This window comes from Trachemys scripta, chromosome 2, assembly GCF_013100865.1.
Source record: "Trachemys scripta elegans isolate TJP31775 chromosome 2, CAS_Tse_1.0, whole genome shotgun sequence".
Classification (NCBI taxonomy): Eukaryota; Metazoa; Chordata; order Testudines; family Emydidae; genus Trachemys; species Trachemys scripta.
Window position 1 is genome coordinate 38,381,915 of NC_048299.1, and position 61,638 is coordinate 38,443,552.

At 40.5% G+C, this 61,638-nt stretch overlaps 1 protein-coding gene across 1 annotated transcript; it reads right to left on the bottom strand.

The window, feature by feature from the left end:
• Positions 1 to 6,600: 6,600 nt before the first annotated feature.
• LOC117872153 (macrophage mannose receptor 1-like) lies at positions 6,601 to 59,433 on the bottom strand. The gene is made up of 30 exons (XM_034760333.1): positions 59,233 to 59,433; positions 52,822 to 53,223; positions 51,777 to 51,950; positions 49,726 to 49,890; positions 49,089 to 49,202; positions 47,376 to 47,522; positions 46,068 to 46,250; positions 45,437 to 45,594; positions 44,903 to 45,016; positions 38,989 to 39,104; positions 37,851 to 37,999; positions 32,633 to 32,835; positions 32,167 to 32,294; positions 29,677 to 29,764; positions 28,980 to 29,124; positions 27,228 to 27,266; positions 26,953 to 27,116; positions 25,943 to 26,010; positions 24,851 to 24,951; positions 23,895 to 24,040; positions 23,626 to 23,740; positions 20,621 to 20,817; positions 18,761 to 18,863; positions 17,438 to 17,667; positions 16,341 to 16,506; positions 12,082 to 12,234; positions 11,039 to 11,155; positions 9,434 to 9,601; positions 7,979 to 8,020; positions 6,601 to 6,979 (listed from the first exon to the last, which is right to left on the bottom strand). The coding sequence occupies exons 1-30, from the start codon at positions 59,291 to 59,293 to the stop codon at positions 6,765 to 6,767; spliced, it is 4,371 nt and encodes a 1,456-aa protein (XP_034616224.1). The 5' UTR covers positions 59,294 to 59,433; the 3' UTR covers positions 6,601 to 6,764.
• Positions 59,434 to 61,638: the final 2,205 nt, after the last annotated feature.

Sequence of the window (61,638 nt, forward strand, 5' to 3'; positions counted from 1 at the left end):
TATGACAGGCAGGGAGGGACTTGTTATCCTTTCCAGTCTGTAGAACCTTTACCTTGTCACAGACGTATTCAGATTTTATCAAGAGCAGAAGGAACTCACCCCACACTGTTACTCCAAAAAGAAATCCCTTCAGTTACAATGTAAATGAAATACAAGTGTAACCCTTCTGCCAGGTGAAGTCAGCAGCAGCAAGGGCCAGGTTCACTATCTAGGGGTTCCTCTTAGCAATAACAAACAGAACTGGCTTGAGCCCCTACCCAGTAATCTGGGAAAACTTAACACCACCCCTGGATGTCTCTAAGAGGCAATACTTCCCCTCTCACACGCATTGAGTCTGTGTATAACAAATGAAAACTTTTATTAAAAGGGAAAGGGAACCAAACCATTAGTTTGGGGAAACACCACAACCATATTCAAAAGCATGAGATCGTTAGCAAAGCACCCACCCCAGCATATATTGGGCAGTGTCCTTTTTCTCAGTTCCTCACTGAGGCGGTGTGAAAGTCTGACAAATGTGCCTTTAATATGCCATTCCCTTCTCCCTCCACTTCACCCCACTCCCAGTTGCTGTCCATGGTTGGCGAAGACCCAGAGTTCAGATGTGCGTTTATGTGAGTTCACTTCCCACTCCAGGGGGAGGCATCGAATGATGCCGCAGCTGCAACTGGTTCTCAGTAGCTGTCATACACCCTGCATCGCTGCCCGCGGCTGTCACTGCACTGTCGTTCACTCCACTGCACCTTCTCTGCTGCCTCGGCCTCTCTATTGCAACCTCTGTGATCCACGTCTTGAGGTTCCACCGCCTAAACCCAGCTGTCAGTGATTTCAGCAGTTAGTTCAACATGAATACTCACATGAATAAGGCAAGCAGGATGTGATCCTGTGTATTATCTTTATGGGGTTGAGACCCACCTCCGATAGCTCACTCTCCTGGGTCTAAAGAACATTGCATCTCTCTAAATAGCGTTCTTACTTTACTTTTAGCTGTCCAATATTCGTACTTCTTATTACTTGGATGAAGTGCTTAGGGGCAGGGGGAGGATTGGTTCAAATGTATTAAATGGAAATTTAGCATCATAAAAGCTGGTGGTGTTTTCAAATCAGGTATCAAATCCAGTGTCCCAAGTGGGAATGGAAGAGTCATGTAACTGAGTCACTCAGCCCTACTTCCTAGTCCTCCTCCTATCTGCTTCACAAAGGTCAAAATCCTGGTGCTGCACTATGGCAACTATATTTTAAACCTGAGAATTAATCCAGCTCAGAGCAGGATTAGCTGCCATTGAAGCATCAGAATGCCAACCAGATGTTGCTACCCAGCTGGCAAAATGCCATCGACATCTTTTAAATTCCTTTTTCTCATTGAAGTTGGGTTCCTATTTTGCTTCAGTCCAAAGCAATATATGCCGAGGATCCCTTATCCCTACCCTTGCCACATCCTTGCTGGCTCCTATTCACATCCCTCACAGCACAGGCTGCCCGGGCACCCCTGCACACACAGGCCCAGGGTGGGAGGGGAGGCCCAAGAGCAAGGGACGGAGGGTGGAGCACAGCTCAAGAACCACCCTGCAGGACACCATTCCGGGGGGGCAACTTTAACCCTGAGTCTAGGGGCTACTTAGGCACCTGAAAAACGCTAGCTTTTTTGCAGATAACAACTTAGACTTTAGCTGACAGGAGCACTGTATCTAATTCCTATATAAAGAAAGAAAATTAAATATATATAAGACCCACACAGCGCTAATACTAACATGTTCTGACCTCTTGTGGCAAGTCACTTAAGGAACATTAGTTAGGTTTAAAATTTTTATGTATGGTCTTACTTGGTTACTAACTCTTTAATACAACAATTCAAACAATTGTAGAAATATCTAGATTACGTTCTATCATTTAGGCTACTTACTTTTTGCAGTTCACTAAGCTTGGAACAGATCATTTAACTTTTGGAAACATCCTACTAGGGCAAGGCCATATGAGTTTATACTGCACCTGCCTCGGACTCTAGGGGTGTTTTACCCTATTATAAATAATAATAGACTAGAAACTGACTTTGAACAGGAGTGAAACTGACATTTTCAAGTCACTTTCACTTCTGTTTAAACATAACACTACAGTGAGTGAATTGTAGTTCTCACAGGAGAATATTTAAAACCAAACACCAAGAAAATTACACATTTTAAAGTTCAGAAAAAAATTGTATATACATTAGAACCTCAGAGTTTCGAACACCTCGGGAATAGAGGTTGTTCATAACTCTGAAGAAAATGTTATGGTTGTTCTTTCAAAAGTTTACAACTGATCATTGACTTAATACAGCTTTAAAACTTTACTATACTGAAGAAAAATGCTGCTTTTAACCATCTTAATTTAAATGAAACAAGCACATAAACAGTTTCCTTACCTTGTCAAATCTTTTTTTTTTTTAAACTTTCCCTTTATTTTTTAGTAATTTACATTTAACACGGTACGGTGCTGTGTTTGATATTTTTAGGTCTCTGCTGCTGCCTGATTGCATATTTCTGATTCCAAATGAGGTGTGTGGTTGACTGGTCAGTTTGTAACGCTGGCGTTCATAACCCTGAGCTTCTACTATATGTTTTTTTAAAGTACCATTCTGTGTTTGTATGCTGTGTCTCAGTTCCTATTGCTGTAAGTGGGAATAATAATACTTGCCTGCCTGCAGTTTGGAATTATAAGGGATAGATTGACATCTGTGAGGCAGGAACTGGGGTTTCTTAATGGTTTGTATGATGCCTAGCACAATGAGGAACTACTACTAATTAATGTTTTTGAGTGTTACTGTAACATTAGTCAGCTGTTGAGGGGCCAATTTGTGGCAGCTGAAGGGGACTTACCTGGTGGGTGGGATGTTGGTGGTGTACAGCAGAGTGAAAGTTTGCTAGCCCTGAGAGACCTGGGTTCATTTCCCTACTTCCCCCGGAGACTTCCTGTATGACCTCAGGCCAGTGTCTTAGGGACAGTTTCAATGGTTTTTGGGAACCCAGAGATGCAGCTAGGTATCTAGTGGGGTTTACAAAGTACCTAACTTTCTAGGCACTTTTGATGCATCCGAAGAAGTGAGGTTTTTACTCACGAAAGCTTATGCCCAAATAAATCTGTTAGTCTTTAAGGTGCCACCAGACTCGTTGTTTTTGTAGGCACTTTTGAAAATCCCGCAAGGTGCATACCTTTGAAAACCTGGCCCTTACTCTATCCGTGCCTCAGTGCGCCATCTGTACAATGGGGATAACAGCACTGCTTGACCTCAGAGGGTGGTAACAAGAAATAGGTTAGACATTGTGAGGTGCTTAGATACTACGGTAATGGGGCCTCATAAGTACCACAGGTAGAGTAGGAACTTCTTTATGCCACTGCTATCCCTTCCCTTTGTTTTGGCCCTTCTTTCCACCTATCCTTCTCATATCTCCCTCTTTTCTGAATGTAACCTTGGCTATATTTCTTCCATGCTGATAATACTACTTATCCCATGGGATCTCGCTTCAACACCCCCTATGCAGAGGGATACCTGTTTGACAGATCTAGGAACTGGAGTGCCTGGCTCATCTAATGACTTCCAGATCCTTAATTTAATTTAATTTAATTTAATGACCAGCCTTTTCTTGTCTTAATCACCCTGGCTCTGTTTATAACCAGAATACTGACTCCCTGCTCCAGGGGTGCAAGCTGGGAGCAGCACCTCTCCTCTGCAGAATTCATTACATTCCACACTCGGGCTGCTCGTTGCCTTTGCCATATGTGTGCACCCAAAGCCACACAAGCTGGGAGCCAGCCCCCTCCTCCCTAGTGAAAGAAACTAATTGCAGGTGGGAGAGTCCTGGCTCCTGGAGCAGGGGACCTGCCTGTGAAGCACTGCAGTTAAGAGCTCCGTCTGCGTCTGGGACGTAGACTGCGAGCAGACCTTTGGTACTAAAACTCAGGGGCAAATGCCTCCCCCGCAACCCTCCCTAAATGGTACCCCTGCTCCCCTGGCTGGGCTGATCTGGGAGCTCTACTGTTTCCCCCACTCTCTGCAGGGCAGCCGCTTGGTCCCTGCTCTGTTCTCTGACCCTTGCTTCCAGTCTTTTCCCTCTCCCCCAGGGCTGTGTATGCAGGGGTGCCCTGGCTGCGTGCACTGTGAGGGTGGTGAGTGGGAGCCAGCCCCCAAACTTACCCGCAGTGAGGAGGAGCTGGAGCCGGTCTGACATCAACAAGATGAAATTCACTAAAGACAAGTGCAAAGTGCTACACTTAAGGAAAATGTACAACTATGGGGGAATACCAGCTAAGTGGTAGCACAACTGAAAAGGACCTAGGGGCTATAGTGGAGCACAAATTGAATATGAGCCAACAATGTGATGCAGTTGTGAAAAAGGCTAATATAATTCTGGGGTGTATTAACAGGAATATCATATGTAAGACACGGGAGGTAATTGTCCTGATCTAATCAGCACTGGTGAGGCCTCAGCTGGAGAACTGTGTCCCAGTTTTGGGTGCCACACTTTAGGAAAGATGAGGATGCATTCAAGACAGTCCAGAGGACAGTAACAAAAATGAAAAAAGATTTAGAAAACCTGATCTGTGAGGAAAGGTTAAAAAAACTGGGCATGTTTAGTCTAAGGCTTGGTCTACACTAAACCCCCAAATCGAACTAAGGTACGCAACTTCAGCTACATGAATAACGTAGCTGAAGTTCGAAGTACCTTAGTTCGATCTTACCTCGGTCCACACGCGGCAGGCAGGCTCCCCCGTCGACTCCGCGGTACTCCTCTCGTCTAGCTGGAGTATCGCAGTCGACGGCGAGCACTTCCTGGTTCGACTTATCGCGTCCAGACAAGATGCGATAAGTCGAACCCAGAACTTCGATTGCCAGCCGCCGAATTAGCGGCTGGGTGTAGACATACCCTAAGAAAAGAAGGCTGAGGCAGGACCTGATAACTGCCTTAAAATATGTTAAGGACTATTATAAAGAGGCCAGAAATTAATTGTTCTCCATGTCCACTGAAAGTAGGACAAGAAGTAATATGCTTAATGTGCAGCAAGGGAGATTAGGTTAGATATTAGGAAAACCTTTCTAACTATAAGGCTAGTTAAGCTTTGGAATAGGTTGTGGCATTCCAACCACCGGAGCTTTTTAAGAACAGGTAAGACAAACACCTGTCAAGGATGGTGTAGGTTTACTTGGTCCTGCCTCTTGAGGTCCCTTCCAGTCCTACATTTCTATGACAACTACAAAAGGGACAGGCCAGAGCCACAAACCTGAAGAAGTAAAGGGTCCTTTATAGCTCAAGTCTTGGGCACATGTCTGATTGAATGAATTTCATTATCTTCTCTTATTTTTCTTTCCATGTTTCCTAAGAAACAGTGATATCAGCATTTGTTTATAAGGGGAAGAGATGGTGTTTTTCTGGTTCTGGTTTCCACTCTCTTTGTTTGGAGTTCTCCTTTTTTATTCACTTATGTAAGGATTTAAAAGACCTGTTTTCTCTATTGGTAATGGAAGTTACTGTTTCTTCATTTTGGGATATTAAAGTAACTGAAGTGTCTGTAGGCCCTTTTGTCTTTCTTTCAGACGTGCATCTGGTTCAAAATCGGCAGCTAGGTAAATCTCTTAAACAAGGAGTTCAGATTCAAATTCTTGAGGCATGAAGGATTGTGTCTTTGGGTATGTCTACACTTAAAATGCTACAGTTCTACAGCTGTGCCACTCTAGAGCTTCCGTGCAGACACTCACTAGAGCAATGGGAGGGGGATTCTCCTTTTAATCCATCTCTCCAAGAGGTGGTGACTAGGTTGATGAAAGACTACATCTGTCAACCTAGCCCTGTCTACACGGGGAGGAGGAGGTCAGCATACCCTTGTCTACCAGAGTTGTGGATTTTTCACCCCCCTGAGATATGGAGCTAAGCCAATGTAAGTTTTCAGTGTCAACCAGCCCTCAGACATACCCTGTTGCAGAAAACCCAAACTAAAAATCATGGCTTTGTTCCCCTCAAATACACACAACTACCCAGTTTTGAAATGTAAACCCCTGTCTTTACCTGTTTAATATGAGGGTTTCTTATGTACCTGTGATAGAGGGGCTGGATTCTAGCACTAATTTATATTTTATGGCAATTACAGTCTCATTTCAAAGAACACGAGTTGAAGGCATGAATGAAGGAACATTTACATTTGGCTTCCACCCATTTATTTATATATTGATGGGGGGAAATATTTTAATTCACATGGCTGAAGTTTGATATGATTTGATTTCTGTAAATCTTAAATTGTAAATCAGATTTCTGAAATATTTCAGTCTTTGCACATTACAGATAATGCTGAACTAAAAGAGTGGGGGGAAATTAACATAAAGGCAGAGCTACTGTATTCCTTCTCTCTAGAGATATAGATATGGATATCCCAACGTTATCCTAACTGAAACAACTGCACAGGGCAAAATCCTGACCTCAATTAAATCAATGGGAGTTTTATCATTGACTTCAATGGGGTCATGATTTCATTCATTTTTATGCATTTATCCACTTGATAAATAGCTCATACTGTGTTTTATTGGACACTGAAATTTGTAGATCTAGAAAATTTACAAGACTATAAAAGGAATAATCATGTCTACCAGTATATTTTATTTATGTTATGTATACATATATGCAGAGATTGTGAAATAGACTACTATTTGGTAAGAGAAGGCAATGTTGGCCTAAGATTTCACTTATTCCAATTGCATAATTTTATTAATATTAGATATATTATTCAATCATTTTATCTCACTAGGCAACAGCATGTTCATCTTGCTCCTGGTTATCGACAGATTCTTTTGTATCACTCATTCGAGTTACAATAGGTAAGAAGTTGTCTTGGTTTTTTCTCTTGACATAGAAATAGGCTGCACATCCAGATCCTGATAGAATCAGAATGACCAGAATAATTACAAGCCAAGTGATGTTGGTGGGTGATCCAGAAACCTCTTCATCCTTTTTCTCTCCTGTAAATAAACACAAGGCAATTGTTAGACACCAGAATGATATGAGAGATTCCAGGAATATGGGAGTGAAAGGGGATATTGCTAATCACAATTTTAAAAAGCAAGATATGCACATATGTTCCTGGAGATATTTTGCTAACAGAAGTGAAGGAGGAAATATAATAAGTTATACAATATAATATTGTGACAGACCCAGACCAGTGGGGTACAGGAGTCTGGTAGAGGGCAAATATGCTGGTCACTGGATGAGTAGTTTTCTGTTCCCTGAGTGACCAGAGAAGGGGCTGCATTAGAGTAATCAGGAACCTGCTAGAACCAGTTAAGGTAGGCAGGCTAATCAGGGCACCTGGGTTTTAAAAGGAGCTCACTTCAGTTTGTGGTGCGAGTGTGAGGAGCTGGGAGCAAGAGGCTCAAGGAGCTGAGAGGCAGAGGGAGAGGGTGTGCTGCTGGAGGACTGAGGAGCACAAGCGTTATCAGAGACCAGGAGGAAGGTCCTGTGGTGAGAATAAGGAAGGTGTTTGGAGGAGGCCATAGGGAAGCAGCTCAGGGAATTGTAGCGGTCATGCAGCTGTTACAGGAGGCACTATAGACAGCTGCAGTCCACAGGGCCCTGGGCTGGAACCTGGAGTAGAGGGCGGGCCTGGGTTCCCCCCAAACCTCCCAATTGACCTGGACTGTGGGTTCTTCCAGAAAGGAAGGTCTCTGGGCTGTTCCCCAACCCACATGGTGAATCTCTGAGGCAAGAAAATCCGCCAATAAGCGCAGGACCCACCAAGATAGAGGAGGAGCTTTGTCCCAATATATATAAAGTTATATAATATAATAATTAAAAATGAAAGCCAATTTTCTGTATTTAGATACAAATAATGCACATGGTTTTATTATTTTGAAATGCTATTAGTAATAATTATATGATCCAGCAACTTACTCTAAATAATTATTATGCTTTTACTCTATTTAGCTTTCTCCTTACTTTAATTAAAAAGAAAATAATCATACCTTTCCTCTCTGGTGGCTTCTCAGTCAATCCTGTTTTAATACCTTTCAAAAAGAAATAAAGCAAAACATTTATTCCAGATGCACTCACATGGATGGTCTTGATGGTGCCATCCCATAAGCATGAAAATCTGTGGCTTCCATGTACTCTGCTTTTGGTGCTGTTGAACTCCCGTAAGAGATGGAGCTAAGAATGTGTGAAGCTCAGAACGCTTGGCTGTCTAATTCTGGTAAGTATCAGACTCTCTTCAGCTGAGATATGGGCAGGAAATAGGATCTTGCATGATTTCCAATACTTCCTACATCAGACTCTAGCACAGGAAAGCACCTTAGCATGTTCTTATCTTTAAGTATCTCTCTATGGGACTTGAGCACATGCTTAAGTGCTTTCTAAAATAGGAGGCTTGCGGAATGGATGCCTCAATTGGCTTAGAAATATCACAGGAGTATCTTTGCTCACAATACTAGGGTATTTCTGTTTCCTAACAGCACCAGGTAGTGCAAAGATGCACAGAAATATAAAAATGTGAAGTTAACCACACTTTTCTAATTTCATGTTCTGAAGGAAGGTTCTAGTTGGTCTTCTCTTATATAATTTGAACTGGTTTAATCATCCCTAGTATTTCCCCCAAAACTATTTTAATACCAAAGAAGTGCAAATGTTTTAATAAATGTTATTTATCAATGACCTTACAGTACAGGAGTTGTGGAATGCTACAAGATTGGCATGGGCATGAATCACAATTCTAACAGAGGGTCCTGTGGCACCTTTAAGACTAACAGAAGTATTGGGAGCATAAGCTTTCGTGGGTAAGAACCTCACTTATTGGGAGCATAAGCTTTCGTGGGTAAGAACCTCACTTCTTCAAGTGAGGTTCTTACCCACAAAAGCTTATGCTCCCAATACTTCTGTTAGTCTTAAAGGTGCCACAGGACCCTCTGTTGCTTTTTACAGATTCAGACTAACACGACTACCCCTCTGATACTAATCACAGTTCTGTACTCCATCAGCATGGTAGGATGATGGTGAATAAGGGAAATCCAATTCTAGCATAAATTACAGGGATACTTTTCATTAAAGGGAGACTGTCCATCACAACAATCATTTTTATATATATTTAAGATGAGTGAAACCAAACTTGTTACTTCTAAACCCAGGTGTGTATGGTATTTTTGGTGAAATCCTGACCTCATTGAAGTCGATGGGAGTTTTGTGTTTAACATGGATAAAATTTGGCCTTTAATGAAGTATAAGTGATCTTTGACTTCACCTTCAATGTGTATGGTTTTATATATTTTTATATAAATAAATACACACACAATATCTGTAATACGTATATATCTTGACTATAGCAGAGCTTGTGCTCTGCTGTAATACTATGCAGCATGCCTTTTAATGTATACACCCATTATACACATTATTAACCATAACCCCAATATATTGCAAATATCACTTACTTTCTGATTTTTTACAAATATATCCTCTTTTGTAAGAACATTGAGCATCATTCCAGTACCCAGATGATGCGTACATTTCGACACACTTCTCATTACCATAACTTGAAGGCTCTTCCTCATTCCAGTTGACAAAATCCACTGCAGTGTTGTCCCTCCATAACCATTGACCTAATGTTAAAAGGAAATACATGGTCAACTGTTTAGACTGAAAGAACATGTTGAAAGGCTTAGAAGTATTTAAAATACCAGAACAGAAGTATCAACAGATCGAGCCCCAGAGTTTGTAAAGGACTCCTCCATTTGTCAGCCACCAGATGATATTTTAAGCTTTCATTTGATCACCAAGACTATCACTACTGATCAAATGTACTAGTAAGTAGCCTTTCTCCTTCTCTGGTCTGCATCAAAATTGAGTAATTTTACTTATAGTTTTTGGTTTCAGGGAAATGTGTCTTACAGGACAGATCAGATCATAGTTGAATGTTGTACTGGATAATATCTTAACTACCGACTTATGTCTAAGAAAGCTACAGTGATTAGGAATTGCCAAACAGAGCACATAATTAACATAATTATTTTTGATTTTAAGTATGAAGAAAAACTGATATGTGTATACAATAATTGTTGGCAAAATTTGTCTTTGTTTCTTACATACTCAGATAGCATTTATCTTGTCTATCTCCCTTCCATATTTTCAGTGTGCTATTTATCTTTCTGACTTCACCCCCCACCCAAATCTTGTTTTCCTCACAAGCAGATCTAAATTCCTATTGGTTATTACAGATTAATGAGTCATTCAAAAAATGCCCATCTTCTAAATAGGGCTGGCACTTTAATCTAGACCTGGATTGTTCCCAATAGGAAAATCTTCAAATGAGCAGAAATTTTATTTACAAAAAGCACAGTACAGGGTTAAAACTTTAATTCCGAACTCAAATATAACAGGAGTACTTGTGGCATCTTATGCTCAAATAAATTTGTTAGTCTCTAAGCTTTCGTGGGCTACAGCCCACTTCATCGGATGCATAGAATGGAACATATAGTAAGGAGATATATAAACACATACAGAGAACATGAAAAGATGGGAGTTGCCCTACTAACTCTAAGAGGCTAATTAATTAAGAGAAAAAACTTTTGTAGTGATAATCAAGATAGCCCATTACAGACAGTTTGACAAGAAGGTGTGAGGATACTTAACATGGGGAAATAGATTCAATGTGTGTAATGGCTCAGCCATTCCCAGTCTCTATTTAAACCTAAATTGATGGTATCTAGCTTGCATATTAATTCAAGTTCAGCAGTTTCTCGTTGGAATCTGTTTTTGAAGCTTTTCTGTTGCAAAATTGCCACCTTTAAGTCTGTTACTGAGTGACCAGAGAGATTGAAGTGTTCCCTACTGGTTTTTAAATGTTATGATGTCATCTAATAAACATCTAATAAACACTTTAGTTACAGTGCTGTATACACATAAATAATTAAAACACATACTACAAAATGTGTAATATTGCCTCTTAATATCTGTTTTATGTTATAACTTCCTAAGATATGAAATATGACACCATAATCGTCTATTTATATTATTGACTACTGAAAGTAAGAAATTACCATTCACATTTTTGCTCATTCCTATCCAAAAGCTGGTTGTTTTACTTTCAAGTGGCTTTATCCTATGTGACAGAAAGCTGGATTCAGCATGGTCTTCTATAGAAGCCAAAGTAGCGTCTGAAAAAAAGCATTAACAAGACATAACTGAAAAAAAAAATCTGCCTTTTGGGAGAAAAGCTTATTTTCTAAGTTTTATGAACAATTGAAAGCAATTAATTCTTGAGGCTGTGTCATATCACTGATTTTTGCACAAAACATCCACTGCAGCGAATGGAAGTTCTGCATGTGGTACAATGGCACAATATAGCTCTTCTTGAATTTTGCTTGTTAGTATAAAATTACCCTTTTCCTTGTGACAAAATCACATATTTGTGTAAATCATTCTAGTGGTTTATTTTTAACACACTTGCACAGTAAAATGCCTATGTATATTGCATTTTTGCTATTTGCTGAACACTGTTATTGCTTCCCAGTGACTATATGCAGTGCTACTGAAAATCTTTGTACCCACTCTTCAGATTAAATTGTTATTAAATATTCAGAAATATAGTGTCTGATATTTTATCTGTTATAAAATCTGGCTAGAAGTCAGAAATATATTGGAACAATTAAGGAAACATGGGTGGGTTAGGGATTACCATCTAGGCAGAGTCTCTACGAGTTATTATCCTTGAGCAGTTCTCCCAGACTTACCCATAGAGATGAGGGTTAGAGTGCTTTTCTTCCTTCCTCCCTCCCCCAGCTTCCCTTCTCTGCCACTAGCAGATGCTCACCAGCTTGGGAGGAGGTGCCCAAAACTGAGAGTCTTCCACCTGATCTGGGTGACTTAACAACTCTGAAATTTCTAATGCGTGAAATCTAGACAGTGAAACTAATCAATCTAGTTTTGTTGTCCAAATTATGTGACATCTATATAATAAATAAAAAGCATTAACACTGAAAAAGTCAATTTGTTTTTTTAATGATCTAAAGTTTGATTACTATTTTTTGAATATTATTTTACATGTGTCTTAAGTCTTCACTCTTAAAAAAATGACACTCACCTAATCGAGTGCATTCTCGGGAAGCCTGGGCCCAGTTTTTTGTATACGAGGACTCAATGTAGTAGCAATGACTGTGGAAATGAACCCAAGATCTGTGTTCCTCTGATTCAGGGCATCTTCCAAAGAGTTGTGGAGGATCAGTAGGGGCCATAACTGTTAAGAATAGAAAATTTCTTACCAATTATTTCCTTTCTTCTGGCAGTATCTCCCACAATTCTGGACATCTGGGCTGCTCTCTTCTCTGCAGCTCACAGAGACGGATCAGTGTTTTGGTGCCTCTATTGTCTGACTATACCCGCTTTGTTGCTGCTTGCTGCCCAATGAATTATTCCCGAGCTGTAAAACTTGCACAACAGCAATATTAACAAATATTCTAGAAGTAACAAAATAACTACATTAGACCAAGGAAGATGGTCTAACCACTTTATATGACCCTGACTCATGAGCTACCCAGAGTGGGTAGAATCGGGGGAAACACTGCTAGCAGAAAGGAAGTTATCAGTAAGCGCCATTATGCAGCCTAGTGTCTCCCACAATTCTGGATATCTGGAAAGTAGTGAGCAGTGAAATTTTGGTAGCAAAGAAATACCCCCTTTTTATAAGCTTGCTCAAAGTTCTGTATTACTTTAGGGCTACCACCTGCAGAACCTTCCTGACGAAGGAGGCCTTTGCAGAAGTTGGAGGGTCCACCACACAGTACATAATAAAGGTATTCACAGTAGACCAAATGGCCGCTTTTCAAATTTCCGAAGTGGACGCACTTCCTTGTTCCATCCATGCTATGGATCTTCTGGAGTGCGGCTTGATCCCTTCTGGGACAGGGACCTCCAGTGATTTGTAGGCTTCCACAATACATAGGTCAAGATACCTAATTATGGAGGACTTGGAAGCTCTGAGTCTCTGGCATATTGGGTGGAAAGACATAAATAGGGACCCAAATCTTCTCATGGATTCTGTATGCTTGAGATTTTCAACACTCTTCGGACATCTATGGTGTGACACATTTTCCATTGGATGTTGTCATTTTGGACAGAAGAAAGGAAGCACAACCTCTTGGGAAGTATGGAAGGAGGAATTTACCTTGGGAAGAAAGGATTCTGATGTCCTGAGCATCAGCTTTTCCCTGTGGAACATGCAGTACGGCTCTGGTATAGATAAGGCTGTCAGCCCCAAACCTTGTCTGGCACATACGACAGATACTAAAAAACAAGTTTTAATGGATAAATAAAAGGCTGACATTGAAGTAAGAGGCTCAGAGAGATGGCTTGTCAGAGCCCTCAACACTAGTAGAAGGTTTCATTTTGGGAAGAGTGGATTGACTGTCAGTCTGGCTAATTAGACTGGAGGAATCCGGCTACCTCTGGATTGTCTGACAAGGAGCCAAAGAATCCTGTGAATAGCATGCTACTAAGAGCAGACAATAGTGCTGGGATGAATGTACAATGGTGCAAAGAGCTGATGTACAATGGTGCTGGGCTGAAGGTCTCTGTCTATGCATTCTTAGAAAGTCAAGAATGGTTGGAATTCCTGGATTTCTGGGATACCTTGTGCTCTTGGAACCAATTGTTGAATCTGGCTCAGACAGAGTGTTTTTGTGTTGATGCTCTCCTAGATGAAAGCAATGTCTTAAAACTGGAGGACAGAATGGGACCTTCTAGTACTTCCCTCTCAATAGCCAGGCTGTTAGCTGAAGCCGTTTCAGGTCCAGATGAAGAAGAGGACCTTGCAAGAGGATGTTTGGTCTCCATTGAAGCTGGAATGGGGGTCTAGTGTCAGCTCTATCAGGTTTGAGAACCAAGGTTTCCTTGGTCAGTGAGGAGTTATCAGTATTACCATCGCCTGTTCTCATTGTATTTTCTGGACCATGGTCCCCAATAGTGGCACGGGTGAAAATGCGCTAAGTAGGCCCTGCAGCCAACTGTGCAATAAAGTATCTGTCTCCATGGATCTGGGATCTGCCTCTCTTGTGAAGTATTTTGGCCTCTTTTTGTTAATACTATTTGAGAACAGATTGTTTGAAGGGAAGCCGAACATCTGAACAATGAGATTGAAAACCTGATTCAGGCAACACTTGGAGGTGTTGACCCTGCACCTTTTAACGTGAATCACTGAGGGAAAGGAGGAACTGTTCTGCCCACATTATTATTTCCATTGCTTTCATTTGTAGTGCCAGACTCCTTGTTTCCCCCTTGGTTGTTTAAATATGTGACTGTGGTCACGACATGGTTCCTCCTTAGGGTGGGCTGGAATCTTTGAAGAGCTAGCTTCACCACTCTTAGCTCTAGGATGTTCATTCTCTGAGCCTTTTCTTCCTGGTTCCATATGCCCTAGGCTGTTTGGATTTCCAAGGGAGCTTGCCAGTCCTTGAGGCTGGCATTGGTTGTGAAAACTAAGAGATCTGGAAGGCAGATGGGCATGCCTTTGTGGACAATGTAACGGGCTGACCACCACTGTAAAGTGTTGAACACCTGTGCTGGAACCCGTACTTGATCTCTTGTGTTTCAGGGAGTGATCCCACACCTTTAGTATGAAGGCTTAAAGATTTATGATGTGTGATCCATGTACATGACATAGCAGTTGGAGGTATAGTGCTATAGCAGGTCTCCTGGGGCTCTGGAGCAAGAAAATAAATTCCTGATGATGAAGCCTTGTGCCTGGAGGAAGTTCAATATCCTAGACGTGATCCTGTGTGCTGCTGATTGCAATGGAGCTCTGATCAGGATGTTGTCCAGGAAGGGGTATAGGTGAGTTCCCTATGACCTGACTCTGGTTGTTATCATCACCACCATTTTCATCCACTTCTTCAGCCTTTTGAGGTTGAGAATGGCTCTGATACCCCCCCCCCCCCAATAAGTTTCTGTATAATGAAGAAGATGATGGAGTAGAACCCAGAGAAAATACTTTTTATCACTCCCATATCCAGAAGATGAGATTTTTATTCTGGATCAGATTGTGTTTTAAAGGATCTCTGGAGATGATGGCATGTGGGAGTATTGGCTTGTGGGAGTATCCCTGGCTCACTATTTACCTGGCTGTGGTCAATGAAAATCATTCCTCTCTGAAGTAGGAAATCCTGTCCCCTAGCTTCAGCTCTGGGTGGAGGCCTACGCAATCTGTCATTCAGTGGATTGGAGGATGGGGGGGGGGGCTGAGATGAAGTTTAAAACCCTGAAATCACAATAAAACTTACTTATCTAAATGAATGGGTTTTCCTATGGCAAGGGGTAATTGGGCCCATATTTATTTTATTATATTATTTTATTTTGCAGAGTGATTAAATGGGCCACGTAGATTAAGGAGTGAATGTTAAGATAGATGATAAAAATAACTAGAAAAGGTATACATTGTGTTTTGTTCTTCAAGGGTTTTTGATTTGGGGTATTTTTATTTATTTATTTTTTGGTGGGGGGACAGGGTATGGGGATTTAAAAAAAAAAAAAAAAAACTACGTGGGGAAAACTCATTTTATAATTTTTTTCCACTGGAAAAAAAATGATCTTCTCTCACTTAAAATGAAAATTAAAAAGTGCAAAGAAAGTGTTACTGTTAAAAATGAAAACTTTTCATAACAAGACTTTAAAGTAAAAGCGTTACTTTCTCTCTCACCTTTTTAACTTTTCCTCTGACCTATTCAGTGGGGGGAAACAGTAAAAAGTTGAGAGAAGGTGGGAATTTCCACACAATTTTACAGTGAAAACTTTCAAATATGCCAAAAAATTCCTTTCCACCCAAAAAATTTTACTTTAATTTTTTTTTTTTGAAAAACCAAACATTTAGTTATGTAAAAAAACAAAAACAACAAAAAAACAAAAACAAAAACTAAACATAACTATTAATATTGTCCCTCGCTGCAAAGCACTATGGTTTTATTTATGTCCAGGAACTCATACAATAAAACATTTAATCAATGAAAAAAACTTTGTTTATTTTGAAGAAACGTTTGCATTCGCTTGCAGTTCGAGGTCATGCAGAGTATTCTTCTCCATCACCCTTGTCAGATGCTTAAATAGCCTATGTGTAGAGTATGATGATTGCTCAGGTCCAAAGGAACTGAAAAGTGATCTTAAGAGTAAACTTCTGGGAAGAATTTTGAGTTTTTAGAACTTGATAGCCTCTAAATCTTGTATTATGGTTTAGGATTGGGTTCTTTCAAGAAAGGAAGACAAGTATCTTTTCCGAATGCTTATAATACAACTTGTCAGTGAACTTAAATGAATTTCCAAGCTCCCCAATGTAAACTGTTAAATTTTATTGCTTACCATCAGACTGTTTACAGACAGAGAAGTATTTTTGATCACAAGATGCTGTCTTCCAGGTTCCATCAAGGTCTAGATAGATGCAAGCTACTGTCTGCTTTGGTTCCTCACTGGCCCACTTAGAATACCTCATTCTCCATTTATCGATCCATTTGTAATTGCCATTGGTCTGGAAGCAAAATCAATTCAAGGGTGGCTTTTAGCATAATTATAGCATTCCATAGTATTGAAGTAGTTTAGTATCTATATATAATTTAAAATTTGAAGTGTACTAGTGAGCACCTCTTGTCAGCAGCACAGGAATAATAAGATTAATAATGTCATATTGTAAATTTATTATTCATATAGGACCTACATGACTATGGCACTGTACGAGGGGGGAAAGTATGCTGAACAGATATGTTAAAATAATAAAGTAGGTTATAAAAGAATAAAAACGGTAGGTTTCAGCCCTTATAGCTGAAATTCTTTAGGAAGCTGATAAGTTGTAAATTGTATATTTCAGAAACAATCCAAAAGATTCTACATTGGGAATTTTTTTTAAGTAGCCATTAGGGAACCTTAGATGTGGTGTCATTGCAGAGCTACCCACTGGGATAAACAAATACACAACAGAGAAGGAAGGGTTTAAACTACTGTTTGCTAAGTTTAAGAACTGGTATAAAGAAAAAGGATCTCTTCTACCTGCTGCTGGTCTTCAGCCCCTACCTCCACTTCTGTGGGTCTTCTTTTTCCACACTCTGCTTCTTTACCTACCAAGTCTTTCAAGGGCTGCCCTCACTCACTGCTTCGCTGCTCAGCTCTCCTCTATGTTTCCCCCTTTTCCCATTACTATGGCTTTGTCTTTCCACCACACCTTGTACCCATAGCTGCCTGTTGCTTGTCTCCTCCACGTTTCCTGTAGCCTCCTTCATCTTCATGTCTTGCTGGTCTCACCCTTGCATTCTGACAGGATTTCATAGAGGTTTCAGATGCTCAGTGTGAGACCATATTGGGTGCAGCTAAAACAGTCTTGTGATAATAGATGCTCCTACCATTTAAAAAGGGAATACAAGTTCTAATATTACCTGGAGAAGCAGCAACATATTTGTTGTTCTTACCACATTGCTGTTAAGACCAATCCATACAGGCTCCCCATACTCTAACACCTGGAGCCACAGAAATGCTTGGCTATAGGGATCTAAAATACTGGCAAGTTCTGAGGATTTCTCCTGGCAGTTTTTTTGTGCCTCTTCCCACTTCATTTTGGAACGGATGACTAAATAGCTACTATCACCACAACGGGTAAAGTCAGAGGCTGGAATTGTTGGGGAATGAGACAGTTTAGGGTCTGTAGCACAAAAACAAAACAAAACATGCAAAGATAAACTTTGGGTGCATAGATTTATCTTATACCAGTGAACAACAAGCATCTGCAGTCTTCAGAACGTAAGTAGTGTAGCATTAATTATTAATGAAAAATCTTCCTCACTGAACATTCATGAGAAATTGATATTTTCCAAACAGCAGTGAACACTTCTGACTGAAAACTGCATTTTCAGGCTGGGGAGGGTGGCATGGTGAGCAAAGTGGAGTAATGCAGTAGTGGTTTACATCTACAATTTTGAATTCAGACCTGGGTAGGCCAAAAGCGAGAGTGAGTTTGGTACCCTAATCCAATACAGATCCACAACTAAATTAGATATAATTAGATTTTGCTGCTCAAGAGAAGATCAGACTAGTAGGACTGTTATAGACCCACCATGAGGTATACTCCAGTTGCTATGGAACTTTACATAACATTGGCACAGACCATGCCTAGATCAAACAAGTGCCACTGCATTACACCCTTAGCATTAGCAATAACATCCCCACGTGGTAAAACAAAAAAAGAAAAGTAGTATTCCAATTCTTAGTTGCTTTCACTATCATTTAGATTTTTTTTTTTTTTTTGCAAAAACTTACGCAGATCCACTCTCTTAAGGATGCAAACACAAAACACTCTAAATGTTAAAGTCAAAAACCTTCAAAAAGCTGAGACTATTGAAGCCACATTCATGTGCCCTCATGGTTCCAAATGTTTGGAGAAAGGATGAATAATTAGGGACTGCAATACTCCTGCCCCTTGGTTCCATTCCAGTGATACAATGTCTGCTTCAGGGACCATGCCATGTACTCATGGCTTACGCACAAAGAGACATCTGGACAGATTTTGCAAAATGTTACTCTGAATGCTCCCTTCTGTGGCACGGGAAAGAGGAGAACATGTGACCCTATATGTTTATTTTTATGGAGTGCACTAGTATCATTGAGGCAGAGAAATTCATATAATTTAAGAACGGGATTGATCTACAGTGCATACAAACCACATTTAATCCACAAACAATTGCAAAATGAGTTTTTAATGTGTTTTTAGTTTGCAAAACTAGTGAAACAGAGCTCACCACTGTCCATCTGGCATATAAATCCTCTGTCTTCAAAACACGGTTCATCCTTCCATTGCCCTATCTTATCAAAAGGACCTGTTTTCACAACAACACAATCCAGCTATGGGAAAAAAGCATATATGAATTACTAAAAAAATGTCAGCAACAACGAAGAAAGCCTTTTCCTCCTTCTGGAGCTATAGCTCTGGGCAGTTTCAGTCCCTGTATTCTTGCACATTTGAATTCTGCTGGTATTTGGTGTGTAATTTATATCCAGCGACACCTTCTCCCAGGTGGCATTCCTTTACAAGCAGTTGCTATTCCTAGGGGCTGTTTCAGTGCAGCTACTTCCCCAGGTCTAGCCTCTGCCTGCTTATCAGTTTCACATTTTTTTTATTATTATTATTATGGAGATACTGGAGAGATACTACTATTCTTGAGAAGAGAATTAAATACAAAAAGCAAATGTACTAAAATAGGACTATAAACATTCTGTCACGCCATCAGCTTTACTTGTTACCAATTACATTTCAGAGCACCAATTACATTTCACAGCACAATCAGGACCATTCTATCTCCTATTTAGTTAGGTCTTTGGGTAATGTTCACAAAGAGGGAAGGACAAATCAAATGACCAGACTGGTAAAAACTGAGATATTTTAAATAAAAACCCCACAGGTTAAAGATAGCATAATAGATAATTTACACTCAATTTCAAAAATGTGTAAAGTGTGTGTATGTGGAGAGGGGATGTGGGTGAGAGGGAGGATCAGAAAGTGAATAAACTGGTAGCAAACAAAAATAATAAGAACGACATATTCCTTCATTTTACACTCTCCTTTTATTTTTGATCATTTGTACTGTTTTACTGAGGAAGGGAAAGATTCCATAGTAGCTAACAATCGGGGCAGGTACCGGATGTGTGTGCATGTGAAGAATAAATGGATGGGTAAATGCAGAAGAAATTGGGAGAGGCGTGGAGTAAGTTGGGTATGGAGAATGTGTCTGTGGGTAGGCGGAAAGGCTGGGAATAGAGTGGTGTGAAAATGTAAGTTTTGAATGCAGGGAATGGATATAAGAGGGGTAAATAGGCAATATGTCAATGCAAATAATGTGTATTTGTGCAAGTGTATGCAAAATTGTGTTAATTAAAATATACTAATTTTTTATTTCAAATGTTGGCAGGGATGCATGAGGATTTTCCAAGTGTTAACTCACCATTAAACAATGAGCCTGATTGTCAGTTTCTAATTTCTACCAGTGCTACTTCAGAAATGTCTATTGACACTGAAATATCTTCAAACTAACTATTCTTTAAAAAGATTGGAAGTAAAATAAAAGTCGAATACATGTGGTCTCTTCCCATCTCCATAGATACATTTCTCTTTTTGTTACCCAGAAGCTCTTTCAAAACAGATGGTATCTCTTTTTATGTCAGTAATACATTCAAAAATGTTCTCCAAAACAAATAGCTAATAGTTTCCTCTTGTATCCTTGTGACTGAAGTCAGCCCATCTCTCCTACAACGTTTTAGAACATCCTTGCAAAATTGACTTTGTTCTTATATGAGAAATAGGGGAGTGATGAAAGCCACCATTTAAACTTTCCTATTACATCAACTGACCCTTGCAGTATTGCCATTCTATTCCCAAATGCAACAGCCATGAACACTGGCAAAACAAAGACGCCTACATAAGAAGTAAATTGAGCAGGTTATTTAAAATTGGATTGCCTTCTCCAATGAGTTTATTAAAACAATGAGGAGTCCGGTGGCACCTTAAAGACTAATAGATTTATTTGGGCATAAGCTTTCGTGGGTAAAAAACAACTTCTTCAGATGCATGGAATGTTTATTGGAAATCTCTAATTAATGTTTACCTGAAGCAGATTGTTGCCCGTCTCTGGCCGCAGAGAATCATATAGGATGATTTCTCCAACTACAGGTGAACCTGCAATCCAGTTGGTGTAGTAGACACCACTTCCATCTGCCCAAACAAAGTTGAGCTCAGAATTTATATCATTCAATCCAATCCAGGTATCAGTTTTGGCATCTTTTAAGTGGTAAGTGAGGAAAGCTGGAATAAAGCCAAATAAATGTTTATAGGAAAGGAAGATGCATGAGGAAGGAAGGGAAGGAAACCTGGCACATGCCTTCCTCTAATCAAGGAAGATGCCAGCATGTCCAGAATTAGGGCACAATTACAACAAACAAACAAAATCTGCTTAATTATTTAATTTTAAATAATCTTGTAAATGCAACATTTTACATCTTTACATTAGTATCTGGCAGAGCAGAATTGGGCCAGAACCATGGGTCCAGGCTCTTGGCTGGGAAAAGGCTCAGAGGGCAAAAGGCCTGGATCTGTGGAGAAACACGGGTAAGGGCAAAGCAGGGCACCATATCTAAGGGCACTGAAAATCTACCAAGTCCTGCCTGCTCATATTGTTGTTCACTCATGCGCTTGAATTTAACATCCATGCATCCGAATTCAGTGACTACATGGTGAGTTAGTGCACAACAAACCAGAATGTGTTTCTTCAGTGTGGCAGCTTGCTGCGCACTACCTCACTCTATGTACACTGCTATGGTGCACTAAAAGTTCCCTAGCATGGCAAGGCACCCTGAGACGCCCCATAGTGGATAGCACCGTAACACACTACATTTAAGGATGAACATGAATGGCAGTAGGGGCAGGTGAATGGTGCATGAAGTTGGTCTTGTATTCAAACAGCTGCGATTAATACACCTCTACCCCGATATAACGCTGTCCTCGGGAGCCAAAAAAATCTTACCGCGTTATAGGTGAAACCGTGTTATATCGAACTTGCTTTGATCCACTGGAGTGTGCAGCCCTGCTCCCCTGGAGCACTGCTTTACCGCATTATATCAGAATTCGTGTTATATCGGGTTGCGTTGTATCAGGGTACAGGTGTATGGTTGCCCCTTGGCCCGAGCAGTTAGCCAAAATTCAGGATTTTTTTCCATTAGGAGGAGAAATTGAGGACACAAGTCAGAAGTTTCTTTGGTGTAATCCTGTCTATTTATGAAGAAGGTACACAAAGTCCTGTTTCCCTGAGCACAGTAGAAACCAACAGCAACAGGTAGTTTCCATGCACAGTACTTCCAAGCGTATCTTGCCAGTGAGTCCCGTGTCCAAGGATCTCTGGCTCTCTTCTCCTTCCCAGGGTTGCACTCATGACACTTCTCTCACTGTTTGCTAGCTTTCTACATTCCCCTTCCCCCTCTACACACACAGACACACGTACATAGGTGCCAGGTTTGTGAAATTTTTGGTGGGATCCTGGGGTCTGATGGTGAAGTCCTCAGTGGAGGTATAAGGGGCAAAGTCCTCTATACTTTGGAGCCTGGGGGTGGAGCCCCCCACGTAGGAGAAATATTTGAAAATATTCTCGGGACCCAGCTCCTTACTCCGGAAAGAGAAATGGCAGCTTATTAACCTGGGTTGGCCCCAGGGGGATCCCCCAGACCTGGCTCCGGAATGTGACATGGCAGGTTGGTAACCTGGGTGGACCCTGGGGGAACCCCCGGACCTGGCTCCTCACTCTGGAAAGAAAGATGGTGGCTCAGTAATCTGGATGAACCCAAGGGGAGCCCCCAGACCTGGCTCCTTGCTCCAGAAGGAAAGATGGTGGCTAGGCAACCTGATTACTGAGCCATCTTCTCCCCTTCTGGAGCAGGCCCAGAAGTGGAAGATGTGGAGGAAACAGCATGAGGAGATGGCATCCTCGCCTCCTCCACCTCTTCTGCTTCTCCAGCTCCAGAAGGAAAGATGGTGTTTCAGTAACCTGGACTGTCCAGGTTATCAAGCTGCCATCTTTCTTTCTCACTGACCCATATAACCAGGTGCCCATTCACACAGCTCAGTCAATCCTCTAGCCACTGTGTTTGCAACCACTCCCAGGATTTGCCATGTTGCCCAGTGCCTTGGCCAGCAGACTCTTATTGTTTCCAGCTATCACTATATGAAGGGGGCTTATTTGTTCCTTTCATTGAGCCTGAAAGAAGGATGCTTAGCACACCCATCCACTTTAAACAGGTCTGTATTTGTCTATAGATCAGACATCCACTTGATGGCACCCATTAACACCTTCCAGAATAACAATATGTAGAGTTAGGTTTCAGAGTAACAGCCGTGTTAGTCTGTATCCGCAAAAAGAAGAACAGGAGTACTTGTGGCACCTTAGAGACTAACAAATTTCTTTTACTGGATCACAAGAAGAGCTCTGTGAAGCTCAAAAGCTCATCTCTTTCAGCAAGAAAAGTTGGAGGAATAAAAGATATGACCTCACCCACCTTGTCTCTCTCAGGCTATGGCTACACTAGAGGCTACACCAATGCAGCTGAGCTGCTATAAGCTCTCTGGTGTAGCTCTCCCACCGACATAGTGCTGTTCATACCGGTGCTTAGGTTGGTGGCTCGGGGAGGGTGGCTTATTCACACCTCTGAGTGACATAAGATATACCAACGTAAGTGGTAGTGTAGACATAGCGTAAGTTTAGTGTCAGTTAGTTTACCCGCCTTTTTTTTTTTTTAACCAGTACACCACTAGACTAAACACATCCCATTTGGTGTGGCATGGGAATATGGGGTAAGCACAGAGGACCAACTTTTAGCACCACAACTACCACCACCACCCAATATACCTGGTGTTTGCCACTTCCATCTGCCTGGCTGGTATAATAAAGGACTTTTATGTGTTATCAAAATATATATATTTCTTAGAAGGAAGGTTCATTAATTCTTTCACCTGAACAATAACAGGAAGAGATAGTATAATACACACTCCCCTATTTTGGCACGCTTTTCTTTGCAGGAATTGATTGTTGTCTCATCTAATCCCTAAAGGGTCTATGTACTGTACCTTGCACTTGCTCATTAGGTATGCTAGCCAGGTTTCCTCCAAACTTTACACAAGTTCTACGTGCAGGAATCCACATAACTCTATCTTCATATCTGGAGCCAAAAATTTTGTAACACTGGGGGGGAAAAGTCAGATATTTACTTTATAAGCAAAAGAAAATAGAAGCTAATTGAGTTGTATTAACTATAATATATAGTGTTCAAATTCAGATCTGAATTTCCCTTATTCTTATGATAAATGCAATGTATTGTAGATGTTTGCTACCATACCTTATTTCTAAACAAAAGCCAACTTTCAGGACACCCTCCTGGAGGAGAAGGTGCTGTCACAGCAAATGTTGCATTTACAGTACCACTACCATGCCTTTCACAGATAAAGGCATTTGGATTACCACAGTTGATATCATTCCACAAACCTAAAAGCAATTTAAATATAGAAAATAAGCCATTGGACGAGTTCGACATTTCTGGTGAAAATCTATCACCTCTCCATGTTTTTATTCCCCCTGGGAATGCCACAGACTGTGTGTCAAGTCAACGGTCACTAGTTCCTGTACTTGGAAAGTTTATTAACTACATCCCACCTGCAATGCTTGCACAAAGGCTTTGAGCCTGCTAATCCTTGGGTGATGCACAGTTTAGGTATCTGGAATCCAGCATAAGTGGGAACAGAGACTATGTGGGGGAGACGTACAGTTAAGCAATTAGTGTACTGTCAGCCTGTACTCTCAGCCAAAGTTTCAAGCTTTTGAGCACTCATTTCCTTATTCTCATGAGCTCCAACTAAAAAAAGAGACGGAAACACAAACCTCCACATGCATATTAGGCACTTAACTATGTTCCCCATTCTTTAGCCAGCCTTACTCTGGTTACCAACTGGGGGGTGAAATCCTGGCTCCAGTGAAGTCAATGGCAAAACTCCCATCAACTTAAGTGGGGCCTGGATTTTGCCCAATTTGTCTGCAGAGCTGTAAACTTTTTAAAGTGGGCTGGATTCCCCTGCATGCCTGGTTCCATTCATCACTTTTTAGCTTACACTTTTGCCCAACTCTGCATTTGCCTGGGTGGGATATAACCCCCAAGAGTGAGAATCTTTTATTATGGGTACATTGTTTTTTCCCAAGTTATCTTTTCTACATATAAAAAGAGGGGAAGCCGGTTAACAAACGTATGGGGAAAATATAGCCACACAAACACGTATACAAATGTCAAAATGTGTAGCTCACCAAAGCTTTTATACATGACCACACAATTTTCTTCAGCATTTGCATAGTTTGGCTCATGCTTTGCCCAGGCTACGTAGTGCACTGGGCTTCCATCCATCCAGCTAAAAAAACAAATAGCCTAGTAATTACTGGTTAAATTATACTTTGTTTTTACAAAAGAAACGATGCAAATCCATTTGTTTTATTATAGAAATCATTTGATAGAAATATCACAAGTGTATAAGTATATTCACTACTTTGCATATGTGATGTTAGGCTCAACTTCCATTAGGATTAAAGGTAACTACATCTCTGCACATAGGGTAAAGAATACAGTATACATTTTATTTTGCATGGTGATTATCTCTGTATTCATAGCACTTACATTCCCAATAAAAAAACCTTCATTAAGATGCAGGTAATTTAAAACATAATTAAACTCACTGAGTTTACCTTTCAACACATAACATAAGTACCTCAAACCATTTTTATAACTCCTTTTTAAGGGTCATGTGATGGGATGAAAACCCATCTTAGCTGGAAAGGCGTTAATAGCCAATTAGTTACCTCTGTTGCATCCATGCTGTAACTAATTAGTGGCGTTTCAGCCAGAGGGGCCTGACTAAGTGGTATCCGGTGATAAGTTAATGGACATGGGGGCATCATCAAAGGGAGAGAGTTCAGTCTGAAGGGAGGAAACACATGGAGCAGAGTGACTCCTGTGAAGGGGCCTGAGACAGAGTCTGCAGGAGAATAGATACCTCAGGAAGGTAGCTGGAACTGGGGAAGAAGATTCTCGAGTAGCTGAGAAAGGAGATTGAAAACAGAGCCCTGAGGAAGGGCTGATTGTTGAGAGACTTTGGGACATTAGTTTGAGCTTTTGTTACCCCAAAGGGATTTGACTTAGCTGCTTCTCAGCCAGAAAGCTGAATTGCACACAGAGGCCTACAGGGTCATTGGAGATGAAAACCACTGCAACAGCTCACCAGGATACAAGGGGGGACACACTGATGATGATTGTGCACCCTACCAAGTCTCTTTATGAATCAATGCACTACATACAAGATGTTAACTACTCCATAGAATAAAACTAGATATTGCTTGTTTACTTACGTAAACTGTTGATCGACACTCAGAATTAAACCAATGAAATATGACTCCTTTTTGCCATTTCTTAAAATCTAAACACAAGAATGTGATTTTAATTAAATTCTTCCCTATATATAACAAAAGCCATTTGATATGAAAAGCAGATTATTTTCAAATTATTTGGATTGGAATAATCTTGTGAACTGTCTGTACAGCTGACAATGACTTCCGACTCAGTGGAAATATGGATCACATCTGCAAGAAGACAAACTTTTGCCTCATTAGCTTGAATGCTTTCCAGCTAGTTCTGGATGCCATACTGCTATAATCAGAGCAGTTAGAAATGGATCCAAGCCAGCCTGGCAAGCATATTCCTGATTTTAAGAGAATTCTTTGTAGGGCACTGTGTGCAGCGCTGCACAATGCCTCCCAGGAAGGAGATTATTGCCCTGGTGAGGCTGCATGGAAGGGTAAGTATTCCTTCCTTAATTTTAAGAAGAATCTAGTTTAAATGATTTAGGTTGTTCAGCGTAAAAAAGCACCTTTTTCTTTTAGATCAATCCGCTAATTAACTGTGCCTCAAAATCTCCTTCTCTGCTTGTTCATATTCTTTCACGCACCAAAAGCACCAGCCTAAGGTGGTGATTTTTTTTTGCAATAGTGATTTTATGATATTAGTAACTCTGTTAGTTCCCGCACTTGCAATGTTTTGAAAGTTTCAGGGGCCTGATTGGGCAACACCTGACTCAAGCAAAACATCCACTGGATTCAGAGAAGTATAATTGACTAAGACCAGGTATAGTTGACTTTTGAGCCTAATAAGTGGAGCAGCAGCAGGATCTGCCAGCTATTATTTTGAACATTTAATTTTCTGTTAAGAAGCTGCTTTATATATGTCCTTTTTCGATTAATATTCAGATTATTACAGACACTGTAGTGGAGAAATGATGTGAAAATGCACATTCTCCTGTATTTCATAAGCATATGTGGCATAGGCTGACTGTGCTGAATTAAGTAATAAAGTGTTTGCTTACATATTTCCATAGAAACTTTCTTTCACTATTGCTCTCAATGACAACAAGGTCTCCAAAATGCTTCTTGCAGAACTCCCTAGCTTTTTCCAACGGGACACTTTCTGTGCTGAAAAAATACTGCTTGCCCCCATATATAATCCATCCATCTTCAGTGACTTCATACTCTGCAAGATAAATAATGAAACTCCATGTTCTGTACCTTGTGTGTAGTAAGGTAGGCTATTCTTGTTATACTGTACTATTCTCCGGGTAAGATGAAATAGACAGGAGCTTACTGGCAGGAGAGTTTGTTTGTTCTGGTTTAAGTAGTGTTCCTGTAAAGGAAAGGAAAAATTAATTTTCTATGTTTTTGACATATGCTCATGATATTAAAGGAATTTTTTCATTCAGCAAAATATTATTTTGAGCCCCCAAGTTTTTAAGTTTAGAGAAAGCATGAATCCCTCCAATATACTGGATTTTAGCAATCCAACATATGAATTACACTATATATTACTTTTATATTTGTGTAATAAAATGTGTTTTATGGGGGTTAAAACTAACTTATGCCTTTGGGAAGAGTAAGAGGGAAAATACAGTGAAGTAAGTGGTATGCTCCAAATCACTGGTATGTTCAGTTTGACTCCCCAGCTCCGACCACTTTAGCAATAATAGGAATGGAACTCTGCTGTTTCTTCCACTGCTGCTAGTCCTTTAACTATAGGGCTTCAAGATGCTCCAGGACTGAGGTACAACTGCTGGTGGCCTAGCACCTCTCAGCCCTACAGCAGATTTTGAGTCTTGCAGCTGGATAGGGGGCGGGGGAGTAGCTTGTCTACTCAACATTCTTACAAGTTGATAGACAAAGACCTACTTAGATTGTCCTTCCAAAGATGTAAAGAGGGGAAGGACAGGACAGCTCGCTGCCTCCTTAAAAGCCTAGGGGAGGGGAGGGATATTATGCAGAGGCCTGTACTCAAAGTTCTCCAAAGTAACAAAAGCCCAACTCAGTATGTTACATAAAGTTGGTTATGAAAGTCAGCAAAAGTTAAAGCCAGGAAGACTGAATTAGTCCAAACACAGGTCTACTCCTACAACCCAAGGACTGTGTTGAAATTGCGACTGATAAACAGAGGAGGATGGAACTGGAAATGGTTTTGATGGTATAATCTCAAATGAATGGACCAAAATTGGTGTGTTGGAAATTTGGCTTCACTGGTGGACAAAATGATGAGGTGGTGGGCTATTCTGCCCATCACTCCCTTTTGCGGTCCTTAAAAGAGACTTCAGAGGGAGGGTCAAAATAATTAGAAGAGTGGACTTAAAGGACTGAACTTTACCAGCGTGGCTGCCACCCCTACCATCTCTTGGGACCCCAGGATCCACTGTGCCACCATTGGAGCTTCACTGTCCTGATCCCGAGAGATGTGCTGGATAGACAGGGCCAGAGAGAGGGACCCAGATGACTTTGCCACCTCCACCCATTCTGGCTAAATCTGGAATGCAAGACCCCTATCTCATGTGTCCTTTTCCTTCCTTATTTCTTCTCTTTTCTCTGTCTCTCTTTTTTATCTTCTGTTTAATAAGAGATGAGTTTAAGCAACTAAGACAATCTCTTTTGCAATACTCTTGTGAGCCTGTGAGTAATGAGGCAGCGAAAGCAACACCCTAAACAACCTGATGCTGATAGAAATTTACCAGGTCACAGAGTGGCTGATAACAGCTGGTGCTGTGTCTGTGCATCTACAACAGTGAGGTTGCAGGTAAGACTCAGCACCAGAGATAGAAGCTGCATTTTCTGTTTGCTGTTCTTTTCTGTCTCCTTTTCTGTGTGTTTTGGTCAATGAATGACTTTAATGACATTGTTTTAAGGTCTGAATTAACTCCATCTCATTATATCTTTGAGAACCATTGTGTCTCAGTCTCGCTGCATGTCCCCTTATGGAAAGAATGATTCTCAGGGTCATACCAATTTAATCTAATTAGTCCAGCTAACTGGTCATTGTTTTTTTGTTTAATATTCTAATTTAAAATAGCACGTAACCTACCTTTCTCTATTTGACAAATCCAATCGTTAAAATGTTCACAGTGTGTGTTAATCCAGTTCATGGAAAACTCTTCATTGACCGTTCCACAATATTCAATTCCATGCTCATTATTAGGTTCAGTATTATACCAGTTTTTGTACCTCATCTATAGTAGAAACACAATTTGTTTTTTATTTTCTTCTTAAAGAGGGACAAAAATTATGCTCTCACTGGCAAGAGAGGCGATAACACCCAGGTTTAATTTCAAGTCAGGCTCTTGCTTTTTGTGCCAACACCACATGGATGTGTTAGGGAAGCAACATATTCAGCCTTTGTAAGAGATATCAAGTGGGGCTAAAAATTAATTGGGGAATGGGAACTGCATTATATATCTGCATGCAGTAACTAAATACATTTTGGACAGACTTTATTATATCTTTGTTACAGTAATATAATTGTCTCCAAGCCAGTAGTCAGGGTCCTTCAATAGTCCCTACTACCACCTGTTTTGATGGTATAATCTCAAAGACTAATGGGCCCCACTGGATTCCAGAACACACTGAGTGGATTGCTGTCCAATCATTTCACCAGTGAGCTAATGGCCTACTGGAATATTATAGTCATCTTCAGTCCATATCCCTACTGAACTGGCCCCCAGTCGCTCCAAGGATGATGAAGTTAGAAAGACAGCTATACGGCTAAAAATGAAATCACTCACTGGAGAGCCATCGCTCCAAAAAAAGCCCTCATCAGGATCCAGGCAAAATAAACCAATCCAGAAAGGCCGAAATGACAGTCCTTTGTCCCTAAAATGTGAGATAGAAATAGAATAGCACATAAATATAACAGGATATAGGTCATCATTATACACAATCAATGTTAGTACTTACAGCAGTTCAGCAAATTTGAATGCTCTCTATACAAATCTCTCATATCTGTTGGAGGCTTAGAGAAATACTCAGAACTTTAAACCTAATAATTTAAATTAATTGAGTCAGGATCTGCAGATAAATATTCTGGTACATGGTAGTGAAGTGTTGACACACACCTCTGTATAGGAGACGCCTCAAGTCTAAATTACCATCAACTAACTTTGATGGAAATTTTCAAAAGCAGAAAGCACAGTTAGGCGTCTAGCCCCCATTAATTTTCATAATCATCAAAGCAACGCAAAATATTCCCTTGTGTGACAAATGCTGATGAAAAAAATTGTTAACTTGTTTTTCTTTTTTAATGTTTCATTGTTGCTTTCTTTTAGGAAAAAAAGTCCACATAGATTATGAACTACTACTTTGTCTGAAAATGGTTTAGCAAATATTCTTTGATCGGATTACTAGCCTAGTGGATAGAGGGGACGTAGTTGATGAGATATATCTTAATTTTAGTCAGGCTTTTGATACAGCCTCACAGGATATTCTTATAAGCAAAGTAGGAAAATAAGATCTAGCTGAAACAGCTATAAGATGGGTGCACAACTTGTTGAAAGACCATCGTCACAGAGTAGTTATCAATGGTTTACTGTCAGACTGGGAGGATGTATGTAGAGGGGTCCACTACTATTCAATATTTTCATTAATGACTTGGATAATGGAGTGAAGAGTCTGCTTATAAAATTTGCATATGACAGCAAGTAGGGAAGGGTTGCAAGAACTTTGGAGGGCAGAGTTAGAGTTCAAAATGACATTGACACATTGGAGAACTGGTCTAAAACCAACAAGATGAAATTCAATAAAGACAAGTGCAAAGTAATACACTTGGGAAAAAAAATCAAATGTACAAATACAAAATGAGGAATAACTGGCTAAGCAGTAGCACTGCAGAAGATCTGGAGGCTATAGTGGATCACACATTGAATATGTGCCAACAATGTGATACAGTTGCTAAGAAGGCTAATATCATTATTGGGTACGTTAACATGAATATCGTCTGTATGACATGGGAGGTAATTGTCCCTTTGTAGTCTGCACTAGTGCGGCATCAGCTGTAGTACAGTGTCCAGTTTTGGGTGCCACACTTGGAAAAGTGGACAAATTGGAGAGAGTCCAGAGAAGACCAACAAAAAATGTTAAAAGATTTAGAAAACCTGAGTATGAGGAAAGGTTTAAAAATGGGTATACTTAGCCTTGAGAAAAGGAGACTGAGGGGGAATTTAGTAATAGTGTTCAAATATATTAAGGGCTGTTATAAAGAGGATGGGAATCAATTGTTCTCCATGTCCACTAAAGTTAGGAAAAGAAGTAATTGGCTTAATCTGCAGCAATGGACATTTAGGTTAGATATTAGGAAAAACATTCTAAGTGTAAGGATTGTTAAATACTGGAATAGGTCACCAAGGCAGTTGTGGAATCCCCATCACTGAAGGTTTTTAAGAACAGGTTAAACAAACACCTGTTAGGAACAGTCTAGGCCAGTGGTTCTCAACCAGGGGTACACATACCCCTGGGGATACCAAGAGGTATTCCAGGGGGTACATTTGCCTAGTTTTACAACAGGCTACATAAAAAGCACTAGGGAAGTCAGTACAAACTAAAATTTCCTACAAACTTGTTTATACCGCTCTATATATTATACACTGAAATGTAAGTAAAATATTTATATTCCAATTGATTTATTTTATAATTATATGGTAAAAATAGGAAAGTAAGCAATTTTTCAATAATAGTGCGCAGTGACACTTTTGTATTTTTATGTCTGATTTTTAACCAAGTAGTTTTTAAGTGAGATGAAACTTGGGGTTATGCAAGACAAATCAGACTCCTGAGAAGAGTACAGTAGTCTGGAAATTTTCAGAACCATGGATAGATATCAGATATATCTAGATATATTTGGCTTGGCCTCAGTATAGGAAAATGGATGACCTTGAGGTCCCTTCCTCTCCTATATTTCTAGGAAATGTAGTTAGAAATGAGTCCTAAATGGAAACATTGGCCATTCATTTCTTCCCATTGTTCTTAAGTTTTTTGTACCATCTGAATCAATCTTAGAAGCTTCCCAACCACACTTAGAAATTAGTACATAACAAGTCTGTTTCATTTGTGAAGTTTTTGTATTGACTCAACCCTTTTTCTAATAAACCTAACTATACATCTTAATAGATTTTCAACTGACTATCTTAGGAAGGATCCAAGAGCATTTTTAGTTTTGTTATACAACATGTTATACTGCAATATTGTTATACTGAAAGACCAATTATGATGCCTATACTTACACTATTGAATGCTGTATCACTTCTTCTTCTTCTTCACTATTGATGGCAGCCAGATCTCCTCCTATCTCTCTACAAAAATCTCGAGCTTCAAGCCATGATTTCTTTTGGTTTCCTTCTCTCACAAAAGGCTAATGATATATTTTACAATTAAACACTGTATATTATGTTATATGCATTAAAAAAAGACATCTTAGCTATTTTCCTGTATGGGGATTTAATACAATCTGAGAAATCGAATAGCTAATTATATAGAAGTAAACATATTTAAATTGGATTACAGAATGCCCTCTTCAGATAGTCGGCTGTTTCACTGATAATTGACAGTTAAAACAAGACCCATACATAGTCTATACACTAGCTTGTTATGTTTGTACCATAGCCTGGTAGTCTCTGAAGTTTAGACTTTCTTTGTATCTATCTGCATGTATCCAGTTCATTATTAGTTTAATGGAAATTTAATACTTACTTTGAAGCATGAACTGATGTTATTGTTTGAATCCCAACCCATGGGGCATTTGGAGTAAGATTTTTTTTCTGGAACAGGAGGATGAAGGGTCATTGCTTCAGCTGGTTGTTTGCAGAGAAATTTTGCCTTTTCTTCACAGTCCTGAACATGCCATAATCCAGCTGCACTTCCAGTTCTCATTGCTACACACCCTGGCTTTCTTCCTTCATGAGATGTAAATGAAATTAAAATGCACACTTTTTTTTCTTTTTGTTCCCCCTGCAATTTGCATATCTCCTTTTATTATGTTTTATGAGAGTGAAACCTGTATTGGAATTGAATAATGGTTATCTGGCTGCTCGAATAAGGAGTTTTGCAAAGTGAACCATGTAAACTGAGATCGGAGTTGTCCAGCATCTTAACTCCTTCTCCAAAAATTTAAAATCTCAAATGCATGAGCAATCATTGGTATCTAAAGGACACCCTGGCTAGGTCTTTTCTGTGACAATACAAGTAGCTGGTAGTCTGTCATCTTGAAATGATCAAGATCCTACAAATAACTTCTGAAATGCTCACACACCCACATACTCACCTGGCTTTCACATTCTTTATTTGGCAGTATGTGGTCTCAGAGCTGGAAAGCCATTTGGAACAATATTCCATGGACCACTTCCATAAAGCAATCAGTTTTTGTCAAACTTTCCGGTGGTTCTGTTTATTTATTGTATTATATAAAAGAAATCTTAATGCTTAATGCAAGCTGTCTAACCCAGTAATAAAGAGATAAGAGGAACAAAATGGATGAATAGATAGGAGTATGGAAAGCAGATACAGAAACCATCTGAGGGCAGCAAAAAACATGCCTGCAAACTAGCCAACATCTTTCAGCCAGTTTTCTGTAGTACTTTTTCTATCCAATCCATCCTCCTTTCATTCTCTACACAAGGTAGCTTTTACCCTTGTAAGGATTGTGAAAGAAGAGCTACAAATACCTTTGACTGCAGTATATATTTAAGGAATTATGGGGAGGAGGTGAGCAACCCTCAGTGGCGAAAGAACAGGTTAAGGTCTATTTAGAAAAGCTGGGCATGCACAAGACCATGGGTCCGTATCTAATGCATCCAAAGATGCTAAGGGAGTTGGCTGATGTGATTTCAGAACCATTGGTCATTATCTTTGAAAACTTCTGGTGATAGTGGGAGGTCTTGGACAACTGGAAAAAGACAAATATAGTGTTCACCTTTAAAAAAGGGAAGGAGGAGAATCCGGGGAACTACAGACCGGTCAGCCTCATCTCAGTCCCTGGAAAAATCATGGAGCAGTTCCTCAAGGAATCCATTTTGAAGCACTTGGAGGAGTGATCAGGAACAGTCAACATGGATTCAACAAGGGCAAGTCATGCCTGACCAACCTGATTGCCTTCTATGATGAGATAATTAGCTCTGTGAATATGGGGAAAGTGGTGGACGTGATATATCTTGGACTTTAGCAAAGCTTTTGATACTGTCTCCCACAGTATTCTTGCCAGCAAGTTAAAAAAGTATGGATTGGATGAATAAGGTGTATAGAAAGGCTGAATGAGTAGTGATCAATGGCTCAATGTCTAGTAGGCAGCCAGTATCAAGCGGAGTGCCCCAGGGGTTGGTTCTGGGGCCAATTTTGTTCAACATCTTCATTAATGATCCAGATGATGGGATGGACTGCACCCTCAGCAAGTTTGCAGATGACACTAAGCTGGGGGGAGAGGTAGATATGCTGGAGGGTAAGGATAGGGTCCAGAGTGACCTAGACAAATTGGAGGATTGGGCCAAAAGAAATCTGATGAGGTTCAGCAAGGACAAGTGCAGAGTCCTGTACTTAGGACAGAAGAATCCTATGCACTGCTACAGGCTGGGGACAAACTGGCTAAGTGGCAGTTCTGCAGAAAAGGACCTGGGAATTACAGTAGATGAGAAGCTGGGTATGAGTCAACAGTGTGCCCTTGTTGCCAAGAAGGCCAATGGCATATTGGGCTGCATTAGTAGGAGCATTGTCAGCAGATTGAGGGAAGTGATTATTTCCCTCTATTTGGCACTGCTGAGGCCACATCTGGAATATTGCATCCAGTTTTGGGCTCCACACTGCATAAAGGATGTGGACAAATTGGAGAGAGTCCAGCGGAGGGCAACAAAAATGATTAGGGAGCTGGGTCACATAGCTTACAAGGAGAGGCTGAGGGAACTGGGCTTATTTAGTCTTCAGAAGAGAAAACTGAGGGGGGATTTGGTAGCAGCCTTTAACTACCTGAAGGGCAGTTCCAGAGAGGATGGAGCTTGGCTGTACTCAGTGGTTGCAGATAACAGAACAAAGAGCCATGGTCTCAAGTTGCAGTGAGGGCGGTCTAGATTGGATATTAAGAAAAACTATTTCACTAGCAGGGTGGTGAAGTACTGGAATGGGTTACCTAGGGAGGTGGTGGAATCTCCATCCTTAGAGGTTTTTAAGGCCTGGCTTGACAAAGTCTTGGCTGGGATGATTTAGTTGGTGTTGGTCCTGCTTTGAGCAGGGGGTTAGACTAGATGACCTCGTGAGGTCTCTTCCAACCCTAATCTTCTATGAGTCTACGGATTCAGTCTTGGTTAGTCTCTCAAAAGCACAATAAGGAGAAATGTTTCAGTCCTGGCTAGTTGGACAAAGAGAAAATAGTTTGGAATCACAACCCAGAGCCTGGGAAACTCCTTTTAATTCTAAGAGAAGCTAAGGAGAGTGTAGCCCTGAAAGGAGAAATCTATTAGATGTTCATGGTAGGTCAATGAGACACGGGCTACACAGACCTGGGAGCCTGATTCTTTGCAGTGGTGCAAAAATAAGTGAAAAGTGAACGGAAAATGCTACCAGATCAGAATGACAGCATTTTACACCCACTTGACCCTGGTGTAAATGACTATACATTGTGCAGGCCAAAGGAGGATCAGGCCCCTACTATTTAGTGGTCTGTGATACTTGTCCATAAACAACAATAGCAAATTTCGGGATTCTGATCCTACGTTTTGGCTTTTTGTCTTGGGTTAAAAGCCGACTAAGCTGATGTAAACAGCAGATCACTCGTGACATCTTTCATAGCAGTACCAAAACTAGCAATAGAGCCATTTGTGACAGATTTGGAACTGCTCTGTAATACTTTGTGAATAATATATATTGGCCTCGTTTTTGGGATGTTAACTATATGAATATATTGGGTTAACTCAGTAGACAGCTGTCTTGGAAAACAGGCAGGAAAGAAAAGAATGATTCAAGCTAGCCACTTCTCAGGAAACATTCAAGTGTTGTTAAGAGACAATGCCAGAACTATTAGCTTGGATGCTTTGACCTCCTCTTCAGCCAACCTGCAAAATGGCAACACAGAAGAACAAAAGAACTATAGCCAAGTTAAAAGAGGGGCACATAGTTGATTGAAGGGAACCAGATGGAGACATAATAAACTGTTGGGTGAGTTGAAAGAAGTTAGTCCTGCACAGGTTAACATCAGGGTCTAAGACAAGACATTTATGATCGATACACATGAAAACTGTTTGTTGTTTTAAAATCCTTTTTTCTCCAAAGAGGCTTTGTTCCTACAATGTTCAAATCAACACTTTTTTAAAAAGAAGGCCGTCTGATCTAGAGTAGAGTGAATAATTAATTGAAAAATCAGAAAAAAAAATCACTTCCATTTGAACTTACATGATCTTTTTTCCATTTTTTTTCTCCCCAAAATGAAAAGGATGGGAAAAAATGATTTTGAGTTGAAAGAAACATTTCCTTCCATTTGAAATTAATTTTTTTCTGTTTTACCTTTTGTTTTGGGTGTCTTTTCATCCACATAGTAAAAAAAAAAAAAAACCACCTAATTTTCAAAATGAAACTCTGCTTCTGAATGACAGGTTTCAGAGTAGCACCGTGTTAGTCTGTATCTGCAAAAAGAACAGTACTTGTGGCACCTTAGAGACTAACAAATTTATTTGAGCATCAGCTTTCGTCGGCTACAGCCCACTTCATTGGGTGCATAGACTGGAACATACAGCAAGAAGATATTTATACATACAGAGAACATGAAAAGATGGAAGTAGCCATACCAACTGTAAGAGGCCTATCAATTGAGATGAGCTATCATCAGCAGGAGAAAAAAAACTTTTTAAGTGATAATCGAGATGACGCATTGTGAGGATATTTAACATGGGGAAATAGATTCAATTAGTGTAATGGCCCAACCATTCCCAGTCTCTGTTCAAACCTAAGTTAATTGTATCTAATTTGCATATTAATTCAAGTTCAGCAGTCTCTCTTTGGAGTCTGTTTTTGAAGTTTTTTTGTTGTAAAATTGCCACCTTCAAGTCTGTCACTGAGTGGTTAGAGAGGTTGAAGTGTTCTCCCACTGGTTTTTGAGTATTATGATTCCTGATGTCAGATTTGTGTCCATTTATTCTTTTGTGTAGAGACTGTCCGGTTTGGCCAATTTACATGGCAGAGGGGCATTGCTGGCACATGATGGCATATATCACGTTGGTAGATGTGCAGGTGAACGAGCCCCTGATGGTGTGGCTGATGTGATTAGGTCCTATAAAGGTGTCACTTGAATAGATATGTGGACAGAGCTGGCATCAGGCTTCGTTGCAAGGATAGGTTCCTGGGTTAGTGTTTATGTTGTATGGTGTGCAACCTTTCCTTGCAACAAAGCCCGATAGATATGTGGCCAGAGTTGGCATCAGACTTTGTTGCAAATGACAGACTGAAGGTGGCAATTTTACAACAAAAAAACTTCAAAAACAGACTCCAAAGAGAGACTGTTGAACTTGAATTAATATACAAATTAGATACAATTAACCAGAAAGCTGAACTCCAGGGAGAGACAGGTATAAGAAGCGACCCTGTGAAGAGCAGGCTATATCAGAAAAAGTGCTCTGTGTGGATGGTGGAAGAACCAGAGATAAGTGTGACCCTTTGGATTGCAGTGATGGGAATTTATGGGCAGGACTGTTTATGGGCATTAAACCAGCCCCAAGTGGGGGGTGGCAGGACTTATAAGAAAGGCTGTGGGAGTTTAAGTGGCCCTGTAGGGGGAAGAACAAGGGGAGGCCACTGCAATGGGCACTCTGACCAAGAGGGACTGCTCAGGAAGTGGCAGCCCTGTTTCAATGTTGCATTAGAATTCACACACCTGTGGCGTGTGATGCTGCACAAAGTAGACAAGCCCATTCAAAATACCCATGACAAAACATACCAGGCATTGCTGAATTCCAGTGAGTGAACAGAACTTCTTCACCGTCAGTCCACTTGAAAGTCCCTTGTTTCTCTACATCTGAAAGACCGATCCAAAAATATTTTTCAGGCCTGAGCCCAATCAGACTTGTTAGATAGGCTTGCTCATATCTGTAAAGAGAGGAAGTGGCAAACTGAGATTAAACCTGGTTTTCTCATAATTTGTAATGTCCACAAATGACTGAGATTTCAAAAGCTTATCAAGTGCTGGCACAGGTATATTTCCTCTCTGCTGCGAGGCACCATCCCCTCTCTATAGCTGCATTAATGGTGTTCCAGTCTTCAGTGTCCTTTACTATTGTATATCCCTCTTTCACTTTCTCCATTCTCCCAGACCCTTTCAAACTATCCCTTGAGCCCTCTCTTTCCTCCAGGATCGCTGTCTCTCACCTGCAGGTCCTTCATGTGCTACCAGCTCTCATTCTGACGTTTTCGTGTTTTTCTCTTTCTGCTTATTTTCCCACTTTGTTCTTCATTTTCATGCCATCATCTCATGCTGACACCTCTCTAAAAGCCCTCTTAGGCTTTGATTTAATTTACTTTTGGATTTTTGTTTTGGATCTGAATAATCCTTGTATTGCTGACCCTTTTATAAGGCCCTAGCACCCCAAGCTATTGTGATACACTCGTAAAATTTAGTTTCAATAACATTTGTTTTTACGTGAAAATGCCTCTTTGGGTTACATAGTTTGTAGCATGAGTAACTGTGCTGTACTGAACACTAGCTCTTATAAAGCAGAAACAACCATGGCATGGGGTGATATCTGGTAAAGCAGAAATGCGATTTATTTTTCCAAAACAAAAATAGTTTTTTTTTTCTTCTCAAATGTAATTTTGTAGAGCTACAGATGTAAATGGTTTTACTTTCTACTTGCTTGGAGAACTGTCAAAAGTGAACATATCAAAATTTAATCTTTAGTTTGAAAAAAACATGTATTTTCTGAGTAACTTCTCATGAAATAGAACATTTTTGGTTTTAATTCAAACTTTTTATATTTATCTGTTTTAACTCTAGAATTTTTTTTGAAAAGTTCTTAAGTATTTTAGAAAATTCTAAGATTATTCCATCAAAAGCACAAATGTAAAAGTGTTTTTCATACCTGTCTCCAACAGTTGTTAGATAACCTTTACTCCTTTCACAGGTTTTCTTTGCCTCTGAAAATGTTACAAATGTATGTCCAATCAAGTAACAGTAAAAACCATGTCTTTCCCAGCCCTGTCAACATCAATCAGGAATGACCATGAATTAGTAACAGATTGTGATATAATATATTGACTATACTCTACCTTTGCAAAATGATATATTAATTTGGAATCCAATAATAAAGTTACAAAAGTAACTAAGCCTAAGTAAACATCCACTAACATACAAATCAAAGTGATGATAAATTATCCTCTTTTGACACTTAACAGCTGATAAATAGGTGTTAAAAAATTATAACCATACAGAATAGAGAATTTATTCAACAATAGAACAAATAAATTAATTAATTAATCAATGTCCTTGATCCAAATGGAAGATGGGAGTGTTTGTTTTGTAGTGAAGTGCTGATATAGTTGATGTGGAAAGAACAGTAATTCAAAATAAATGGGAATATTTTATTAGGGTTTCTTCTGTCTATTTAATTAAGTTTTTTTGACAAAACTGTGGAGGTGTACACACAACAATGCTCCTGCTGCCAATCTAACTCTCCTGCTACGCCGACATCATAAAACCATCTCGACAAGCTGCATAGAGCTTTTTGCAACAAAGTAAGAGCAAGGCAGTGTCAGTGTAGACAGTGTAGCGGTTGCTTGTCACTAAGTGGCCTCCAGAAGGTGTCCCATAATACCCATCACGACTGCTCTGGTGAGCAGTTTCTACTCCACTGCCTTGCAACCAAGTACACAGGCATGCACCCCTCCGCCTTTAAAGCCCCAGGAATTTTTGAAATTCCGCTTCCTCACATTGCTTCTTCCCACCTGACCATGTTAGCTTTCTGTAGCAAATGTGCTCCCGCCTGGAGTACTCAGGAGTTGCTGGGTCTGTGGAGAGAGGGTGCTGTGCAGTTGCAGCTCTGATCTAGCCATAGGAACTTTGACATTTACAAGTAGATTGCTCGTGGTATGGATGAGAAGTCGGCGCCTATCACCCTGCCGCTACTAGGGAATCCAGTTGCCACAAAGCCATCCACGATTTCCCGCACATTGCCCAGTGTCCCTGACCTTCATAGCAGGAGGTGATTAATGGCCCTGCACACTTGAATCACTGCAACTCCCAGAATGGACTTCCCAACGCCGAACTGATTAATGACTGATTGGTAGCAGCCTGGACTTGCCAGCTTCCACACAGCGATCACCACATGCTTTTCCTCCATTAGGGCAGCTTTCATTTTGGTGTCCTAGCACCGCAGGGTGGGGACAAGCTCCACACAGAGTTCAAGGAAGGTGGCTGTGTGCATACCAAGTTCTGCAGCCACTGCTTGTCATCCCGTACCTGCATCACTGTCCGATCCCACCACTCAGTGCTTATTTCCTGAGCCCAATAGCGACAGTCCACCATGTGCAGCACTGTAATGCAAATATCAATCTTGAATTGTTTCTGTCCATGGCACATAGCAGGGCAGGCAGCATGGATTCCTGTTCAGATTTGCAGCTCATATAATACAGCAGAATCAGCTCTGTTATGTTCATAATGCTTATCACAAGACTGTTGAGCAGGGCAGGGTCCATACTTTCAGGCAGAGATGGGGGGCACAAATTTTACAGTCACAGCTGAAAAATGGCAGGAAACGCAGTCAGAAGCCCTTGGAATTATGGGATAGAGAAAACTGCATCATGGGGGCCTGAGCCCACACCCCTGATGCACTGTGATCCATTCCCAGAAATCCTACCAGGAGAAGGTGGCAATTTGCAGAGTGGGATAGCTTCCCATCGTGCACTGCTCTCTCTGTTGGTGCTAAAGCACCAACCGAGGACATGCTCCGCCAACACTAGGAGTGTTGTGTGAACTTTCACAAGTGATGTAATTACAATGATTTATGATCGTTGACATAACTTAAGTTGACTTAACTCTGTAGGTAGACATGGCCTAAGAGAGACAAGGTAGGTGAGGTAATATTTTCTATTGGATCAACTTCTGTTGGTGAGAAAGACAACTTCCGAGCTATGCATGTAAGCAGGTTTGAATGAATGCTTCCCTGACAGCTAGCTGGGAGGGAGAATGACTTGGGTGAGTTTATGTAAATACAGTTTGGTCCTGCTCTGCTTACATATTCAGCAGATAGAGTGGTGTCAAAGTGATCAACTTTGGCTGGTGTTGGGTACAAATCACCTTAGTTCTGAATGCAGGGGTAGTAAAATATGGTTACCAATGTTGTGATTATTGTAGGAATACAGGAAAGCAGGACTGTGCTTAACCTGTCCCAAATGAGGGGGCCCTCAGTTGAAAGAACCTCAATAAGCCAGGGGCTCGAATGTCAGAGCCCTGTGAAAGTAAGAGGAGTGGAGACAGGTATTCACAACCAGGAGGCTGCACACTCTCATCAAGGGTCCTCTCTAGACTGGTTTAACCTGTTCCTCCCCACTGTTCACAGAATAGAGCTAATTAGGCACCTGTTTATTATGTTAAATGCCCTATCAGTACTGAAATCAGTTGTGGTAGGACTGTGTTTCTGCCCAGCCTGCAAAGAGCCAAAAATCACTAAGAGACTGATGTGCAGAGGTCACAGCAGAGAGGCAGGTGGCAGCAGAAGGCGACTGACAGTCAGCTAGTGAGTAGTGAATGAGTGGCTGGTGCCGCAGAGTGGAGAGGTGTGGCAAGAGCAGTGAGCAAGCCACCAGCAGGGTAGCTGATGGAGACACGCGGTGACAGCAGTGAGCAAGCGGCCGGCAGGGTGGTTGTCAGAGAAGGGTGGCGAGCGAGTGCCCGAGCAGTGGAGCAAGTAAGGTACCTCTTTAGCCCACCCAGGCGGGGGGAGGTGAACTCTGCAGATGCACCTCTGAACTCTGGGTCTGCACTGACCAAGGACAGCAACTGTGAGTGGGTGCAGAGAATTGTTGAGCATGTGAAAGGGACTTTTGGGTTGCTGGACTTAAGAACCTGAGGGGAAAAGGACACTGCGCAACCTACTTGGAGGTGGGTCTTTTACTCATGGTTTATGTTTAGGAACCCTGTTTGCGGTGTTTTCCCAAATTAACGCTGAGTTACTTCCCTCCTTTTATTAAAAGTTTCTTTTCTACATTCAGATTCTGTGCTTGTGAGTGGGAAAGCATTGCCTCTCAGAGGCAACTAGGGGTGGTGTGTAAATTTCCTAGGTTACTGGGTGGGGGCTCGAGCTGGGTCTGTGTTGTGTCAATGGAAAGGAACCCCTAGATATTGAACCCAACCCTGGTTGCTGCTGGCTTCATCTGGCAGAAGGGTTACACACAGATCTCTTCCTCGGGGCTGGAAAAGGTACTCAGAGTGCTACAGCCGAATACAAGGTTGAACAGATAGTTCAGCATAAGTAGTTAACACATACTCTAAGGGACCATTCAAGGTGAAAGTGGCCCATTAACACCACCAAAGTCATCAGACAAAAAGGCACAATTTAGTTCAAATGGTTTAAAAAAAAATTGAAAAACCAAAAGGGATACATACAGGAAATGGAAGGAGGGGCACATCATCAAGGAAGTATATATGGGAATAGTGCAAGGGTGTAGGGACAAAATCAGGAAAGCCAAGGCAAAGAATGAGTTACAGCTGCAAGAAATGTTAGAGACAACAAGAAGGGGTTCTTCAAATATGTCATACAAAAAGAAAAATCCAGGGTGGTGTGGGTCTGCTGCTCAAAGGAGAAAGTGAACTGGTAACGGAAGATGATAGGAAGGCAGAGCTGCCCAGTGCCTCCATTTCTTCAGTCTTCTCACAAAAAAGAACATGTACCCAGATGACTAGCGAAGTTACAATAGACAATAAAGCGGAAGGGATGCAGATCGGGATAAATAAAGAACACGTCAGAAATCTTCTGATCAATTTCAATGACTTCAAATCAGCAGGGCTGGATGCTATTTACCTGAGGTACTGAAAGAATTAGCTGAAGGAATCTTGGAGCCACTGGCAATATTATTTACACTCTCATGGATGACAGGTGGGGTCCCAGAAGACTGGAGAAGGGCTAACGTAGTGCCCATCTTTAATAAGGGGGAAAAGGAGGAGCTGAGAACCTATAGACCAGTCAGGCTGACTTCAATACCTGGGAACCACTAGAGCACTGTATAAAATATTCAATTTGTGAATACCTGGAGGAGAAAGGGGTGATCACTAGCAGCCTGCATGGATTTACTAAGAATAAATCATGCCAAACCAGCTTGATTTCCTTCTTTGACAGGGTAACTGATTTGGTAGATAGGGGAATGTGGTGGACATAACATATCTGGACTTCATCAAGCCCTTTGAGACAGTTGCACATAACATTCTAATAAGAAAGCAGGAGAAATGTGGGCTCAACAGAACTGTCATTAAGTGGGTACATAATCGGTTAAACAACCACAAACAAAGAGTAACTATTAATGGAATGAATCGGATTGGAGGGAGGTCTCAAGTTGGGTTCCACAGAGATCTGTTCTGGGTCTGGTGTTGTTTAACATCTTTATTGACTACCTGGATGTAGGAATAGAGAGCACACTGATCAGATTTTCAGATGAAACAAAGCTGGGAGGGTTACCAATACTTTGGAGGATAGAGCTAAAATTCAGAGGGATCTTGATAAATTGGAGAACTGGACTATAGACAATAAAATGAAATTCAACAAAGAAATGTAAGGTGCTACACGTAGGGAAGAAAAACCAAATGCAAACATACAGAATGGGGGAAAACTGGTTTGGCAGCAGTACAGCTCAGAAGGATCTGGGAGGTGTGGTGGATCACGACCTCCAATGCAATGTTGTAAAAAAAGCAAATGCAATTTTAGGCAAGTCATGGGAGGTGACTGTACCACTCTATTCCATGCTGGTTAGGCCCCAGCAATACTGTGTCCCATTTTGGTCACCAATGTATAGAAAGGATGCAGAGAAACTGTAAAGGAGCCAGAAATGAGTGAAAACGATGATCAAAGGGATGGAATGCAAACCCTGTGAGCACAGGCTGAAATAACTGGGAATGTTTAGGAGATAAAGAGGAGGGGAACATGACAGTGGTCTTCAAATACGTGAAAGTCTTCCATAAAAAAAGATGGAGAAAAGTTGTTCTCTTTTGCTACAGAGATCAGGACAAGAGGCAATGGGTTCTTCAAATTATAGCACAGCAGATTTAGATTAACTCTCAGGAAAAACTTCCTAACTGTAAGCACAGTAGGACAATGGAACAGACTGCCTCGGAAGTTGTGGAAGCTTCATCACAGCTTTTCAAAAACAGTCTGGAGAGCCATCTGTCTTGGATGCAAATCCTGCATCTTGGCAGGGGGTTAGACTAGATGACCATTGCAGTCCCTTCTAATCCTATGCATCTATGATATATTAAGGAAAACAAAGGGAGGGGAAAGAGAGAAGAAAAAGAACAACAGGAAACAGTAAATTGTTTGAAAAAGGTTTCATTAATATAGTTCTAGTGCTTAGTCATTTCTAATAATTCAGATTCCCGCTGGTAGAACACAGGATCATTCTGCACCCATTGAGAAAGTGATGTCACACAATTCAGAAACCCCCACACTGTGCCACCCAATAGCTAATTACACAGTGCTGAAATATATGTACACCAACATGAATCATGTATGCCCAAAGCTACAATACCAGTTTATGTCTCATTCAGAGAGGTTACTGAGAAAAAATAGAGCATATATATATATATAAGCTCTATTTTATATATATATATGTGGTGTGTGTGTGTGTGAAGGAATTCAAATCAAATTTAGTTTAAATGAAGGACCACATTTTTTTCAGATTGAAAATCAGCAGCAAATATAAACTAGCAATGTCCTAGTCAAAAATACAAAAATACCAAGCTATTTCAAGGGTGATTTTGTCTGATCTAAATGTAATTTATTTTGTCCTTACCTTCCGGCAGCCAGGATCAATGTGCTTCACCGTTCCAGGAGTGTCTTGCAATGGACTCTTTTTGCAAATATATCCAAATTTCTTATCACAAACACTGTCTGCCCAGTATCCATCCTGAAGGCAGTTTGGGAAGAAGATTGTCAGTTAAGAGGAACTAAAATTCTTTACACAACTGCTTATTTTCTTTTGGTAACATTCCTTTAAAAGTAAAAATAAATATGCTTATTATTTTTCCCTGAAGCTAATTCATGAATTGATTTATAAAGCAGCTACAGCAGTTGAATTGAGTTGGCCTGAAGCATGGGGTGCAGAGTTACAAGGATTGCTGGGTATTCTAGAGAAGTAAATGCATTATCATATCTGAATACTGATCTAAATTTCTCTAAAATTTAAAGCATAATCTTGCTGAGCAACTAGAGATATCATCATATGGTATTATTCTAAAACAAGTTCTCCAGTTTTTGGACATCTAATTGAAAATAAAAAACAAAGTAAATATGATGTTAATGCATAGATATAATTGCATTATTTTACCTGTCCTTTCATAACAACACAATCTTCTTGTCTGCTGTTTGTAGTGGTTGGTTCTCCATGGAGCCACTTTGTGTATATCACAGGCATCTTATCACTCCATTCAAAATACATTTGAATCCTGAGGTCATTCAAACCAATCCACAGCTCATCAGTTGGCTCTAAGAACATACATTCAGCTATGTTTTTATCTACATTGTAATAATCTTCAGGAGCAGGATTTTACGACGATGAACTGAAATTGTTACGTTGCACAAAGCCATTCCAGATAAATTGACAATGATGTCTACTTAATGTCTATTTCGTGTTCCCTCCTTTATTCAAGAAGAGATAGGAAATACCACCAGGAAAGCAAATCATTCTACTTAGCAGCAGTATCGGCTACTCCTTTTGTGACCACTGCAGTTACCCAATGCTGCAGTAACTGGTGCTGTGATTTCCTTCAAAAAGTATGTTGTAAATTAACAGTGATGATAAGTTAGTATCAGTCATCTGGTATCGTTTATGTATATTTATGTGTGTGCTTACCTGTAAATATCCATATAAATTAAATATAAACCATTAAAAAGCTACAAAATTTCTAATTTTTAAAATTATCCACATGTGCACATTACTGCCCAGTGGAAATACTCACTGTACCCAAGCTGAGACACTATAAAGCTGTGCTCTTCAATGTTGTGGATACTGGCCAGATCACCATCCTCCTTTCGACAGGAAGCCAAGGCTTCTTTCCACACTTTGGGCTCCCTGTGAATCATGTAACAGTGACCTGTGTATGGCAACCAGCCCTCTGGGCATTCACTAGCTGCAGAGAACTCTAAAATAAATAAAAATATTTCAGAACAATTCAAGTTAGAGCCTGGAATAAGTGTGGTTAAATTTGAAATTAATATGCAATTAATTAAAAATAAAAGCAGAGTTAAGATACTGGAAGTATTTTTTTTCTCATTCTGCATATAAATATCTAAGGCTATTAGAGCTATCTGCTATGACACACAGAATTTGGGGTAGAAAATATAAACACATTCAACCAAGACAGAAAAAAATGGGATCAATGCCAACTGGACTTCACAGTTTGAAAACATCAACATTGCAAAATGTGCAAATTTGGACAAAATGATGTTTTATAATTCCAGATGTAATATTTTCACATAATGCATTGCATCTAATTATGTTTTGTATATTATCGCAACAGTAGCAATTACCTCTCTGCATATGTTTACTTTCTACATCACAGGGTCTCATTAAATAGTTTGTCAGAGACAGGATAGCTGCCTTTCTTTTCTCAGAAAAGTGGTGCTGCAGTAAATCTTTCCCTTTGCCAATTACAGGTTCTAATACCTAGGGACCAATTCCATTTGACTTTATCAGGAGGTGATATGAGCCCATACTGCAGTCTTTATAGGGCTTCCAGTGATCACACTGCTGCTTGCTAAGGCCCAGATCCAGTGACCTCTCAAGTCAAGGGGAGTCATTCTTGGAAGTTCAGAACACATTCTAGCAGGTGCTAAATATCCTGAACTTCTATTGGCTTTATGTGGGGAAGCACAATCCATTTTACTTCTTTGTGAAGTTAAATTATGTCAGGATGTCCATGGCTTGGATGGTCACCTCTGTTTTTATAAATAAAAAAAAAAGATTGTTTAAACTTAGGTGTGGTTTGAGTTCTAGAAAAGTTGCCAAAGATTAGACATCCTACTTTAGATAAATTAAATAATGGTATTCTTCCTAGTGTCTCTAAAACAGGGAAATGGGTAGAATGGTTTGTTCTGTGCAACCAGCAAAACAGAACATATGCAATTTTTAAAAAGAATTACTCTTGGATGAAGCAAGTTTGTAATTTCATATAAATAAAAATGCATTTCTGTTGCACATCTCTGCAGACCAAATCCATACAATTTAAATAAAAAGCTTTTACTGTAATTTTTATTGACAGACCTACCTGAGGGAAGAGAGAAAGAATCCAAAGTGGAGTTTTCCCTTTTACAAATATAGCCAACTTTCTGATCACATTCACGGTTTTCCCATTTAGCACCTTTTCTAGGATTTAGTACTACACAGATTTTCTCAGGTTCCAGAGAAGGATTTCCTTCAAAAAATGAATTCAAAGCCAGTGAAATTCCTCATAGGCAGTGCAAATCCTCATGTTTGTTTTGTATCTTTTCCCATATAGATTATAGAGTCAGCATTTCATTGGTATTATTATTTTTATACTGTAGCTAATGAAATGTGTTCAAAAATAGCTCTTTACTTGACAATGTCCCCTTAAACACTTATGATAAAATATGAATTACATAACATCTGGTGTAATATTCAACTGGGGTCAGGTCATACTGATATGACTGCTTAATAGTGAACTTAATGAGATAAATTCTTCCCTCATTTACTCTCATGAAATCTGTGGACACAATTTGGCCCAATATTTTTGTGCCCTGCATATTCTCCTATTGATTCTTGTGCATAATTCCAGCTCATGCTAGGAATTATATACATATGTATTGAATGAAGAATGTACCCCAGTGTTTGAATAATCAGACACTAACAATAAAGAGAAATTGTATGCATTTAGGGGAAACATTCATATTTCTTTTATAAATTCTATTTATCTTTTAGAAAGTAAAAGAAGATAAGTGGAAAATCATAGTTGCTAAAATTATTGGACACAAGAGAATTTTATTACTGACCTATATGACCCATTGTCAAGGGAATGCAGAACCAACCTGGGTGAAGGCTGTAGGAGGCCAAGGCACAATGCTCCCCTACCTCTTGAATCAATGGGGTGAAGCAGGAAGTTTGATGGGATCAGCAGGGAATAGACAAACCCTGGAGTCGTGGGGAAGATAGAGGCAGGCCTGACTAGTCTGGAGCTGTCTCCCAACCATGGTGTCAGGAGAGGTAGGTAGCCATATACCCCAACACCAAAGGAACTTTAAGATTTGGTGAGGGTGAAAAGAAAATCAAATATATTTGCTCAGGAAGCAAATAAAATAAATTGAATAAATTTGGGGTTTGTGAGGCAGCTGAGATCATAACAGGAATTTTGAATTTGAGCCACCTCATTGTTACTATGATGACAGTAGAGATTACTTCAGGGCTAGAATGTAAATGCACAGGGACTCACATGGTTAAAGACTCTTTAGGATATAAAATGAGAAGAAAGTCCCAAAAATAAGGAGGAGAAACTCTGAAAAAGACTAAACTTTTCACTGCCATCGAGAACTGACACTTTGAGATGTTCTCAGATGAAGATGGTGAAGTTTAAGGAGCACAAAGAGAACGTTAGATGTCTTAACTGACTCAACATTACCTCTAAATACATGCCTTATGCAACCCAGCTGTTACCCAGACAGAAGCTATGTAGGATTTTATTGCATTTTAGTTGTGATATATGATTTTCTCTTACTTTTCTAATGAACTTGGTTTCCTTAAGATGATGATTTCTGTTTTTGTTTTTTAGTTTCAGATTACATATTAAAAGCATAACTCCACTGTCAGATCTTTAAAGTGGAGCTCAGCTCCAACGATGATCTATTCATAAGGCTTCCATTACAAATGCTATATTTATTTGTGGGATAATACAAAATTGTAACTGAGATCCATTCAACAGTCTAGCTGCAGATTTTCATCCTTAAACCATTCTAAAAATTACCCCTACCTAGATCCCAGTTTAAATATCTGAAAGGACTGCCACCACTCCATTGCCATCCATAGTTGAAATTCAGACTGTTAAGTCCAATCCACAGAGCAGATCTCATCCTGTCAATCAAATCTAAAGAACCAAAAGAAATTGAAATACATCATCATACATTTGTTGTAAAATACTTTACAGGCACAACATTTTGAAGAAGCTAATAGTTGTCATCTTAGGGGTTTCCAAAAATGTTTGCAATAAGCTTTGGCAATGAAAGGCATTAAGTGCTGCAAATAATATTTTTATTACTAAATTCACTCTAAGTTTTGATGCAAAATCATTCAAAGCCTTTATTCAAACAGATCCTATATTTATGTGCACAATATTTATGAGAGCTGCTGACAGGATTAATCCAGTCAGGTGCTTTATATGAAAGGAAATTCCCAGAATGCTGTATTGGAATTTCTACATGAGGAACAGCTGAATTTCCAGTACTTCAAAAACATCACTTTCCATGGTTAGGTTTTTTTCCTATGAGTTAGCACATATTGCTAATATTCAAAATCTCATTAATTACAATAGATGATTAAACCACTGAAAAGTTAGTGATCCAACATAGAAAAATAACTCGTTTTCACTCCGAATTGCTTTCATAATTCACCTCTCAGATACATTTGCTCGTGTATCTCTGTGATACTTAATAATTCTGCATTTTGTTGCTGGCAGCTTTTCCGTGCTTGGTGCCATGTTAGAGCTGATTGGAAGTTTATCTGGTAGTGGGTGCCTGTCAAAGGGTCTGTAGTCCAAAATCTGTGAGTTTCATTATCTGCATGAGAGAAGTGGGATGCAATGTTGACATTTATTCTGACTAATGCATATGAAATGTATGATAAAATTTAACTGTGAGCATACTTGTAAAATCGCACTGTTCCAACCGAGAAAACAGAATCCTTTCTTTAAAAGCGGGAGTCTGTTATTTTGCTCCATGGATGAAATCCTGACCACACTGAAGTCAATGGGATGAGCCACTGATTTCAATGGGGCCAAGATTTCACCTGATATATTCAATTTCATAGCTCAAATGTGACAATCTTCCAAAGAAATAAATACAATGGGGCAAATCCTGCTCCTTCCTCCATGGCACTACACAGCCCCAGTCATAATAGATTTAACATGGTTCCACAACAAGGAGTAGAGAATAGGTGAGAATTTGGGGTTCCTGCCCAGAGTATCTACAGTCTCATACATGACAAAGCACAACTCTTGGGTGGCTTCCTGTGCATTCCAATGCTGCCATATTTGGGAGGTGGGGTTAGGCAGGTCAAGAAAGGATTAGAGTTGACTCAACAGCCATTGCACCCTCAGGAAGGAGTTATTTGTTTCTAGTTTTATGGACATATTCAGCACTATGATGTTCATTGGCTGGTTAAGGCAGATTCACAGGTGCTTTGCATCACAGGAGTGGCACAAAACAGTCAGAGGAAACAGGTGAATCTGGTCTTTGACTTTCTCTCTCATTCTGAAAAAGCAAGGAAATTAAAAGCAAATGATGACATTGACACAATATTAAGGCTGAGATTGCATTTGTATTATCTTCTGTAAATTCAGGGTTCAGCTTCCTAGTGTGACCTTCTCTCTAACCTCATGTGTGTATCCATTTCAATAGGGTCACGGAGTCATAGAGTTTAAGGTCAGAAGGGACAACTAGATCATCTAGTCTGACCTCCTGTAAATCACAGGCCACCAACACCACCCAGCACCCGAACACTAAGCACAACAACTGAAATCAAATCAAAGTATTACAACCCACAGGAGACTAGACTACTATGTGCTACAGGCAGAGAATACGACGGACCGAGTTGCACCAGTGCTGGAGGCCTGTACCCATATGCTGCAAAGCAAGGTGAAAAAAAACAAGGGCACTGCCAATCTGACGTGGGGAAAATTCCTTCCTGACCCTACATATGGCTATCAACTGAGTATGCGGCTTTCCAGAAAGATTGTAATGGCCTGATTCTACAACCCTTCCTCATGCTGGGTCAGGTTCTGTGGCCCATTCCATTCCCTTTCACCACACAGGAGACTGCTGACATCTCCCAAGGGGGTATACATATAGCATAGCAAGCTCCTATGTCTAGGGTACCCAGATAGCAAGTGTGAAAAATCAGGACAGAGGACGGGGAGAAATAGGCACCAATATAAGACAAAGCCCTGAATATCAGGACTGTCCCTATAAAATCGGGACATCTGGTCACCCTACCTGCAACTGCAACATAGGGGGCCTGCCAAAGATGGAGAGGCAATATGCTGCTGCTATCCATAGCTGACAGTAAGGGAAGTAGCCCCTGAGGTAACTGATAGTGGCTGCCTGATTCACTGGTGGTTTTATGCTGACCACAGTAGAACTTAGAGTTGCCTAGAGATACTGCTCAAAACTCTGCAGTTGATAACAGTCCCCAATTAGGCAGAGTTTTTTTTCTATAATTATAGATGCACACAGGTAACATTTTATATGGCTGCCTTCTACTGCACTAGATTTCACATTATTGCCCTGTAAGAAATGTTATAGGGTGGAGGTAGAGGATGATGCAAAATAAATCAGTTCAAGTTTTTGCCTTGTGAACATGACACTGTCAGTGACATTTCAGCAGTGTTGTTCTGTTTCCTAAATATTGTGCTATTATATACTCTAAATCAACATTCAGAACTTACATTTTAATGGGCAAAATCCATACAATTGGTCTGTGTCAAAGTCTGCTGTTGTTCCACACCAGAGCAAGCCATCTGACCTGGCAGTATCTGTACACTCGGCATACCATTTGCCACTCAGCTTGAAAGGGAATACACAGGGTGCCCCATTGGCATTTCCTAGCAATGTAAACAAATCTGGGGATACAAAATGATAGAAGTCAGTATAGAAATAGTAATAAAAATAAGGAAGCTTGAGGTGCCCAACTTTCTAATCTTCTGTATCACATGTGGGAGGGTCACTGCATGCATGATCACTGATGGCCGACTGTTGCTCTCAGAGCAGCATAAGACAGCCAAGGAAACACTATGTGACTTACACATTTGTTCAGTGTTAGCTGTGGCAGCTGGAAATTGAACCTTCAGAACTCACGCTTATGAGCTGGTGGAAGCACCTAGTTATCTTCACTAAATTCATTTTAAGATACATTTCTTTGACTGGAAAAAAAGTGTTTCTCATATAGCTTCATTTTTAATAATTGTATATTTTAAGTAAATATCTTTTCAGTTCACTCTTAAAAGGACTTTTCATCTTCTAAAGTTACTTACAGCATTTGGAGGAACTGTACACAGAATTGATTTTCTTTTCTGATATTTATGGGCCATCAAAGTTGAAATGTGAAGTAAGCAGAGATAAATTTGTGCCTCTCATCCAGTAACTACAATGTACTTTACTAGCACATATACTGCAGCGGACTAGACTAACACAGTTACATTTAATAATATTAAATAATGTAATTCCATTTTTGTTTTACAAATAAGACAACAAATGTTACAGTTTTTTCCTTCCCTGATGCTGAATAAATCATATCATGGTATGATTCATGTGTAAAGTGAAGAGTGTGTTTGCAGGGTTGGGATGTAGAAGCCAGGTCATGCTCTGCCATAGTCTCATCGGAGAACTGAGCATGGCTGATTATACAATCAGATGAATATACATCAAATTACTCTAACACATACATAAATAAATTAGTTCAGAACAATAAAAAGATTAATTTTCAGACTGTACCTTCATAGCCCCGAGAGCACAAATCATCTGTGGTTCCATAGACCTTCCACTTACTCCTCACACCTGATTCCTTCTGCAGCATAACATTTCCTTTTTCTCTGCTGCCAGAGTTAAAAAACAAATCTTCTCCTTGGATTGCAAGAAGGGTTTCATTTCTGCATTCCCAATGTTGGAGTTCACTTGTCTTGTTACAAGGATACAGAGTGATCATCACCTGGTCTTTCTTTGAAGGCACTCCCAAGCATAGCCTCAATGCTACACTCATAAGCTGGTGATCAGAAACCCACCTGAATTTTTGTGATTCAGTGTCCTGGTTGCAAGTGGCAGTTGTGACAGAGTTAGAACTCTGAGCTTGAACACAGCTCTTGAGGTCTTTATTATATATTAAAAATATTTCATTATCTGCAAGACAAAATGAGACTAATTAATGTGTTTGGGTTGGACAGAAGTTGAGAGGAAAACAGTAAGCTGATGTGAGGTGTTGTTTTATTGAATCAAGAATGGGCCTTTTACTCATGGCACGTGATTGTGGATTCAAGTCCCACTTTCAGGAGCCTAGTAAGTAGGAAGGGAAAAAAATCAGGTGTGACTTGTGCATACACAACACAAAGAGACAATCAAGCAAAGAAAAAAATGTAACAATTTATATTATACCACATTTTAGCAAAGCAATAATTATAATGGAACTTTCTTTTTCCTTTAACTTTGTCCCGAAAACACACTTCTTCCAAGAAGTTTTTTCTGGTTGCACTAAATGCTCCAATAACAACTATGTGGGTGAAAGAAGCTTTTCTGGATGCACTAAATGCCTCAATAATAACTATGTGGGTGAAACCATACAATCACTATTCTCTTGAATGAACTCACACAAGAAAATGATAAAAGAGAAAGATACCCTATCACTTGTGGGTGAACACTTTTCACAAAATGATCATGCTATATCTTACCTATCAGGCCTCATCCTCAAAGGAAACCTGCACAACTCTTTCAAAAAAAGAGTCTGGGAGCTTAAATTCATAACTCTGCTAGACACTAAAAATCATAGACTGAACAGAGACACTGGATTTATGGCTTATTACAAAAATCTGTAACCCACTAACCCTCTCTTTTTGTCCCATGATTGCAGAGATGTTAACGGGTCACTCTGCCTTGAATGGTCCCTTACAATATGTGCTAGCTACTTATGCTAAACAATCTGTTCCACCTTGCATTTTGCTGTGACACTGGGAGCACCTTTCCCAGACCTGAGGAAGAGCTCTGTATGGCTTGAAAGCTTGTCTCTCTCACTAACAGAAGTGGGTCCAATAAAAGATGTTACCTCATCCAGCGTGTCTCGCTAATATCCTGGGACTGACATAGTTACAACTACACTGCATACAAAAATAATAGCTTGTTATCCTTTCATTAGTGCAGTTATAGTAAGAGTCTAACATAACTTATACAATCAGATGATAGGCTAATTCCAACTACAACACTGAAACACAGAATGTGAAAGTATGGTTAAGCAACATTACAATTAACATAAATAGGGAAGGCTAGAACTGGCATTTCCTCTATAGAAGTAGCTATGTTCCAGCTCCCTAAGCCTTCTAGCTCTGGGGCTTACAGAAGTGTTGAAGGACTCATGTGTAGCATTTTATACAAATTATTTAATGAGCTAATTTTTATATTTGTAAATAATTTGCATATAACCATAAATCTCATCTTATGGTCAACACACTCTGCTCCAAGCTATGGCAAGAATAGGACACAGGGGCAGGATATAGGTGTTAGATAGGAGACTGGGGTACCTGGGTGTTCTTTGGGTGTAAACAGAGTGCTGTTGGGTGACAGCTGGGTGTTGGGGTTTTGGGGTGAGTGTGTGCTACCTGGGAGGGTAGCTAAGGTGTTACTGGAGGGCTATGGTTGCTCGGTGGCCGGTGGGGGGAATTCTTGCTGGAGGAGCCTGGGAACAGTTCTGAGCCACCTCACATGTTGCCACCACCTGCTCCTGCTGGCTGTTCCTTCCCTGCCCAGCTCCAACAGGGGGAATTCATTAACAGAAGAGGCAGAGAGACTGCTTGGCCTGGCAGAGCGGGTGCCACAGGAGCCCCTTTGTGACAAGGCATATTACACATAGCCCAGCTGAGGAGGATCCATCTGAACTCTGAGAATGAGTGACAAGGCTGCCAAGAGCCTGAGCATCAGCTGAGGAAGCCTTTTTCTCGTTTATTTGTTGTCATTGTGTATTCCTGTGTGGTCAGTACCAGGGACCTCTTACTTTATTCTTCTCAGTGGAGGCTGAGGTCAAATTGTTTTTAAATGGCTAAAACAAAACAAAAAATTAATGATGGTGGGATTGAGGGGGTCAATTGCCTCAATCACTTGTATAGATGTTAACTGTGTCTTGTTACATTAACTTTTCTAAATCAAATGAATATACTGAATATACCTTTATGGAATTTTAAAATAAAAATAACCTCTTTTAGATGTATAATTGGCTTTGGCCCCTTTCAGCCCTACCTCTGATGAATGATTTTAAACAAGTCTATTGCCCACAATTCCATGGGATGGTGTTCCAAGAGGGAGTGCTAGCCAGAGACAGGCTCCACCTAACGAAGAGAGGGAAGAGCATCTTCACAAGCAGGCTGGCTAACCTAGGGAGGGGGGGCATTAAACTAGGTTCACCGGGAAAAGGAGACCAAAGCCCTGAGGGAAGTGGGATACTGGGAGGAAGCACGAGCAGGAGAGCATAAGGGGGGAGGACTCCTGCCTCATACTGAGAAAGCAGGATGATCAGTGAGTTATCTTAAAGTGCCTATACACAAATGCAAGAAGCCTGGAAAACAAGCAGGGAAAACTGGAAGTCCTGGCACAGTCAAGGAATTATGATGTGATTGGAATAACAGAGACTTGGTGGGATAACTCACATGACTGGAGTACTGTCATGGATGGATATAAACTGTTCAGGAAGGACAGGCAGGGCAGAAAAGGTAGGGGAGTTGCACTGTATGCAGGGCCGGCTCCAGGCACCTGCTTACCAAGTAGGTGCTTGGAGCGGCTGCTCCGGAGGGGCGGCACGTCCAGGTATTCGGCGGCAATTCGGCAGACAGTCCCTCACTCCTGCTCGGAGCGAAGGACCTCCCGCCGAATTGGCACCACAGATCGTGATTGCGACTTTTTTTTTGTTTTGTTTGGCTGCTTGGGGGCGGCCAAAACCATGGAGCCGGCGCTAACTGTATGCAAGAGAGCAGTATGAGTGCTCAGAGCTCCGGTATGAAACTGCAGAAAAACCTGAGAGTCTCTGGATTAAGTTTAAAGTGTGAGCAACAAGGGTGATGTCGTGGTGGGAGTCTGCTGTAGACCACCAGACCAGGGGAATGAGGTGGACAAGGCTTTCTTCTGGCAACTAACAGAAGTTACTGGATCACAGGCCCTGGTTCTCATGGGAGACTTCAGTCACCCTGATATCTGCTGGGAGAGCAATACAGCGGTGCACAGACAATCCAGGAAGTTTTTGGAAAGTGTAGGAGACAATTTCCTGGTACAAGTGCTGGAGGAACCAACTAGGGGCAGAGCTCTTCTTGACCTGCTGCTCACTAACAGGGAAGAATTAGTAGGGGAAGCAAAAGTGAATGGGAACCTGGGAGGCAGTAACCATGAGATGGTCGAGTTCAAGATCCTGACACAAGGAAGAAAAGAGAGCAGCAGAATACAGACCCTGGACTTCAGAAAAGCAGACTTTGACCTAAGGGAACTGATGGGCAGGATCCCCTGGGAGATTACCATGAGGGGAAAAGAGTCCAGGAGAGCTGGCTGTATTTTAAAGAATCCTTATTGAGGTGCAGGAACAAACCATCCCGATGAGTAGAAAGAATAGTAAATATGGCAGGCGACCAGCTTGGCTTAACAGTGAAATCCTTGCTGATCTTAAACACAAAAAAGAAGCTTACAGGAAGTGGAAGATTGGACAAATAACCAGAGAGGAGTATAAAAATATAGTTCAGGCATGCAGGAATGAAATCAGGAAGGCCAAATCATACTTGGAGTTGCAGCTATCAAGAGATGTTAAGAGTAACAAGAAGGGTTTCTTCAGGTATGTTAGCAACAAGAAGAAAGTCAAGGAAAGTGTGGGCCCCTTACTGAATGAGGAAGGCAACCTAGTGACTGAGGATGTGGAAAAAGCTAATGTACTCAATGCTTTTTTTGCCTCTGTCTTCATGAACAAGGTCAGCTCCCAGACTGCTGCACTGGGCAGCACAGGATGGGGAGGAGGTGACCAGCCCTCTGTGGAGAAAGAAGTGGTTCAGGACTATTTAGAAAAGCTGGATGAGCACAAGTCCATGGGGCCGGATGCACTGCATCCGAGGGTACTAAAGGAGTTGGTGGATGTGATTGCAGAGCCATCGGCCATTGTCTTTGAAAACTCATGGCGATTGGGGGAGGTCCCGGATGACTGGAAAAAAGCTAATGTAGTGCCCATCTTTAAAAAAGGGAAGGAGGAGGATCCGGGGAACTACAGGCCAGTCAGCCTGACCTCAGTCCCTGGAAAAATCATAGAGCAGGTCCTCAAGGAATCAATTCTGAAGCACTTAAAGGAGAGGAAAGTGATCAGGAACAGTCAGCACGGATTCATCAAGGGCAAGTCATGCCTGACTAACCTAATTGCCTTCTATGATGAGATTACTGGGTCTGTGGATGAGGGGAAAGCAGTGGACATGTTATTCCTTGACTTTAGCAAAGCTTTTGATACAGTCTCCCACAGTATTCTTGCTGGCAAGTTAAAGAAGTATGGACTGGATGAATGGACTATAAGGTGGATAGAAAGCTGGCTAGATCATCGGGCTTAACGGATAGTGATCAATGGCTCCATGTCTAGTTGGCAGCCAGTATCAAGCAGATTGCCCCAAGGGTTGGCCCTGGGGCCAGTTTTGTTCAATGTCTTCATTGATGATCTGGAGGATGATGTGGACTGCACTCTCAGCAAGTTTGCAGATGACACTAAACTGGGAGGCATGGTAGATACACTGGAGGGTAGGGATCGGATACAGAGAGACCTAGACAAATTAGAGGATTGGGCCAAAAGAAATCTGATGAGATTCAACAAGGACAAGTGCAAAGTTTTGCACTTAGGATGGAAGTATCCAATGCACTTCTACAGACTAGGGACCGAATGGCTAGGCAGCAGTTCTGCAGAAAAGGACCTAGGGGTCACAGTGGATGAGAAGCTGGATATGAGTCAACAGTGCGCCCTTGTTTCCAAGAAGGCTAACGACATTTTGGGCTGTATAAGTAGGGGCATTGCCAGCAGATCGAGGGACGTGATCATTCTCCTCTATTCAACATTGGTGAGGCCTCATCTGGAGTACTGTGTCAAGAAGGATGTGGGAAAATTGGAAAGAGTCCAGCGGAGGGTAACAAAAATTATTAGGGGTCTGGAGCACATGACTTATGAGGAGAGGCTGAGGGAACTGGGATTGTTTAGTCTGCAGAGGAAAAGAATGAGGGGGGATGTGATAGCTGCTTTCAACTACCTAAAAGGGGGTTCCAAAGAGGATGGATCTAGACTGTTCTCAGTGGTAGCAGATGACAGAACAAGGAGCAATGATCTCAAGTTGCAGTGGGGGAGCTTTAGGTTGGATATTAGGAAAAAGTTTTTCATTAGGAGGGTGGTGAAGCACTGGAATGGATTACCTAGGGAGGGGGTGGAATCTCCTTCCTTAGAGTTTTTTAAGGTCAGGCTTGACAAAGCCCTGTCTGGGATGATTTAGTTGGGGATTGGTCCTGCTTTGAGCAGGGGGTTGGACTAGATGACCTCCTGAGGTGCCTTCCAACCCTGATATTCTATGATTCTATGAATGCAGGGCCAATCATGATTTGGCCCAAAAGTTGTTATTCAGACTTAAATATGCACATCCAACCTTAACTCTGCCCTGTGCCAATGCCCACAACCAGTTTCTGCCTATATCTTTGATACATTCTTTTACACCAGCTTATATATTTCTAACAGCCATATACCCCCACTTTAACATCCAATTATTTATTTGCAAGTCACATCTTTTCTTTTACAAGCTCATCTAAAGTGGAAGAAGGTACACATGCAATACATTTTATTCTTTTATATAGATCTATATTGCTGATTAAATCAGATCCTACAGAAATCAAGACTGTACCTGAGTATGTCTGCCTCTGCTGTTACTTCTGCTCCCCTGCTAGGCCTGGACCTGGCTGCTTCCGTAAATATTTACCTTCTTCTGAGAAGGATCCAACACATCTGGATAAGCCTCTCTAGCCCATTTCTTTAAATCACTCAGATTAGGATTAATAATAAATGCAAAATAAACAGACTGAACCAGAGTTTCAAAGGAAAAGCATAAGAAGGAGAAGCACTTTCATATCCACTCTGATACTGGAGACAAAACAATGACTTACCCAGTAGCTGCAAAGCACTGTGAATGAGAGAGATAAAAACCAGCAACATGGAGAGAGTCATCACAAATGTTTAACTCCTTTCCACCAAGAGATGGGTTGCAATTTGTTGCTGTCAATAAAATCCTTCTCAAACAAGCTAGGTGGCAGGTCTTCCTCAGTTTCAAAAGGCTGACAGATCAGGGGAAAGCTCTGGGCTCTAAATAAGGAAATATCCTGTCACATGTGGCTTTTAAAAATAACTCAAATTCACAGTGTAAACTTCGCTCCTAAGAACAAAGTTTCCTTCCATAGAAATGCAGGCGGTAAAGTAGTGACAGATCAATACTGTTTTTCTGGACTTACGTTAGTTTCACAGATGAATCAATTGTTGGACTGTCAGGTCAATCAACTCTCTAGTGAAGGTATCAGGGAGCAAACAGAATAAAAGAGCAAAGCTGTTCCCTTTCCTTCAAAAATGAACTTTAACTCTCAAAAACATACTTAGAAAGCCAGCAGTGGAGCAGAGAATAGAAAACAGGCCTTCTGACTCCCAGGCCTTGTTGTTACTTTAAAAATATATCTATTTTATCTCAAGGAAACTAATGTACACGAGCTATCCTGAGATTAAAAAAAAACCACAGTGAAGACGAGGCACTTTAGTTGTATCATGAAGTAAACTAGGCCGTGTCAGCACGATACATCTGCCTGGGGTTGACCTTGCATAGTTTACCTCACAGCAAAACAAATATGCCTATTCTTCCCTGTGTTTTTACCTCAGGATAGCTCGTGTACATTAGTTTCCTTGAGTTAAAAAATACATTTTTTTTTAGCAGAGAAGGCAAGTTGTCAGGGCTGTGCCATCATGTACCCTATCCCCTGGACCAAGCCGCCATTGAAGCATTAGGAATTTAAAATATTGTAGACCAAAATCCTGAATGTCAAAACATTTGGAAATAGCTAAGGTTCTGACACTAACATTACAGCTGGCCTTTATCTTAGTTTATTCTCCATTTGCCAGAGAAAGCCTCCTTCTGAAAAAGAGACTAAGGCTTCTAGGTACTTTTGAAAGTTTCACCCCACATGCCGTCCTACGTCACCACAAACTCCACAAAGCTGACTTTCCACCACCTGACCTGCTACCTGGTTTAAATTGTGTAAGCCAAGAGTAAACTTACACAGTAGGTTTAACATTTCTTCCAGCATGAAATGAGGAAGGCAGGGGTGGGGAAGATGAAGAGGGGAAATAGCTTGCATGATTTTATATTTTTTTGCAAGTTAGTTTTCACAATTACAGATTGCACTGTTTGAAAAATATGATTTAAAAGACAAAAGGCATTCAGCTAGTTGGAGAGTGAAGGCAACACATCTATCAATGAGGACACACTTCTGTGAAGGGAAAGTTGTATTGAACCCTAGCAATCAATGGTGACACACCTAATCAGGACATTATGGATCTGTACATATGCTAGAAGAGTTGTGACTCAACAATTAATCTACATAGTTATACTTCCTCATATACCAGGTAGGCTGAGAGAAGCGGTAACTTGAATTAAAGGTGGGTAGGTAGCTGTGTGCTTATGTGCTCATAAAATCCAAAATCAGATTTACCAATGCAGCAATAATGAAATGGAGAGGTCCAAATGTAAGAATTAGAGAATAGAGCTGGCTGGAGAAACTTTGAACCATATTCCATCAACATTTAAATGCTTTGAGAAATCAGGTCAACTTAGCTGGAATTCTGTTTCAGAAGAATGTCCCATTATAACATTTTCATAATGAAACATTTCAATTATTTCAAAATGACTTCATTTAAAATCGTTTCTGTTTTGTATGATACATTATGAATATATCTTATAATACAAAATAATAAACAAAAGTATGAATCAAAATGAAATGTTTCAATTGATCTGACTACTTTGCAGAGAATTTCACAATGTGGTGTTGGGGGGAGGGAGGGATGGGTCCAGTTTAGAAAAAAGCCAGTTTTTGAAATCTCAAAATTCTTTGCAAAATGGACCTTCCATCCTCCACACAGTTCTATTAGACAAGCTGTCTGATATAACAGCTCAACATAAACTCAAGAGGGAAGGAAAATCCTTAAGGAGCTCTGAATAATGGGAGGCATAGGATAAGCTGCTGAATTCTAAAGAAATGCTGATAAACAAAATAGCTATGCAGTGTAAGGTTTTGCCTGTTTCCTGTCTGACTGCCAATGAGTTCATCCAGGCCAGCTTCAGACTGTTTCACTACCCCTTTTTTACAACAGCAGGAGAGCTAAGCAGGAAGTTGCCTCCGCACTGTCACAAACTAAGAGGACTATCATATGGCTTAAGAGAGAGAACAACAATAGACTTACTGATTTCAGCCACAAACAGTGCTGATTTCTTAAAGGGACCACTTTCAAATTAAATTATCAGAAAAAGCATT

Coding starts and splice junctions, on each gene's coding strand:
- LOC117872153 (XM_034760333.1), bottom strand. CDS start 59,293: ATGACTCTCTCCATGTTGCTGGTTTTTATCTCTCTCATTCACAGTGCT. Junction 17,668..18,760: donor TATATGCCAGATGGACAGTG/GTGAGCTCTGTT, acceptor TTTGTGCTACAG/ACCCTAAACTGTCTCATTCC. Junction 9,602..11,038: donor AATGAGCAAAAATGTGAATG/GTAATTTCTTAC, acceptor TTTTAACATTAG/GTCAATGGTTATGGAGGGAC.